A 72,089-nucleotide genomic window follows, 5' to 3' on the forward strand; every position below is an offset into this window, starting at 1 on the left:
TCATAGACCAGAAACTAGAAGTGCAAGATCAATGTGGTGGACAACTGGGTTCCTGGTGAGGACCCTTCTTGACTTGCATCAATTCTCTTCTTGCTATGTTCTCACATGTCATACAGAGGGGGAGGGAGGAAGAGGGAGAATAAGAGATAGGAAGAGGGAGAGGCTAATCCCATCATGAGGGACCACCATCAAGACCGATATCAACTTAATTACCTCCCAATTGCCCTACCCCCTAACCATCACATCAGAATTTAAGGATTCAACATCTAAATTGGGGGATGGACACAATTCAATCCATAGTGGCCATGCAGACCTGTTTCCAAATTAAGACAACCTCATTTATTTCTTTTTTGTTTTTTACTATTTATTAATCTTTCCTGAAATATTTTTAACAAAGAGATTACCATTTCACAAAATATACATAACCACAATGTATTTTGTTTCCAAAATATTAACATCTAGTATCCAGTCCACATTCAAATTTCCCTGATTCTCAAAAAACAGATGTCTTTTCAATTTGTTTAGAGAATGTGTTCATATGTTGCACTTGGTTGTTCTCTTTTAAAATTAAATTAACTATCCCAGGTGCACTGGGAAGAGCCAAAGGGATCGGGTCGAGAGGGAGGTGGGAGGGGGGATAGAGATGGGGAATACATGTAAATCCACAGTTAATTCATGTCAATGTATGACAAAAGCCACTACAATATTGTAAAGTAATTAGCCTCCAACTAATAAAAATAAATGAAAAAAATTAAAAAATTAAAAATTAAAAAAAAAAAAACTGAACTGTCTCTCTCCCAATTTTTATGCCATTTATTTGCTCAAAAAGTGGGAAGAGGTGGGCTGGTTTGTCTTATAGAATATCCAAAGTATTGGATTTAGAGCAGCGGTCCACAACACTGGTATCAGGACCAGTACAGTCCTTGGTCTATCAGGAACCAGGCCGCACAGCAGGAGATGAGCAGCAGGCCAGTGAGAGAGGCTTCATCTGTATTTACAGCTGCTCCCTACTGCCCTGTCATCACCCCTAGATGGAACAGTCTAGTTCCAGGAAAACAAGCTCAGGGCTTCCACCGATTCTGCATTATGGACAGTTGTATAATTATTTCATTGTATATCACAATGTAATAATAATAGAAATAAAGTGCACAATAAATGTAATGCCCTTGAATCATCCCAAAACCATCCCCTGACCCTGGTCTATGGAAAATTGTCTTCAAGGAAAGCAGCCCCTGGTGCTAAAAAGGCTAGAGACCGCTGGTTTTTTGTTTTTTTTTTTTTTCCATTTATTTTTATTAGTTGGAGGCTAATTACTTTACAGCATTGCAGTGGTTTTTGTCATACATTGAATTAGCCATGGATTTACATGTATTCCCCATCCCGGTCCCCCCTCCCACTTCCCTCTCCACCCCATCCCTCTGGGTCCTCCCAGTGCACCAGGCCTGAGCACTTGTCTCATGCATCCAACCTGGGCTGGTGATCTGTTTCACCCTAGATATACATGTTTCGATGCTGTTCTCTTGAAACATCCCACCCCCGGGTTCTCCCATAGAGTCCACAAGTCTGTTCTATACATCTGAGTCTCTTTTTCTTTTTTTGCATATAGGGTTATCGTTACCATCTTTCTAAATTCCATATATATGTGTTAGTATACTGTAAAGGTCTTTATCTTTCTGGCTTACTTCGCTCTGTATAATGGGCTCCAGTTTCACCCATCTCATTAGAACTGATTCAAATGAATTCTTTTTAACGGCTGAGTAATATTCCATGGTGTATATGTACCACAGCTTCCTCATCCATTTATCTGCTGATGGGCATCTAGGTTGCTTCCATGTCCTGGCAATTATAAATAGTGCTGCGATGAACATTGGGGTGCACGTGTCTCTTTCAGATCTGGTTTCCTTGGTGTATATGCCTAGAAGTGGTGTTGCTGGGTCATATGGCAGTTCTATTTCCAGTTTTTTTAGAGGATTGCTTCTCTGTTCCTTTCTATGTGTTATTTCCCTGAAAACTGGTAGTTAGATCCACACTTGAGTTCAAAATTTTTTATTGGAAAATTTCATATGCAGATATGTATTTCTAATGGCACCACTTCAAGAGGCTCATAATTTCTAGTTTCTTCACTCTGATAGATGCTCATATGCAGTGGGTCCTGATGTTGCCAACCTCATGCATGCATTATGTAGTCCCTCTCTACCTTTCATTCATTGTTTTAGCATCCATTGATACCCCTTGCCTAGACCAATTTTTTCATGAAGATGTTGCAAAACAGTGGTTTCCTATTTCTACCACTCTTTCTGAATTTAATTACTGAAATTCTTCAATTAAAAAGAATATTCCTTGGAGATATTGGCCAATACACTCCAGTATTCTTGCCTGGACATGGGGAGAGGGGAGGAGAGGGTAAGATGTATGGAAAGAGTAACATGGGAACTTACATTATCATATGTAAAATAGATAGCCAATGGGAATTTGATGTATGACTCAAGAAACTCAAAAAGGGGCTCTGTATTAACCTAGAGGAGTGGGATGGAGAGGGACATGGGAGGGAGCTTCAAAAGGGAGGGGATATATATATACCTATGGCTGATTCATGTTGAGGTTTGACAGAAAACAGCAAAATTTTGTAAAGCAATTATCCTTCAATAAAAAATAAATTAATTTTTAAAAAAAAAGATTCCTTTCATTGCAGTTACATGAAATATGCTTCATAGAAACAAAAGCAGCATAAATATTGATGATTATTTTCCTTTCTCAGCGCTCAGAATGGTGAGTTGATGCCCTAGCAATCTGTCACGGTAACAGATTAGATGTTGTCTCTTAGCTTTTAAAATATCTAACTTTTTAATCCATTTAATTTGTTCCAAAATATTGGATATTATGGCAAATTTTTCTCACTTTTGGCTTCTTAATATGAATTTCTAAACTTTCTGTCCAGTCCCCTCTGGTCTTTGAGGTCCCTCAACTTTCTGGTCCTTCCAGATTCCCAAGATTATTTGGTGCATTTCTATACCCAAGTCTGAAATCAGTCATCCCTTTAAGAATCCATGGATACTCTGGTGCAAAATACATTTAGAATTTACAAGTTAGACCTCAGGATAGCTACAGTTATCAAGTTGTCATTGCTTCTAGGCTTTTCAGTGGTGAGAGCCAGATTTTCTTTAAATAAATAAAAAGGAATGTGATTGGTTGGTACAAACTTATGCTTTCAACAGAAGTTTTAAGATAACAAGGTTTTACTTAAGCTTCTTTATGTTATGTGTGAACCTCTTTTCTCTAACCACTGAAAATCTTACTTCAGAACAACATTAGCTTTAATTACTGACTTGCTTTAACCTGTAAAATACATACAATACTGTCACAATAACAGAAGCAATATCAGCAACAATAATTTGTTGAATATAGTTTCAGATTTCTTTCCTTTTCTGCTTTCGGGTTTCTTTTGCTTTTGTTCTGGGTGGGCAGTATTTTTGTTTGTCTTTGTCCTTAGAAGATATTCCAATCTGAATGTTGAGTCATAATTCTGAATTTTAAAGCCAATTAAGTAATGTTTTGTTATGTGTAGCTAGTCACCAACTTGATGCAATTAGACTTTTGTTTTCAACTTTGACAGATGTGATTTATCTATTTTTTGGTTCTGTAACACATTTGCATGGTTGCAAATCGAAGTATAAAACAAGAAAAATCTCACTTCCCTGCCCCTCACCCATAAATTACATTTTAATAGTTTTTGGCTTATTCTTCTACTCTTTCTTAATGAAAATAGAGATATATCCATGCATAGAAACAACAAAATATAATAACTATTTTGGACCCTCCTTTATAAAAAAAACTAAATACACAGTGTACCCTGAAGATGTCACCCATTCTACTTCTCCCTCATCCAAATAATGCCCAGGTGTCAGGATGCCCTGTGCCTTATTCTACACTCTCCCATGGATGGCCACTTCAGGGAAGTTTCTGGTCTTTTACTTTAAAAACAATGTGAAGTAAATAGCTTGTACAGATGGCATTTTATATTCTCACCAGAGTATCAGTTGGGTAGATCCCTGGAAGCAGAATTGCTGAGTTAAAGGGCATATGTATGTGTCATTTATTAGATGCTGTCCTATTCCCACTGTTGGGATTGAACCACCAAAACTGAATTTAAACAATGTGCAAAAATGAGGCTTAAGGCATGGTGCACCATCTTATACACACCTGGTGACCAGGCCAGGCTCCTCTTGTTGTACCCAAGGGACAGGCCTAGATCGATCTAAAGCAGGAATAGGCCCTGGGAGGCCTGGAAGGAGCCGTAAAATACTATCATCTTTACTTTGACTGAAGTAAGAGTTTAACAGGTATCCCTGTTCATCTCAGGCTGGGCTGGAGCTTTGAGTGGTTTCTTTGTCTTCTTTGATTGACAAGATACTTCAAAATAATTCCTTTGTAGTTTTGTTTGGCAGACAAAATGTTTCAAGACAATGACACTACTGGGAAATTGTATCAGAAACATATCCATTTATCTTCAGCAAATGGACCTCATTAAATGCCCTCCAAGAGGGCAGCACCAACATTGACTGGACTCCAGGGACTGTCAGTCACTTGACAAGCTTAGCTGTAAGGATATATCAGTTAGTCTGGGCAGTATGGGCAATACAAGCCATAACGAATATCAAAATATAAGCCTTCAGATTTCCCTGGTGGTCCAGTGGTTAAGATTTTGTACTTTCACTGCAGGGGGCAGAGCTTTAAACCCTGGAGGGGGCACTAAGATCCCGCATGCCATGTGGTGGGAACAAAAACAAATATTTCTGCCCATCACAAGTTCGCAGAGGCTCTGATTAAAGAAATCAGCTCTTGGGGAGGCAGACTGATGGAGGCTTCACCGTCTGCCGTGCCTCTAGTTGTTGTGGCAGGGGAAGGGCATGTACTAATTCATGTACTGACTATTGTGAATGAAAAATGTTGCCTGACAAATCAGTAAACAAAGGATGTTACAGCCATCCAGCTATCACATTATATCTACCCCCAATGGTCCATCAAGAAGGAATTCAGAATGGCAAAGGATGCCTTCCATCAAGCCCTCAGCTACCGAAGTCACTTATTCCTCAAAATTGTGTACCTAGAAGGGACTCAGGATGAGAAGAAAGTGGATACTTGCCCTAGATAGCTATAGTTCATATCAAAATAATGATTTCAATAAGCCCAGACACTTGCATCTTCCCAAACATTTAAAAAATATCTAAAATTTACTTTAGATATTTAATCTGTCTCTAATGAAGTTATCTTTTGGTGCTCTGATATCTAGTTTTTGTTGCAAAAACTCCTATGTATCCTGCCTCCTCCTTTACCTCTTCAAGGCGGTCCCTTAGAGTTATGAGAGGCTGCCCCTGGGCTTGAAGTTCTCAGGAAGTTTGCCAGATAAAACAGAATTGTCAACTTAGGTCGTGCTTTTTTTTTTCCAGTCAACACTATCAAAGCATTTGCAGGGAGTGAGCCATGTCACTGCTCCCTGCATTATGTTGGTGTAAACAAGCTGTAGGACCACAGTGAAATATGAGGGAGTATGGAAGTATAATCCAGGGTGAGTTTAGGATGAAGACTTGAAAACTTGGACAACAGCACCAATGATACATAGGACAGTATAGAAAAGGGGAACCAAGACCAAGTCCCAGGGTTGTGGGTGGAAGACTTGCTGTTCAAGCCGACTTTCAAGATCATGGGATTTATCCTGTGGGCAGTGGAAATCTTTGAGTAGGTGTGTAAGATGTTAAGATTATGGAGAATGGAGGAGAAAAATGGAAAGAGGGTAAGACATGAGAAGGAGATTAAAAATGTTAAAAAGAAGGAAGTACATTAAGACAACCCAGAAGCTGTAGAAACAGAGTGGGGAAGGCTTTGGACACTTAGAGGAGGTCATGGCCATTAGCTTCCATTTCATTGGGAAGTGGGAGTGTGGATATTTTGTTTACATTGCAGAAACAAGACTTTGGTGGGAGCAGAATGACCAACTTCAAGTCTCTAAGAGTTTTTCACACATAACAAAATAAGCTTCATTTATACTCTATGTGAAACTTCAGAGCAGAACAATGAAAAGGTTAAATGGGATGTAGGCAGATTGCACTTAATTCGATAACAGCTTCTGTTATTAACTTACCCTTGTTCTTTGCTGTTTGCTAGCACCTTGCACAGACTGAGGTAGGTTGTGATATTTGGGAATGTTAATTTCTTTCAAGTTCTCAGAGCCTATGGAAGAAAGAATGAAAAGGTAATACTCAAGGCTAGGAGGGGGTATAGTCAAAAGCTTTGTGGCATTCTAGAACTACACTGAAGAAAGCTCCCATCTCCCTAATTATGTTTTGAAGGCAAAGTTAAGTGAAGCTAAAAGCAGAGGTGGGCAAAGGAGTAAAAGCCTGGATGGAAAGGAGGAGAAAGCTCTGAGTTAAAATGGGTGGTCCACACTGAGGCTGGTTCTCCTCCTGTCATGTCTGCAGGAAGGGGCAGAACTTCTTACCAAAGGCTGGTGGGTGCTATAATCTGACTGCTGAGCAAGTGGCCTTTGTAGGAGCTGGTGTGGCCCCCTAGAACTGTCCCTCATTCCACCTGAACCTTGGGAGGGAAACCTCTGTGGCTTGCCCAGAGACAGAGAACAATGGCATGTCACCATGTGACTGGGGAAGCTGGAATATGATGGTGACACCACAGTGTCTGCACAAACATTGCCTCCCTTCATTTTCCTTTTGACACCACAATAGTCTGGAAATCTCAAAGGATTCTACAGAGGAGGAAAAAGAGCAAGGTATATGTATTTTCTGGCCTGGAGGGGAGAGACTGAACTTGAGTTAAAGATAAATGTATATGGCACGACTTACAAAACGTGAGTGGGCAGAGAGCACAGCATATAAAAACACAGTGCTAGAGCCAGATAGCCTAGGTTCAAATCCAAGCTTGGCCATCCACTAGCTGTGTGACCTTAGACAAGTTACTTTCTCTGTCTGTGCCTCACATTCCCCACCTTTAAATAGGGGATAATAACAGAACCCAACAAGTTAATATGTGTAGGGTGTTTTGATTCATTGTAAGTGCTAAAATGAGTTTTATATATAAAGTTGTCAAATAAAAAGAAAAACACAAAGTGAGTGTTCTGAGTTAAGTTTTGTTTGGGACAAAGTGTGGTATATAGGAGACAGCCTCTCACATAGATCTGAGGAACATTGCCTCAGAGGTGTGTGGGGGGAGGTCGGTAAGCATGTGATTTGGGGGAAGGAGGTATGTGAGTCAAGCATACACTTAGCAGAGGCCTGCTGCTAGTCATGAGGAGTGAATATCTCTGTTCATGATGTCAGTTCTTGTCTAGATATGCAAAGGTACAAGATATCAGGCTCATAAAGTTTTCTTTTGAAAATATTTCTTTGAAAGAATGTTCTGCCAATTTTTCCAGAGCACAGCATGACTAATTCCTGACCTCTTCATTGACCTCCTTGCATCAGATGTTGAAAGTCAGTGACATCAGTGGGTAGTGACTCCATCCTGGTAGTGTCAGGTGGTGAGAGACAGTGGGTAGTTGGCAAAGATGTCAGATATTTTGGGTTCAAGTTCATTCCTGTTCCACCTGGTGTATGTGAGGAGCTTGTTCAGCACTTGGGAGCTGCCTCAGGTTTATGTCATGATTTGAGGGACCGTCTGGTTCCATCTCTGTAATCAAAGCCACAAGGACTAGGGACTAGGCTGAGGTTGCTGTAGACAAAGGGATGTTTCTGAATTCCAGAAACTGGAATTCAGGCAAGTCTGAGCCCTGAGTCAGCCTCTTGAAAGCTGTGGGATTGCTGTATGGGGCTGTCCAGCTGTGGAATGAAGGTGCTGCTTTGTGGGACACCAGGCCTACTCGGGATGAGTGGAGACTGTCTGACCTCCAGCTTCTCTGGGGGCTGCCTCAGGACTGCTGCCTGGACTTTCCCTCTGAAATCTAGCTCACCTTAGGGCTTGGGGAGCTGTGTTTGACCACCTGGAGCCTTATCACAGCAGATGCCAAGGTCAATGGAGATTAAGGTGTGGGGGCTGCAGTGTAACACCAAAGTGGTCCAATCTAGAGACGGAGCCTCGCCTGGTATAATGAGCCCTTTATCACTTACTGGCTTTCCTTGTGACTCAACTGGTAAAGAATCTGCCTGCAATGCACAAGACCTAGGTTCAACTCCTGGGTTGGGAAAATTCCCTGGAGAAAGGAAAGGCTACCCACTCCTGTGTTCTGGCCTGGAGAGTTCCAAGGACTGTATGTGGCACAAAGAGTCAGACACAATGGAGCTACTTTCATTTATCAATTACACCACTCCCTGCTCTTGCTCTTAAAAAGTGTGTGTGTGTGTGTGTGTGTGTGTGTGTGTTTTAGGGGAATGAGGACTTAAATGCAATCTTAAAATGTTCTCCACTGGGGTGAGAGTACTCCTTCCTCTGGCTCGTGGCTCATTCCACTTCATCAAAAATGATTTCTGAGAAACAAACAGGGTGGGTGAGAGTCCAACCTGGGCCTAGGTGCCAGGCCTAAGCTGACAGTACTAGGCAGGGAGTTCAGAAGACCGTCTCCTGGCATAGGGTGCTGCAAGGGCACTGCCGCATAGAAGCTGTAGCACCTCCAGATTTTCCACAGCTCTGTGAGGAGTTGTACTTTGGTAGCTGGGAGCTGGAATGGGACCTGATTTGAGATCAGTCCTTGCAGAACACAAAGAAGTGTGGTGGATTGAACCAGCTGCCCTTTGACCCTGTCAGCAACAACAAGCCCCTGCAGTTTGATAGTGCCAGTGGCCCTCTGGTCACAGAAGGCCTCACTAAGAATGGAGGAGAGTCAAGCAAGAAAAGAAACAGAGCAAATGCTCCTTCAGAGATCAAGCCCCGAGCCTTTGGAGTGGGAGCCCTGACTCCAAGACCAGAGACTGCCAGAGAAATAACCCTAGGGAGTATCAAGTAGTGAGAACTCACATGAAAGAAACCACTTGAATACAAGACCCGGCATCCCCCAACCACCAGTAGCACACTGTGCAGGATGCCTCATCTAAACAACAAACAAAGCAAAAATAAAAACCCAACCATCAGCGGACAGGAGTACCATCTCACTCAGTCTTGCCCATCAGAGGAAAAACAAACAAACAAACAAAAACTCAGCACAAGTCTCACCCTATATGAAAGTGGGCCAACCTTAGGAAGGCAGAAACAAAAAGGAAGAAAGAATTCAACCTTGAAGCCTGGGAAAAGGAGACCTTAAACACAATGAGTTAAAAATAAATAATGAAAAAACAGAGAAAGACTACACAAATGAAGGAACAAACTAAAAATACAGAAGTCCAAATAAATGAAGAGGAAATAGGCAAACTACCTGAGAAAGAATTCAGAATAATGATAGTAAAGATGATCAAAACCCTTGAAAACAAAATGGAGAAAATGCAAAAATCAATTAACAAAGACTTAGAAGAATTAAAGAACAAATATACAAACAACACAATTACTGAAATTAAAAATACTCTAGAAGGAATCAACAGCAGAATATCTGAAGCAGAAGAATGAATCAGTGAGCTGGAAGACAAAATGGTGGAAATAACTTCTGAAGAGCAGAATAAAGTAAAAAGAATGAAAAGAACTAAGGATAGTCTCAGAAACCTCTGGGACAATATCTAACACACCAACATTTGAATTGTAGGGGTCCCAGAAGAAGAAGAGAAAAAGAAAGGGTATGAGAAAATTTTTGAAGAGATTATAGTTGAAAATTTCCCCAATATGGAAAAGGAAATAGTCAATCAAGACCAAGAGGCACAGAGAGTCCCATACAAGATAAATCCAAGGAGAAACACATGAAGACACATACTAATCAAACTAACAAAGACTAAACACAAAGAAAGAATATTAAAAGCAGCAAGGGAGAAGCAACATGTAACATACAAGGGAAACCCCATACACCTAACAGCTGCTCTTTCAGCAGAAACTCTGCAGACCAGAAGGGAATGGCAGGATATATTTAAAGTACCGAAAGAGAAAAATCTACAATGAAGATTACTGTACCTGGCAAGGATCTCATTCAAAATTGATGGAGAAATAAAAAGCTTTTCAGACAAGCAAAAGTTAAGACAGTTCAGTACCACCAAACCAGCTTTACAAAAAGTATTAAAGGGACTTATACAGTCAAGTAATACAAGAGAGGAACAAAGATCTACAAAATCAACCCCAAACAATTAAGAAAATGACAATAGAAGCATATATATCAATAATTCTTTTAAATGTAAATGGATTAAATGCACCAACAAAAAGACACAGACTGGCTGAATAGATACAAAAACAATACCTATATATATGCTGTCTACAAGAAACCCACTTCAGACCTCAAGACACTTATAGACTGAAAGTGAGACAATGGAAAAATATATTCCATGCAAACGGGAAGCAAAAGAAAGCTGGAGTAACAATCCTTATATCAGACAAAATAGACCTTAAAATAAACAAGATTATAAGAGATAAGGAAGGACACTACATAATGACCAAGGGATCAATCCAAGAGGAAGACATAACAATTGTAAATATCTATGCACCCAACATAGGAGCACCTCAATACATAAGACAAACACTAACAGGCATAAAAGGAGAAACTGACAGTAACACAATAGTGGGAGACTTTAACACCCCAATCACACCAAAGGACAGATCATCAAAACAGAAAATTAATAAGGAAACACAAGTCATAAATGATACATTAGATGAGATGGAGCTCATTGATATCTTCAAGACATTACCTTTTTATTGAGTGCACATGGAAAATTCTTCAGAATAGACCATGTCTTAGGTCACAAATCAAACCTCAGTAAATTTAAGAAAATTGAAATCATACTAGCATCTTCTCTGACCACAATTTTGTGAGACTAGATATCAATTACAAGAGAAAAAGCTGTAAGAAACAAAAACACATGGAAAGTAAACAACACATTTCTAACTAACCAACAGGTTACTGAACAAATCAAAAAGGAAATCAAAAAATTTCTAGAAACAAATGACAATGAAAACACAACAACTCAAAACCTATGGGATGCAGCAAACGCAGTTCTAAGAGGGAAGTTTATAGCAATACAATTCTACCTCAAGAAACAAGAAAAACATTGAATAGACAATCTAATTTTGCACCTAAAGCAACTGGAAAAAGAACAACAAAAGTAGAAACCCAAGATTAGTAGAAGGAAAGAAATGATAAAGATCTGAGCAGAAATAAATGAAAAAGAAATGAAAGAAACAGTGGTAAAGATTAATAAAACTAAAAGCCGGTTCTTTGAGAAGATAAACAAAATTGACAAGCCTTTAGCCAGACTCATCAAGAAAAAAAGAGAGAAGAATCAAATTAACAAAATTAGAAATGAAAAAGGAGAGGTTAAAACAGACAATGCAGAAATACAAAGGACTATAAGAGACTATTATGAACAACTACACGGCAATAAAGTGGATAACCTGAAGAAATGGATAGATTCTTAGAAAAGTTCAATCTTCCAAGAGTGAACCAGGAAGAAATAGGAATCATGAAAAACCCAATTACAAGCACTGAAATTGAAGCTGTGATCAAAAATTTCCCAAAAAACAAAAGCCCAGGGCCAGATGGCTTCACAGGAGAATTCTATCAAACATTTAGAGAAGAGCTAATGCTTATCCTTCTAAAGCTATTCAAAAAACTGCAGAGGAAGGAACACTTCCAAACTCATTGTACAAGGCCACCATCACCCTGATACCAAAACCAAAGACAACACAAAAAAAGAAAACTACAGGCCAATATCACTGATGAATATAGATGCAAAAATCCTCAACAAAATTTTAGCAAACAGGATCCAGCAACATTTCAAAAAGCTCACACACCATGATCCATTTGGGTTTATTCCAGGGATGCAAGGATTCTTCATTATACTCAAATCAATCAATGTGATACACCATATTAACAAATTGAAAAATAAAAACCATATGATAATCTCAATAGATGCAGAAAAAGCCTTTGACAAATTTCAGCACCCATTTATGATTAAAATTCTTCAAAACATGGGCATATAAGGAATCTACCTCAACATAGTAAAGGCCATATACGATAAACCTACAGCAAACATTATTCTCAACGGTGAAAAACTGAAAGCATTCCCTAAGACCAAGAACAAGACAAACCTGTCTACTTTCACCACTACTATTAAACATTGTTTCGCAAGTTCTAGGTAAAGCAATCAGAGAAGGAAAAGAACTTAAAGGAATCCAGATCAGAAAAGAAGTAAAGCTCTCACTGATTGCAGATAACATGATACTGTACATAGAAAACCCTAAAGATAGTATCAGAAAATTACTAGAGCTAACCAGTGAATTTAGCAAAGCTACAGTATACAAAATCAGTACACAGAAATCACTTGCATTTCTATATACTAACAATGAAAAATCAGAAAGAGAAATTAAGGAATCAATTCCATTTGCCGTTGCAACAAAATGAATTAAGTATCCAGGAACAAACTTACCTAAGGAGACAAAGAGATTCAAGCTGCTTTTAGAAAAGGCAGAGGAACCAGAGATCAAATTGCCAACATCCCCTGGATCATCAAAAAAGCAAGATAGTTCCAAAAAAAAACATCTATTTCTGCTTTACTGACTATGCCAAAGCCTTTGACTGTGTGGATCACAATAAACTGTGGAAAATTCTGAAAGAGATGGGAATACCAGACCACCTGACCTGACTCTTGAGAAACCTGTATACAGGTCAGGAAGCAACAGCTGGACATGAAACAACAGACTGGTTCCAAATAGGAAAAGGAGGACGTCAAGGCTGTATATTTTCAACCTGCTTATTTAACTTATATGCAGAGTACATCATGAGAAACGCTGGGCTGGAAGAAGCACAAGCTGGCATCAAGATTGCTGGGAGAAACACCAATAACCTCAGATATGCAAATGACACCACCCTTAAGGCAGAAAGTGAAGAGGAACTAAAAAGCCTCTTGATGAAAGTGAAAGAGGACAGTGAAAAAGTTGGCTTAAAGCTCAACATTCAGAAAACTAAAATCATGGCATCTGGTCCCATCACTTCATGGGAAATAGATGGGGAAACAGTGGAAACAGTGTCAAACTTTATTTTGGGGGGCTCCAAAATCACTGCAGATGGTGATTGCAGTCATGAAATTAAAAGACATTTACTCCTTGGAAGGAAAGTTATGACCAACCTAGAAAGCATATTAAAAAGCAGAGACATTACTTTGCCAACAAAGGTCCATCTAGTTAAGGCTATGGCTTTTCCAGTGGTCATGTATGGATATGACAGTTGGACTGTGAAGAAAGCTGAGCACCAAAGAATTGATGCTTTTGAACTGTGGTGTTGGAGAAGACTCTAGACAGTCCCTTGGACTGCAAGGAGATCCAACCAGTCCATCCTAAAGGAGATCAGTCCAGGGGGTTCATTGGAAGGGCTGATGCTGAAGCTGGAACTCCAATACTTTGGCTACCTCATGCAAAGAGTTGACTCATTGTAAAAGATCCTGATGCTGGGAGGGATTGGGGGCAGGAGGAGAAGGGGACAACAGAGGGTGAGATGGCTGGATGGCATCAGCGACTCGATGGACATGAGTTTGAGTAAGCTCCAGGAGTTGGTGATGGACAGGGAGGCGTGGCTTGCTGCGATTCATGGGGTCACAAAGAGTCACACACGACTGAGTGACTGAACTGAACTGAACTGAACTGAGACAAAAGAACTGCACACAGAAAATTATAAGACACAGATGAAAGAAATCAAAGATGACATAAACAGATGGAGAGATATTCCTGAGTAGGAAGAATCAATATTGTGAAAATAACTGTACTACCAAATGCAACCTACAGATTCAATGCAATCCCTATCAAATTACCAATGGCATTTTTCACAGAACTAGAACAAAAAAAGAATTCACATTCATATGGAAATTCAAAAGACCTTGAATAGCCAAAGCTGTCTTGAGAATGAAGACTGGAGCTGGAGGAATCAACCTTCCTGACTTTAGGTTATACTACAAAGCTACAGTCATCAAGACAGTATGGTACTGGCACAAAACAGAAATATAGACCAGTGGAACAAGACAGAAAGCCCAGAAATAAACCCGTGCACCTGTGGGTACCTTATTGTTGACAAAGGAGGCAAGAATATACAATGGGGCAAACACTGCCTCTTCAATAAATGGTTCTGGGAAAACTGGACAGCTACATGGAAGGAATGCAATTAGAACACTTCCTAACACCATACACAAAGATAAACTCAAAATGGATTAAAGACCTAAATGTAAGACCAGAAACATAAAACTCTTAGAGGAAAGCATAGTCAGAACACTCTATGACATAAATTAAAGCAAGAGCCTCTATGACCCACCTCCTAGAGTAATGGGGAAAAAAAAAACAAAATAAACAAGTGGGACCTGAATAAACTTAAAGCCTTTGCACAGCAAAGGAAACTATAAGCAAGGTGAAAAGACAACCCTCAGAATAGGATAAAATAATAGCAAAGGAAACAACTGACAAAGGATTAACTTACAAAATACACAAGCAGCTCATACAACTCAATGCCAGAAAAACAAACAACACAATCAAAAGTGAGAAAAAGACTTAAACAGACATTTCTCCAAAGAAGACATACAGATGGCTAACAAACACATGAAAAGATGCTCAACATCAGTCATTATTAGAGAAATGCAAGTCAAAACTACAAAGAGATACCACCTCACACCAGTCAGAATGGCCATCATCAAAAAGTCTACAAACAGTAAATGCTGGAGAGGGTGTGGAGAAAAGGGAATGCTCTTGCACTGTTGTTGGGAATGTAAATTGATACAGCCACTATGGAAGATGGTATGGAGATGTCTTAAAAAACTAAGAATAAAATCACCATATGACCCAGAAATCCCACTCCTAGGCATATACCCTGAGGAAACCAAAATTGAAAAGGACTCATGTATCCTTTACATGAGTATCCATGTTCATTACAGCACTATTTACAATAGCTAAAACATGGAAGCAACTTAGATGTCCATCAACAGATGAATAGATAAAGAAGCTTTGACACATATACACAATGGAATATTTCTCAGCCATAAAAAGGAACGCATCTGAGTCAGTTCTGATGAGGTGGATGAACCTAGAATCTGTTATACAGAGTGAAGTGCGTCAGAAAGAGAAAGACAAATATTGTATTCTAACACATATATATGGAACCTAGAAAAATGATAATGAAGAATTTACTTACAGGGCAGCAATGGACAAACAGACATAGAGAATAGACATATGGACCTGGGAAAAGGGGAGAAGAGGGTGAGATGTATGGAAAGAGTAACACGGAAGCTTACATTACCATATGCAAAATAGACAGACAACAGGAAGTTACCTTCTCAGGAAACTCAAACAGGGGCTCTGTATCAATCTAGAGGGGTGAGATGGGGTGGGAGATAGGAGGGAGGTTCAAAAGGGAAGGGATATATGTATACCTATGACTAATTAATGTTGAGGTGTGACAGAAAACAACAAAATTCTGTAAAGCAATTATCCTTCAATAAAAAAAGTTTAAAAAAAGCATATTCACAGTATTCCATATGGTTACCAATGGAAAGGTAGGAGGAGAATGATAAACCGAGAGTTTGGGATTAACATATACACCCTGCTGCTGCTGCTGCTGCTCCTGCTAAGTCACTTCAGTCGTGTCCGACTCTGCGACCCCATAGACGGCAGCCCACCAGGCTCCCCCGTCCCTGGGATTCTCCAGGCAAGAATACTGGAGTGGGTTGCCATTTCCTTCTCCAATGCATGAAAGTGAAAAGTGAAAGTGAAGTCGCTAAATCATGTCCAACTCCTAGCGACCCCGTGGACTGCAGCCTACAAGGCTCCTCCGTCCATGGGACTTTCCAGGCAAGAGTACTGGAGTGGGTTGCCATTGCCTTCTCTGCATATACACACTACTAAATACAAAATAAATAATCAAGGAGGACCTACTATACAGCACAGGGAACTCTACTCAATGTTCTATAATAACCTGTATGGGAAAAGAATCTAAGAAAGAACGTATACCTATATATGTATAATGGAATCACATCCTTATACAGCTGAAACTAACACAATATTGTAAATAAACTATGCATGCATGCTCAGTCACTAAGTTCTTTCTAACTCTTTGTGACCCCACGGACTGTAGGCTGCCAGACTTCTACATCCATGAAATTTTCCAGGAGTGGGTTGCCAGTTCCTCCTCCAGGGGATCTTCTGGACTGAGGGATCAAACCCACATCTTTTACGTCTCCTGCACTGGCAAGCAGAAATCAACTATACTCCAATACAAATTAAACATTTTTAAAAAGGAAAGATTGCATCAAGCTACCAAAAAGGGCTCTTTCCCCTCCTGGGATTCCCGATGTGATGCTGGAGAGGGCAGAGCAGGTGTAGGACGCCTCGACATTATCTGAGATTGTGTTTCCCTGGCTTTGGTGTGCTTTGGCTTCTAATGGGCCCCTTTGACTTATTTTTAGAGGACCTAAAGCAGGGGCTCATAGAAACCAGGTGGTCATTAGTTAAAGGCTGAGATGTAGGTGCTGGTGGGAGTGTGAAAGCCCAACTCTCTAGCCTTGGGTTGGGATACTTTTGAGGCAAACTTATGTTCTAGAGTTTCCTGTGGGAACAGGATTCATCTTCCCTCCCCAAGACTTGCATAAAATCACACTCAAGCTAGTTTCATCCCTTTTCCTGTTATGATTCCCCTGCGCCCTCACTGGTTTCTCTGGAAGGCCTTTTTTTTTTTTTTGAAAGGCACTTAAAAAAAAAAAAAAAACTAACTGTTCTGACTCTTCCTTGCTGCACGGGCATTCTATAGTTTCAGAGAGTGGGAACTACTCTCTAGATATGGTAAGTGGGCTTCTCATTGCAATGGCTTCTCTTGTTGCAGATCATGGGATCTATGGCCTGAGGTCTCAGTTCTTGTGACCCATAGTCTTAGTAGCTCTCAAAATATGAAATCTTCCCAAACCAGGGGTCCAACATGTCTCCTGCATCAGAAGGCAGATCAGTAACCACTGGACCATCAGGGAAGTCCTTCTGGGAGGAACTTTGAAATAAATCACTTGTATATGAAACCTTGAGTCACGGGCTACTTCTGGGGAGGCTGACCTATGATGGTTCCCTAATCGGGCAATTCCTTGACACCAGGACTGATGTAGGTTCCCCTCAAAAATATTCCTACAGCATCTGTCCCTGCCATATGGCTTTGTTCTTGCTTGAGTTTCTGAAACCCACACTAGACCACAGCTTCCAGAGGGCAGAGCTCTAACTTGACTCTCTTGCAAGTCTGCATGAGTAGGTCTTGTCTCTATCCACCAAACTCTACTGTCAAAACAAGGCTAACACACAGACTTGTTATTGGTTTATGAGAGTTGGGTTGCAAGCTCAACTGGCTATAATCAAAGTCTAAATAATCTTGTCTTAAATGCAATACATTGTCATGCAATAATAGTTCCAGTCAGTCCACAGTGATAGGAACTCCAGTTTTTCTTGTGGATAATCATCTTCAAAACATGATATTCACCTCTGGTCTAACATGACTGCTCCAGCTCCTGTCATTATATCTGCGTTCCAGAGAAGGGGAAGCAGGATATGTCCCTTTCCTTAAAGAGCATAATCAAAATTTATAAAATTATTTTCACTCATTTCTCACTGGTTGCGATGAAGTCACAGAGGCATTTTTAGGTGAAAGAAAGGCTAGGAAATGAACTTTTTAGCTGAGTGACCCTAAACTGGGGTTTTAGTTACCAAATTAATGAGACAAATAGGAGTGCCTGTTATACCCTCCTGACTCAGTGAAGAGAAGGTGACTTACACTATGAAGACTTAAAACCCCCAAATCTGAAAGTCTCAGCATAACTAAACTTTATTTCTCACTCACATCTGACTTTGGTGGACAGAGGGCCCTCCTCATCACATCCTTTCAGGAAGCAAAGTGGATGGAGGCTCCTTCTGGATCAAAGAAAGGGAGTGTGAGGCAAATTAGGATCTGATTCCAAACGCTTTACTTGGAAGTGACATATCACCTCTACCAAATTCCACTGGCTGAAGTAACTTCCATGGTCATGGCAAACTTGGGGGTGGTGGGTACACAAAAGGGTAGGGGAAGTGATCCTACTACAGAATATTCATGATGAGTAACAAGGGCAACCACCCTTCATTCATGTCCCTGCACTTTGTTCTTTGGTTCTTCCCATGCTGCCCCTTCATTTCTTTTGGCCTGTAGATATAGATTCGGATAAAATCAAAAGAGAGGACATATGCTAGACTGTAAATATATGGGGAAAACAAGAAAGGAAAGAAGGAAAGGCAGACCGCTGGGAACCTATGCAGACCCACTTCAGGAGTCCACCAGCCTCTTTCCCTGCTGTCCGACCCTCTCAGCTCTGTGATGCCGGGGGACCTCAGCAAGTGGCCTGGGCCCTTGAGCCTGAAGGGAGTGGATTAGAGGCTATAGCACCTTCTGCAAGTCAAATATGGCTGGGCAGAGGTCAACGACCTGGCCAAAGTGCTAACACCCACCCAGGTTAAGAACCGGCCCACAGCAATGCATGGGACGGGCTTGATTCAGGTAAATTGTACACCTTGGTCTTAGCAGATCTGAATGCGCCCAGCAGGCAGCACCCCCAAATACAGGGAATGGCACCACTTTCTGGTGGTCAACATGAAGGGCAATGACATCAGCAGTGGCACGGTCCTCTCGGATTATGTGGGCTCTGGGCCTCCCAAGGGCACAGGCCTGCGCTGTTACATCTGGCTGGTTTATGAGCAGGAAAGACCACTGGAGTTTGACAAGCACATTCACAGCGACCAATCTAGGTACCACTGTGGCAAACTCAAGGTGGCCTCTATCTGCAAAATGTATGACCTCGGGGACCCCAGTGACCAGTACTTGTTACCAGGCCAAATGGGATGATTATGTGCCCAAGCTCTACGAACAGCTGTCTGAGAAGTAGAGGAGTGGGACACCACCCCAGAGTTCCCAAACAGTGTTTCCCTTTAGTGATGCATGTAGATTTCTGCCTACATCCGCCCCCCACCACCACCCCCAACCCATCCCCCTACCCCGCCACTTCTTGTCTGAGTCCTCAACGGTCAGATTTAGGTTTAGGGTGACTTTTCTTTCATTCTACCTGCCCTGTATAATTCTAGGGGGTTTATGTTTTGATCAAACTTGAACTCTGTTTTGTTGGTGGTTACTTTGCTACTGTGAAGGAGTTTATCAAAATGTTAATGTGAGAACAACAACCCAGACTTTAAAGAAGAAAAAAAAATTCTGGTAAAAGACCAGGCCTGCAATATGAGAACAGAGCATCAAAGAATCTTTAAGGGAGGTTGAAAACAAAGAAGAAGTTGACTGCCTCTGCCTTTTGTGAGCCTGAGCACAGAACTGTGTATGAAGGCACCTAATGGCATGTGTTCTCACAGCCCTCTCTCACCAAGACAACGAGAACCGGCATGTCCACTAACACCCAATGCCTCAGGCTGGTTACTGGGTATCTGTGTCCCACTCTGGCTCCTTTAAAGAGCAATACCAGAAAAAGCTACAGAGAGGAAGTCACTTTGCTATTAAAGCCTGGCCATCTAGATGAGCAGCAGTTCTGGGTAAGAGGTTATTCAGAAATCTGAAAGTCTGTGCTTGTTAACTTGATCACTCTTTGGTGTAAAAAAAAAAAAAGTCATTCTCGATGTTGTGTTAATTCTGTTGTTTGCTTATAGTTGAATAAAAATAAAAACACTGTGTAGATAAAAAAAAGGAAGAAGAAAAGAAGAAAATTAAGAATAAAAGTTCAAAATCTATCGAAAAGCGTGTTTGTAATCACAATTTTGTACTTGTACAGTTTAGGTGATTTAAATAAATTTAACTTATTTAGGAATAAATTTATGAAATAAAAAATAAGAGAAATTTAAAATATAAATGTATTCACTAAACCCAACAAAATACTAATAATGAGACTGTATCATACTAACCATGTAGGGCAGGCAGATTTTTTATGATCTGAACCACCAGGGAAGCCCAATAATTCCAATTTAAATCCCAGCTTGACCAGGGACTTCCCTCGTGACTCAGACGGTAAAGAATCTGCCTGCAGTTCAGGCTTGGTTCAATCCCTGGGTCAGAAAGATACTCTGGAGAAGAGAATGAGTACCCACTCCAGTATTGTTGCCTGGAGAATTCCTTGGACAGAGGAGCCTGGCAGGCTATAGTCCATGGGATTACAAAGAGTAGGACATGACTGAGCGACTAACACTTTAACTTTCTTTTTCATCAGATTCTCAAGCACTAAGCTCTTTCCCCTATCTTTCATGCTGGGTAAACTATTTAGCACTGGGAGATGTGGAGAGATCTCTAACTATGAACCCAACTCAAGAAATTTTTAAAGATAAAGAAAACTGGAAAAGTATCCTTTCTGGAGTATACTTAGCAACTTTGCAACTTGTGGGGCAGGTCACTTTGAAGGTGTTTTGGGGCAAATAAGAGATGCATTCTTGGTGATTTGCTCCTCAAGTCCTGAGGGAAGTTAGGTGACTGAATGTCTGGTTACTTGATTTCACAAGTGATATCATCCTGGGAAAAGAATGTTCATCAGATCAACACATATTTTCTCACTAAACAGCAGGCTTAGAAAGGTTTCTAAGGCCAACATCAGGTGCTTTTGACATGAAAGGCGGAATGGGGCTAGTCCCCTCTGATACAGAGAGAGTGAACTGTGCGGGTTGTCATGGTAACAGTTTGTTGTGCTCCCCTAGGAGATACGGCAAACTGACAAGAAACCAAAGGCCTTTACAACTCTCTTTGCAGTGTGATTTTAGGCTTGAAGTAGTTGGCAAGGAAAGGGTGGCTGGTAAGGGTGAGGAGGGGAGTAATCAGAGCCAGTGCTTTACCTCCTCCTAGAGCCAAGAAAACAGAAGTGCCGGCTCAGTTAGGGTTTCAGTTATCTTCCACTAGATCCTAGGTGAGAAAACAATGATACGTTGTCTCTGTGGAGGGAACATAGATCAACACCTGTTCCTTTCTCGTCTCAGGCCCAGTCTGATCCCCTTAGAGTAGGAAGTATCACCCCCACCAGAGAGCTGTTGTCTCTGTACCTGTGGCTGCCTCCCCACTTCCCAACCCTCCCCACCCTGTCTCAGCCCCACGGGTCTGCAGTGGCTCCCATGATGGCCTTGCTGTCACCTGAGCCTGACCCTCTGACTTCTGTCCTGGGATCTGAGTCAAGGCAGAAAATCCAGGATGCACATGCCTGGCAAGGATGCTTCACTGTTTTCCATGTGCTCTGCAAGCCTGGGATCATGCTGTTTTATATTCTGTTCTTTTCTCTCAATGTCCTGTTGGAAGGATTTCTCTTAACACTGAATACTATTTTCAGGCAGTTGGCTGCTTGATGGCCTGTCTGTTCTGTGGACACTTTATGTTGAATGGACTTTGGGATGTCTCAGATTTTCACTTTTGTTAGAGACTGAAGACTTCATCCTTGCCTCTTTATGTTTGTGGGTGCTTCTGATCATAGCTTTACATAAATCTTACAAGCAAAATTCCTGGGACAAAAACAGTACTTATATTTAGGACAAATCATCACCCAAGACTGTACTAATTTGCACTCTTACATGAAGGGTTCAAGATCTTCCTCTTTCCTGTTATTCCTACCTTTTCTATCACTGAAGGCTATAAACCTTTGGTCTACAATTTGGAATGGATAAAAGTGGAAGGAAGGTGGAGTACGACTGTTGCTTTAAAGATCAGATTTATCCTCATGTTGGTGGCACAGGCTACAAATATAGAGCCTCAAGAGTAAGGAGTACATTAACAGGCACCAGCTTTAGCCCCAGGCTTAGGCTGATCTAGGGTGATTTTTCCAGGTGATATGGCAGTAGCCATGCTGAGACCATGCATGTCTCCTGACATGGATGCAGCAGTGTGTTCAAGGGCAAGCGTCTACTAACTCATCCATTCATTTAATCAAAGTATATTTCTTGAGGGTGGCTACATATCTGTCACAAGTGTTGGAGCCAGAAGACAGGAGACATCTTTCTTCTGTACAATGGGGATCATGCCTTCCCGGGGCTCATGCAAAGACAGTGAGCTAGCATCTGTAATTAACCAGAGCTGTTATTCTTGCTCCTATTGGTGGTTTCTCACCAACAGCACCGTTGCTTGTGGTTCCATGGAGAAAACTTGAAGAATGAGTTTGACAAAATGTTCACTTGCCTCTCCATTAAGCCTGGTTCATGGTATTTACTGTTAAAGAAAAATAAGTGATTCTGCTCTCATCTTTTCCTTGTTTATCAGCTCTGCAACTGGACCTCTTTCACTCCCCACAAGTCGATCATAATCCAGGGCCATCCCAAAGTGGCTGGGCACATGTACCTGTGGACATACGGCCAAGCTGCACACAGACAGTAGCTTCAGGGTTTAGGGGTGTGTTTCAGGGTCGGGGTGACAAGCCTAAAGTCAACACCTCGCCCTATGCCAGCTTTCCTTGTCTCCCTCAAGAGGAAGCCCTTGAGGAATCCACACTATTTTCATTTTCTCCATCTGGCCCTCCCAGTTGGGAGTTGTCTCTTTATCTGTCTCCATGACTTGTAGGTGAGCTTCTAGCCCAGCTCTCTATCCCTGGGGTCCACCACAGCACCTAGCATGTAGTAGGTGCTTAGTAAATTTGTACTGAATGAAAAGATGACTGTTTTCCACCTTATTTAGTCTTTCCTGCTCTTTCTCTATTCTGGATCTGACTCTAACCCTGCTGTCCCCAGCCTGGGCCTCTGCCTAGGGTCTCCAAATGGGAAGAAGTGATACTTCTACTCGAAAACTGGCAAACCATGGCAGCTTGAACCAAATGGTTTGTGGCTCTCCCCATGAAGGAAGCTCAGAGAGGCTGAGGGCTCTGTGCACCCTGGATTCCCCTGTTTACATGAATGGCATCCTCCCCAGAATCCCTGGAGGTCGAAGGAAGGAGCTTGTTGGACCCTGGAGGAGGGGGATGGCTCAGGGATCCACACGGGGCTGTCACTTGCAAAGTGGCACTGGAAAGGAAAAGCAGGTGTGGGCAGAAGAGAGCTGGTGACTGGGGTGGAGAGACAGAAGGGAACCATCTCAGTATAAAGGGCCATATCCAGATCTCCCTGCTGCAGAAGGCCAATGCCAATGTTCCTCCAGAAGGGCAAGAATACAGTCTAATTTCATTACCCCTTACCATCTCTCTGAATGAGGAGGTGGTGGAGTTGGTGGGGCAGCCATAAACTCTTCCACGGTCTAGAACCTCCCCCTGACGCTTCCTCTGTGGCTGCCTCTCTATCTCTAGCCATGTGATTCTGGAATAAACTGTCAATCACAGTTGGTGCAGGCTCAGGGCCACATGACCATGTAGGGCAAATTATAGGACCCCATGCCCATACCATTGCGGTTGGTCCAGAACTGGACTCAAGATCTGAGTTGGGTCAATCAGATCCCTCCCTGGAGCCTTGATGCCTTCTGAGTTTCTTTCCTCACTGACTAGATGCTTTAGAGATATAAAGCCCTGGGGCAGGCAGCTGCAGTCCTTCAATAGGTGTAGAAGCCTGAGGGAAGAAAGTTGTCAGGCTAAGAGAATCAAAGAGAGAAGAGAAAGAGTGAGGGTGTCAAACTGTGAGCTCATGGCTTCTGATTTCTTGGGTCCAGTCCCTGAGATCTTTGGATCTGTTCTGATTCCTGTGTCCCAGATCCCGGATTCTCAGTATCCTTCCAATAAGCCTCCCCTTTCCTTGAAGTCAGTTGGAGTTGGGCTTCTCTCACTAGTAGTTCAGACTTGATTCTAGGTCCTGCCCAGGTATGATCCACCTCTGCTACCCAAGGAGAGGCACCCATTCATATCAGCATCATTGAGATGAACCCTTTATTCTTTACTGAGAATAGGGCTTGCAGAGCTTCAAACACAGTTCACCAGCATCCCTGGCAGGTGTGCACTGAGTTGAGAGAATGTGTGTTTAGAGTAGGCCTGATTGATTCCTGAAGCAGCCACAGCATTTACACTGCAGGAGCCAGGCCAACCTTGTTGTTTCCCCGATCAAAATCCAAGAAATACAGCCTCAGGAAGATGTCACCCAGGATCCAGGTCTCCGTGGAGTGCAAGTCCTCTGTGCCCCCTCGAGTGCTGCTAATACAGACGTTCTGAGAACTCTGTGGAGACAGAAACACACATCAGTCACCCTGGGCCACTACCTGCCACCCCTATCAATGTCCAGACCTGGCATATTTTTTGGTTTCATTTCCCTCCTTTGGTAAGAATCAAGTGGTTTTCTCAGCACCTGAGGAAGTGGGGTACAGCCAAGAACAAGAAGGGCCAAGACATGTGGTTGCCATGAGGTAAGGAGGATTGGGAGTTTGGGATTTTTAAATGAAAATTAATATAGAGGATGGATAAACAACAAAGTATTACTGTATAACAATGGGAACTATATGTAATACCCTGTGATAAACTGCAATGGAAAACAATATGAAAAATACATATATATAAATATTTGTATATGTATAACTGAGTCACTTTGCTTTGCAGCAGAACTTAATGCAGCACTAAAAAATCAGCAATACGTCAATCATTTTTTTTAAAGACCAAGAGTGTCCTGTAGGTCCCCTCACGCTCTGCTGTTTCTTCCCTTCTCACCTCCACTCACAGTTTTCTCTGCAGAGAATGCCTGCTTTCTCTCTCTTCACCACAAACTGTTCTCTTCTGAAACATTTTTTATTTTAATACTTTGTTGTTCATCCATCCTCTATATTAGGTTTCATTTAATAAGCCCAAACTCCCAATCCTCCTTTCCCATATCCCCCTGTCTCATGGCAACCACATGTCTTGGCCCTTCTTGTTCTTGGGTGTACCCCACGTCCTCAGGTGATGAGAAAATAAAATTTGATTTTATATTGTTATTTTATAGCCAAAGAACAATATCATGAGCTTCAGGCAGACAGTACAAGGAATCAGCCATACATATACATGTAGCCGTTCTCTCCAAGGTTCCCCATCCAGGCTGACACATAACATCGAGCAGAGTTCCAGGGCTACACAATAGGTCATTGCTGTTTATCCATCTTAAATATAGCAGTGCCCACAACTTGTTCTTTATACTGCATTCAGGCCCTTAGGATGCCTTCCTGGACATCCCCTTACCCTCCGTGGCCACTCCAGGTTGGGCTGGTTAACTTACCCTGATGCTCCCCTCATTTGTAGACCTCATCACCCCTAATGTGGCCCCAGTACCCCTTTGCACAACCCCAGGGGGTGCCATGTGCGTGGAATCCAGTATAGCGTTGCCTCAACCCAAGCAGGCCTCCTTATGCCTCCATGAGTCTGGGAGTTTAAAATTACTGAAATTCTCTCTTTTCCTCTAAGCCTTCTTTGAGTCTGCCAGCCTGCTCTGAACTCCCATAGGGAGCTGACATTAAATCTTAACCCTGTGCCAGGGCTGTGCAATCACTATGCTCCTTTATTCACCTTAGCATCCAACCTTCCCCACAGAGAGGTCAGGTAACCCCAACTCACAGAGGGGGGACAGGGGCTTAGCAAGGGCAAGTTGTATCTGAGGACTGGGGTAACCATGTAGGTTAACATCCAAACCAGGACAACTGTGAGAAGGAAAGGAGACTGTCAACCCCCATGGTGGGACAGCACACTGGGACTGTCCCCAGCCATCCTCCTTGTCACATGGCCTATTTCACAGATTGCTAGAGCTGACTTTCTAGGTTTATCCATTTGATGGCTCTGGTTGAACTGAAGCCTTTTGAGGGCAGAGGACCTTAGCATTCTCCTTATGCCAGGCATCATGCCAGCATGGGGTGGTGTCTCCACATTTCTTTCCAGAGGATAGATGTGCCAGACTTCACTCTCTTTACTCTGTGCCAGAGTCCTTTACTCTCAAATGGTTGGTTTTGTGGGAGGCACTGGCCTAGCCACAGGGGCTCAGCAGCATCTGCAATGGTGTGACTTGGCCTGTGACTTGACTTGGAGGAGGGCAGGGGATGCCCTCCTACCAGCAGCCCAAGGAGGGTTCCTACAAGTCCCAGATTTAAGAGCCAGCCCACAGGATTGGCCCCTCACCTGCCGAATATAGACTTGAGGGGGCACAGGGTAGTCAGTGCTGTTGATCATGAAGATGACAGGAGGCAGGACCCCAATGTTCTTACATGAAACCACATGCTGTAAGAGAAAGAGGGAGGGAGGTTGGCCCTGCTGATCCTTGGTATGCAAGGAGACCAGGAGTGACCCTGTGGCTTGACCCTTCACCTCGTGATCCTTGGAGGTGATAGCATCGATGAGTTTCTGGTTGTTGGGGACCACTTTACTTGGGCCAGTCAGCAAAGAGGTCCTGGTGTCCACAAGGGCTTGACATCCGCTGGAACAACCAATCACCATCCCGTTCACTGGGAGACAGTGGGACAAAGCGTGCACCAGGGTCACTCTGAGTCTCCCCAAGACTGTCCCCTCACTGAAAGTCTCCTGAACAGTCGGGGCTTCAGCTCTTGCCCTGACTCTGTTCTCCTTTGCTCTGGTCATGTCACCTTCTTTGACATCCTTGAATGCAGTACTTGAATCTGCCAGGCCCTTTCACTCCTCAGGGCCTTGACAGGTTCTCACCGCCCTTCCTAGAAGACCACCATCCCCTTTGTCTAGCTAATTTCTCCTCCTTTTTCAGGTTCCAGCTTAATTGCCACATTTTCAGCGAAGTCTTCCCCTGGACTGGATTAGTCTCCTGTCTCGGTCACTGTGTCTAGACCCTTCCTCATGTCTAGCATGTACCAAAGTGGTAACTCACTATGTGTGTGAGTCGTTTCATGTACATCTGCCTTACAAGATGCTAGGGCAAGTTTTATTCTCATTGCCTCACTAAAGTGCCTGGCACACAGTGGATGCACAATGTTTGTTGAAGGAATAAATGAATAATTGAAAAAATGAATGAGGAACACCCAGAGACCCGTATCTAGTTTCTGACCAATGATGGGTCAACCAACATAGTATAAATGGAGGTTCCCTGGGGCAACAGATTCTCAGAGTGGTAGGTGGGGAGACACGGGCTCCCTAGGAGAGATTGTCTCCCAGCACTGGCCCCTCACCAGGCTCAGACACTGAGGCCCTGGCCAGGGGATGCCCAAGCTAGCCCAGAGGACGTCCAAAGGACAGCTCAGTTTTTCTCTGAGGCTATCACATAGAATCTCGTCAATTATTGCCCCATGTTCTCCGCCACTTCTGGAACACATCTTCCTGACTCTCTGTCACAGCCCTTGTCCCACTGTGTGCCCAGTATGGGGGTGGGGAGCTGTGGTTATGTGGGATATCTCTCTTTATGAGTTGCTCTCAGGCCTCAAAACTGCAGTCAACCTGTCTCCACTAGTGGGTAACTTCTCCCAAAGGAGACCAGTTTTCCCCATTTTTTCAGGACTTTCTCTGTTTTTTAACTGTCTGTTCTATGTGCTGAGAATTCGCTTGGTCCCGGTAACCCTGGACAGTTGGTCATCTTATCACAACCCTATGATGAAACTCTTGTGATCCTCCATTCACTGCACCTTAGGGTCCTCAAGCCGGCTCCCTGCCTCACAGCACAGTAGGTGAAGCCCTCCTCGGGCTGCCCAGTTCTCTCTGGATCATCTCAGGACCTGGACAGAAGTCTCTGCAGGAGGCTGCGGTGATTATAAACCCATGGGTGTGTATCTGTGTTTGTGTATCTGTGTTTGTGTGTGTGTTTGTATATGTCTCTGTGTGTGTATCTGTGTGTATCTGTCTGCTTGTGTTTATATTTGTGCCTATGTGTGTGTTTATGTGTCTCTCTGTGTGTTTATGTGGATCTGTGGGGGTGGAGTGTATATTTGTGTATTTGACAGAGTATCTGAGAGTACATTTGTGTCTGCATGTATCCATGAGCATGTGTGTGAGCATCACTTGGGGTGAGCCTCAGAGGGAGAGGCTTACCTATCCATGGCGATCTGCCAGTACCAAGTTTTGGTCACCGGTACCCAGCTGAGCTCTCCATTGTCGTAGGCATGGTCCACTCCACCAAACATCACCACACTGCCACTCTCCTCCTGGCTGTCACAAGAAGGAAGAGAGGGGGCTCTTTGGAAGAGGTAAATGCCAGGCACTGTGTGAGGGCTGGGCTTGTCCACCCATCAGAGGCACTACTAGAGTCACCATTTTATAGATGCAGAAATTGAGGTTCGGAAGGATTGAGAACCCAGCCAAAATTGGTCACCAGCCAATGAGTGGCACAGAAGAGGTTCGAAGCTGGGAAAACTGACCAGGCTTCTGAAGAGAGCCCGGTCCCCTCCAGTGACCTGAGTGCTCACCATGCTGGAGGGGTCTGGCATTTCCCTTATCTAAACTGTCATTTTTCAGAAAAGTCGAGGCCTGAAGGCACAAAGAGCATAGGTTCAGGGGCACCCAGTGTGACCTGTACTGTCCATGACGTACCATCCATGAGGCCCTATATTCAGCAGGCCCCTCACCTCTGTCACCCTGTCTTGAAATTCTTAATACTTGTCGAACAAGGGGTCCAACAGTTTCATTTTGCCCTGGCTCCTGCAAACTCTGTAGCTCATCCTGTGCTCCCAGTGAAATGTTAGCGAGGAAGGAAATGTTCCCGCCATCCTTCTCTTTTCTTCCGTATCAAGTCCCTCAGAAAATCCTATTCTCTTTTCCTCCAACCTGTTTCCTGACATCTTCCATTGCTCTCTCTTCCCTCCATCCCCATGAACCAAGCAGCTGCCCTTGAGCCCAAAAGCACAGTTGTGTTTCAGTAAAGTTTTATTTACAAAAACCAGTGGTGGGGCCAGATGTGACCCTGGGGGGTTTCCATGGGCTAGACTATCTGTTGGGAAAAAGGTGGCCTATAATTTTTCATGCAACTGCAAGCATCTTACAGCTAATTTGGAGAGAGAGCTTGTCCAGCTCAGACTTACGTGCTCAAGTAGAAGGCGAAGACAGGCTCAGAAATGACACCTTGTTCCTCCAGGTTATCAAAGATGGGGGTTATCCCTGGGGTGGAGAAACTGGGGTAGCTCAAGCCCAGGGTGCCATCAAAGGGTACATGACTGAACCTGAACTCCTCCAAGCTCAGGCCAAATGGCTGGGCAGTGCTAACAAGGTTGTCGATCTGTGGAAGAGACGAGTGTTCCAACATCATGGTTTGGGAAGTGAGGCTGAGACAGGTTGGTATGCAGATGGCATTAGAACCACTGAGAATAACTGAGAGCTGGCCTTGGACTCGCTTATCCTCAGATGGTGAGACCAAGTTGGGACAAGAATTCAGGTTCCATTTGTGTGGGGCTGTATTTAACAACAGCTGCTCCTCTGGCAAACATCATCTGAATGAGTCGAGTTGACCTCATGCCTTCTGTCCATGTGGGTCAATCTGGACTCAGGACCAAGCAGTTCCCCCTTGTGGGCAAAATGAATAGAGTGCAGGGTAGCCTTCTCTTTGGCATCACTATGATCTGATGATAGAAATGGACAGAATTGATTCAGGTGCATTGTGGATTCTGCATCTGCCCAGAAGACAGAAGTCCATTATACAATGTCACTGGACAGGTTCTTATGAAAACTCTGCCTGGGAAACATGCACTTGGGGATGGATATTTGGGGGGGGGTGCGGAATACTCAGGTACTTTGGAGGAGTCAGGCCATAGCTTTTATTAGATTCTCAAAAGCCCAATAGAGTGGAAAACCATTTATCGGGCCCCTCCCACATCTGTGACCCCTGCTTTCCCAGGCTGGATACCTGAAGCCCCAGACTTCCCCCAGGGGCCCCAGATCACTTTTATCCTGTCCCAAACACCCCACACCAGCTTGAGTCATGACTGGCCAGGCCAGCTCTACTACTTACCAGAGGTGTGACCTTGGCCAGGCTCTAGTTCTCTGCACTTCAGTTCCCTCATCTGTATCATGGAGCTAATCGTAGTACCTGCTGCGTGAGGTTGTTGCAGGATTAAACCAGTTATTTGCAAGAAAGTGCCCGGCACAGTCTGAAAATATAAAACTGGGTGCTTTTTCTTCATCTCTCCCTGCTCCCAACAAAATGAACCTTGAGCTACTCATGGGCAAAGGAGCTACAAGCCCACTCTCCAAGCGCCTGTCTGGGTTAGCCACTCTGGGAGTCTGTGTGTCAGCAAGGGTGCTGTCTCCCCAGGAACAGAGTCCTGAGGGGTAAGCAGCGGTCATTCCCAAGGCCAGTCATGACTCCGCTTCTGTTGCCACGTTACCCGAATGGTGTCATAGCCGAGATCTGCACTCATCCTCCCAGATCAGTAGATGATGTTGAAGGACTTGTTTGTATACTGGAAGGTGGAGGACTCTTGAAGGTTGAAGGTAATGTGTGTATCTGCAGACACAAGAGATGAGTGTCTGTCAGCTGCCAAGGGTAGAGAAGGGAGTGGGAAAGTGAGTACAAGATGGGGCGAAGGGCGGGTACTCACAAAAGGAAGGACAGAAACAGCTGATGGAAGGCACCCACAGTTTAGATGAGCCGGTGTCAAAGAGGAAGGACCCAAAATTCCTTAGGGGGTGTTCCAATGGTGATGTTGCCAAAATAAGCTAGCTATGGGAGCCAAAGAGGGTGGCCCGGTGCAGATCTGGCACCCCTCGATTCCCGCACTGCTGTCTCCCTCTGGGTGTCACATTGCAGCTCACAGGCTTTGCTCACAAGGGTGTCTGCATTTGATCTTTTTTTTTTTTTCCCTGTGCCCTGCAGCATGTGGGATATTAGCTTCTCAACCAGGCATTGAAGCGGCACCTCCTGCATTGGAAGCCCAGAGTCATAACTCCTGAACCCCCAGGGAAGTCCAGTGACTTCATTTGAGAAACTCTGCAACCTCCTCTTCAAGCCCCAGTCTGAGTGCCTCCTTCTCCATGCGGTCCTCCCAGGTCACCCCAGGCCACTCCCTCTAAACTCAGACCACATCCCATATACACCACACAGGTGGCCCTTCCATTTGACATGTATTTACTCTTTGCCCTTATCTAAGGGTGGCCTATGCATTCGTGAAGAAGAGGTAAGACTTTTTCTAAAGTCAGTAGCTATGAATATAGTGTCAGATTATTGTGACCTCAAGTGCCTTATGGGCTCAGTACATTTTTAATGTAATCATTCTTGGATCTGCAGAGGATAAATTTTCCCTGCCTGGGGTTTCACACTTGATGTGCAGTTGGCTCTATCTTTTGATCGGTTATGGTTCACACTTTATCTGTAACTCAATGGCTCACTTCTTTCAGAAAGAACAATCTCCCTCCAAGTAATATCTTTGGCACAGAAATGGGTGTTCACCAGCCAGATGATAAAACTGGGCCCAGTCAACACAGCCCAAGAGTTGAGGATGAGAGTGCCTTCTCCTCTGGGAATGGGGTCCCTGATCCCCACTGTTTCTGCCTCCTACAGGAGCCCCAGCCCCAGCATCCCACCTGGCACCTCCAGGTGAGCCCCAGTGCTAGGCCAGAGCACCAGGGGGCGCTGTGGAGCACCATCCTCCCAATGTACTCACATCCATGAAATTCTTCAGGGGGTGAGATGAGAATTTCTGGTCATGAGAGGAATTCTGGGACAGGTGGTAAGCTTGTTCCTCTAGGAAATTGTTCAGCAAGTTTTTTTTCATGAGAGTGTCTCGCATGGTCTTCATCTTCATTAGAGGGATTCTTCCACCAAGCATGCAGAAAAGGAAATGAAGAAGCAGCAGTCAGCTGTCTGTGTTACAGTATGACTGCCATACCTGATATTATAAGGGCACTGTATATTTTCCAGGCATTTTTATGAGCACCATTTTTTTATTAGAATGTCATGCAAAGATCATGTCAGAGACCTCCATCTGAATACAGGTTCTGTTGTGTAATCATCAATTCAGTCACTCAGTTGTGTCCAACTCTTTGTGACCCCATGGACAGCAGCACACCAGGCTTCCCTGTCCATCACCAACTCCCAGAGCTGGCTCAAACTCATGTCCATTGAGTCAGTGATGCCATCCAACCATCTCATCCTCTGTCATCCCCTTCTCCTCCTGCCTTCAATCTTTCCCATCATCAGGGTCTTTTCCAATGAGTCAGTTCTTCCTATCAGATGGCCAAAGAATTGGAGCTTCAGCTTCAGCAGCAGTCCTTCCAGTGAATATTCAGGACTGATTTCCCTTAGGATTGACTGGTCAGATCTGCTTGCAGTCCAAGGGACTCTCAAGAGTCTTCTCCAACACCACAGTTCAAAAGTATCATGTATAATCATGAGTAAGCCATACGACCATCTGAAGTCTCGGTTTCCCTTTGATAAAAAGGTGGAATATAATAATCCCCACTCCCAATGTAGAATGTTTTGCATGTTAAGTAACATGATGGATGTAATGTACCTGTTATATAGGAAGTCTCAACAATGAAAGCCTTTGCTGTGGCCATCGCACTGTATCTTTCTTAAGCTTTGAGAGGGAGTTAAAAGGGGCATCAATATTCTCTTTCTTACAGGAGAGGAATTTGAAATTCAGGGAGTCTGTGACTTGGCTATGGTCACACTGCTTGTCAGAAGGAAAGCAGACAAGAATTACCCCGCCACTCTTTCTCCGGAGTTGAATACAAGAGAGGGGTGATAGAGGAAGCTAGAAGATGGGGAACAAATTAGGGAAATTAAGAGGTTAAAGAAGCAAGGAAGCATCAAAATTGAAAAACTGAAAGAAAACAACACAGATGATTCTGAACACAGAGAGACATCAATAGAGATGGAGAGATAAATGAGAGATATTGAGATAAAGACAGACACATACACACAAAATTAGAGAGGGAGGAGAGAGGAGACCTAGAAGCAAATGAAAGAGAAATGCTATTCCACAGAACCACACTTACAGTTGCATAGGTTGTGCACTGAAGAATTCCAGAGTGCCATCTAAACATAGATCATTTTGTGACTGGCACCCCCAGAATTGTGCAACCCTGCAGGCCTACCCCAAGACCTCGGAGCCCCATGATGCTTACGGCAAGGACTTATCAATAAGAGAGGGTTGAACTTTAAAACTGTCAAAGAATGATTGCATATTACCTCCTAACCCAGAGAGAGAGATGATGCCACTTACCCTATACTTACATGACCACACACTCTGAGAGGGTCACCAGCCCAAGGAACCCAAGCCACTTCATGCTTCTTTCCTGGGTCCAAGTACTCAGGAAAGAGCAGGTTCTTAGCATGTAGTGGTGACAGGGAGATCCTAGTTAATATATGCTCAGACCTGCCCTAATTGTTCCCTTTAGGCCACAAATGGATTTGATAAAAATAGAAACCTCTCGATAAAATCTTTACCTCCATCAGAGTCCTTGGGGAGTGGACCTAGAGAATTCTCAGAATACAGAGAATTATACTGTAATCGCTTCCTTAAGGCTTGGCTGGAAAATCAACCTGACTGCATGGACTATCTCAGAGTGGGGAGATTCTTGCCACCTTGGAGAAAAGACTTCTATTAACATGATGAAAGTAAATGCTGAGGGCCCTGCTAGACATTCCTGATCCAATATGGTCTTCCTAGCAACTTCATGAGATGTGCATTGCTGTCCTCAGTTGGAAAGGAGATTGCTAAGAGGAAAAGAGGTCAAATAGCAAAGTGAAGACATTAGGGGCAGCCCAGGGACATATAAGTGGCTTTAGGTAGAGGGCAAGGTGGCTTGGATGGTAGGTGATGCCAGTCTACGTCAAAGAGCTAGGCTAGAGCAGTATTAAAATTGCACATTTTCAATAGTGGAAGAAATGTGATGCATGCGTCCACAAGATACAAACAGAAGGCCAAACCCACCTGGGTCTTCCAGTTAAGCTTGTTGGAGATCACATTCTTCCTTCTGGAATTCCTGCTCGGGAAACAGTGGGAATAGAGCCGTACTCACTGCTAATGGTTCTCAAGGAGAGAGACATCCTCCCCCAGGGGCCCTTTGATTCCACTCTAACTGTTGGCATCACCCCAAGCTGGAAAACAAAATGGTAGGTCATCCAAAGCACTTAAAATACTTCCTAATGTATCTAAGTGTCCTGGCATGTCTTATACCCAGAGTTCCTTTATGAGAGGCGATTCATCAGCCCAATTCGTGTTTCCTCTGAGGAATCTACAACCTTCCCTGTTGGTAACTTCTGCCGTATAACACCTGATCTCATCCCTAAGGACCAAAATGGTGAAAATGTTCAAAGGCCAAGGCTCCTAAGGTCCACTGTCTCACACAAGCTGAGTGCCAACTGGTCTACCACTCCCTGCAGTGTCTTACTCTTTCTTCAGGGAACCCCTGGCTGAGCGACATTGGGTGGGCTGAGACTAGCCTGTTTTCAAGAAACTTGTTCCCTCTTTGATGCTCAAAGAATACCTTGGATCTTTAAAGGCCTTGGTTGGGGGGGGTGGGGATGCAACCAATCATGTTCTTTGAGGACTTTGTTTAAAGGATCTGGTTAGAGAAAAAGGACAGACTCACAGGGCAAGGCTGGGCATTCCTGGGTCCAATTGATCATGAGTTGAATTCCAGTAGACTTAAGGGTCAGGTGCTGATGCTAGTCACAGGCCACCTTTGGAGAAGGAATGGAGGAAAGAGATTTTGCCCAGAAAGCAGTGGTGTCAGGGTCCCCCATGATCACATGGGGAAAATGAGACAAGAGCCTTTACTTGTCTCTTGGCTCTATCAGTTCCCTGGGGGCTTAGGGGAAAGGATAAGAACATGGAGAAGGGAAGAGTCACTCATGGCGCCCCTGGCACGTGATACCCCTGGTGATAACCATCTTGTCTACACAGCTCTGGGCTTAGAGATGACTCAGCTCTGTGACAGCCCCAGAGTCTCCCTTCTAGCGAGAACAGAGATGGCCCATTGCTGGTATTTCACAAGTGAAGTATGTGATGAGTTTACGGTGAGTGATCTCTTGCCAGTGTCCAAGTGTGGAAGGAAGAATGGAGGTGGAAAGTAGCCATTTATTAAGCTTGATTACCTTGGGGATTTGTAATGGCTATTTCTGGGTCTGGAAAGATCTCCCAGTTCTTTGCATGACTGGCTCCTTCTAAACACTCAGCATCATCTCAAATGTCTCCTCCTCAGGGAGGCCTTTCCTGGCCACTCCAGTCTCCCAGCACAGATTCTGATCCACCGACAAGACCATAGTCACTGAATGCATTTGCCCACATGCTTTTCTTAGGCATCTTGAGAGTGTCCCCAACTTACAGATGAGGAAACTGAGGGTTAAGTGTCTCCCTGCAAGCCACAGGGCCTGTGAGTAGCTGAGCCAAGATTTGAATCCAGGTCTGCCTGACTGCTAATTCCAGCTACTCCTTAGTCCTAGGCTTGGGGGACCAGTAAGTGACACAGAGAAGAGGGTGGGGGATGGAGAAATTGGGAAAGGATCTCATCTATAAGGAAATATTCCTTCTTCTAGTGAATACTTTTTCAAGGTGCTGTAAGCCTAGTGTGGAAAATGCTTGCTGTGTAGACAGAGCCTGGAATAAAGAAACACAGTGTGGACTATGCCAGGATCACAGATGCTGGGCCTGGGGGAAGGCAGCCCGAAGCCTAATTCATGATCCTTTGCAGGATCCAGACCCTTTGGGAGCTTGCCCACCCAGAAGGCCAGTTTTTTGTTTGTTTGTTTGTTTGTTTGTTTGTTTGTTTGTTTGCATAGGCTAGCATGGGCCTTGTAGTCCAGGAATCAAAACATCAGAAAAGAAATGTGACCAGACTGTAAGAGACATGCTCCTGGAGCCCTGGGAAGCTGATGCTTAATGTTGCCTTGGGTAGAAAGTTAGGAAGGCTTCCTGGTGGAGGTGCAACTGAGTTGCATCTCAGTAGATCAAAGGACTTTTCTGTGTGGGTGGTGGGGAAGAGGGAATGCCCATCAAAGAAGGCAGCACTGGTGTGGTACTGGACTCCAGGAATTGTCAGTCACCTTGCAAGCTTAGCCCTAAGGGACATATATCAGTCAGTCTAAGCAGTATGGGCAGTACTAGCAATGCACAATTTACAAATAAGAACCTTGGATTTCTCTGATCTGCCTAAGTCTCTGCACTGCCACTGCAATGGATGGGACTGTGATCCCTGGTCAGGGACCTGGGATTCTGCATGCTTCATGCTGGGGACAAAGAAAGAAATCTCTCTGTTCATCACAAGTTGTTGAGGGCTCTAATTGGAGATTTCTTCTCCTAGAGATGTAGAATAATAGAGCCTTCACCATCAGCAGTGTCACACTTGTTGCTGAGGCATGGGACAAGGCACATGCTAATTCATACAGTGACTATTGTAAATGAAGTGTTGTCTGCCATATCAGTAAACAAAGGATGCTACAGTTATCCATCCGTTACATTACAGCCACTCCCAATGGTCATTCCAGAGGCATTCAGGGTGGCAAAATGATGCCCTCCATCAAGTCCTCAACTACTAAAACCACTCCACTTCCCCACCAACTGTGTATCTAGAGGGGACTCAGGATGAGAAGAAAGTGGATACTTGTCCTAGATAGCTAAATGAAGTGAAGTGAAAGTCACTCAGTTGTGTCTGACTCTTTGTGACCCCATGGACTATACAGTTCATGGAATTCTCCACTCCAGAATACTGGAGTGGGTAGCCTTTCCCTTCTCCAGGAGATCTTCCCGACCCAGGAATCAAACCGAGGTCTCCTGCATTGCAGGCAGATTCTTTACCAACTGAACTATGAGGGAAGCCCTAAGGTACATGTCAAAGAAATTATTTCAGTGAGGTCAGGCTCTTGCATCTTCCCATACATTGAAATGCTCTCAAATTCCTTAACTTGAGATATTTGGCCTCCTTTAATTAAAAGTAATCTTTCGATGTTCCAACTGTCTGGTTTTTATTGGAAAACTCCTGTATATTCTGGCTCCTCATTTATGTCTTCAGAGGAATCCCTTAGAGCTATCTGAGAGGCTGCTTCTGGGCTTGAAGTCCTCAGAAATTTTGTAGAATAAAACAGAATTCTCAACTTTTTTGTTGTGCTTTTTTTTCAGTCAATATTATCAAAGCATTTTCCAGCAGTGAGATGTGTCACTGCTACCTGCATTATGCTGATGTAAATAAGCGCAGGGCCACAGTGAATTCTCAGGGAGTATGGAAGTGTAAGCCAGCATAAGTTTAGGACAAAGACTTGATAATCTGGACAAGAGCACAAATGATACACAGGACAGTGTAGAAGAGGGGAACCAAGACCAGGTCCCAGGGTGGATTGGGGTGGGTTGAAGATCAAACCCACATTCAAGAGTATGGGTTTTATGCTCCGGGTGATGGGGATCTTTGAGTGGGTGAGTGAGATGTTAGACTGTGAGAATAAAGGAGAACAAAAGAAACTGAGGCTAAAGCATAAGAAAGATACAACAGATTAAAGATGTAAAGAGGAAGGAAGTACATTTAAAGAACCCAGAAGCTGTAGAAAGAGGCTAGCAAAGATCCTTTGGACACTGAGTGAAGGTCCTGACCCCTAGCTTCCAATCCTTCCTTTAGAAGGGAAGTGGGGGTGTGGACTAATGCAGCTAAACTGAACTAACTGAACGGGGAGTGTGGACAGATATGTCGGAGAGTTTTTTACACTGGAAAATCAAGATTTTGGTGGTGGCATGAGAACCATCCTTTTGTTGTTGTTATCGTTTTTCAGTTAGTCAGGTCCGACTCTGCGACTCCATGGAATGCAACATGCCAGGCTTTCCTGTCCTTCACCATCTTCTGGAGCTTGCTCAAACTCATGTCCATTGAGTCAGTAATGCCATCCAGCCATCTCATCCTCGTCATCCCTTTCTCCTCCTGCCTTCAATCTTTCCCAACATCAGGGTTTTCTAATGAGTCGGTTCTTTGCATCAAAAGTTTTTCATGATAAAAAAAAAAGCACCCTATGGCAAATTTTCAGAGTAGAACAGGTTAAATGGGATATAGGGAGATTTCACTCCAATTTGATAACTTCTGTCATTAACTACAATTGTTATTAAAATTGTTGCCAACACCTTGCACAGACTGGGCTTTGTGTGTGATTTTCAAAAATGCTGATTTCTTTCCTGTTCTCAGAACCAAGGGAAGAAGGAATGAAAAGGTAATACTGCAGGCTAAGACAGGGTGGTAGTCTAAAGCTGTGTGGCTTTCTCAAACAACCTTGAAGAAAGCACCCACTCCTTCTGGTGTTTCAAATTCAGTTCTGTCGCTCAGTCGTGTCTGACTCTTTGTGACCCCAGCATGCCAGGACTGCAGCACGCCAGGCTTCCCTGTCCATCACCAACTCCCGGAGCTCACTCAAATTTGTGCCCATTGAGTTGGTGATGCTATCCAACCATTTCATCCTTCTCCTCCTGCCTTCTGTCTTTCCCAAATCATGGTCTTTTCCAAAGAGTTGGTTCTTCGCATTAGGTGGCCAAAGTATTGGAGCTCCAGATTCAGCATCAGTCCCTCCAATGAATATTCAGGACTGATTTCCCTTAGGATTTACTGGTTTTATCTCCTTTCAGTCCAAGGGACTCTCAAGAGTCTTCTCCAACTACACAATTCAAAAGCATCAATTCTTTGGCGCGCAGCCTTCTTTATGGTCCAACTCTCTCATCCATACATGACTACTGGAAAAAACATAGATTTGACAAGATGGACTTTTGTCTGTAAAGGAATGTCTCTGCTTTTTAATATGCTGTCTAGGTTAGTCATAGCTTTTCTTCTAAGGAGCAATCATCTTTTAATTTCAAGGCTATGGTCACCATCTGCAGTGATTTAGGAGCCCAAGAAAAGAAAGTCTGTCACTGTTTCCATTGTTTCCCCATCTATTTGCCATGCAGTGATGGGACTGGATGCCATGATCTTAGTTGTTCAAATGCTGAGTTTTAAGCCAGCTTTCACACTCTCCTCTTTCACTTTCATCAAGAGGCTCTTCAGTTCCTCTTTGCTTTCTGCCATAAGGGTGGTGTCATCTGCATATCTGAGGTTATTGATATTCTCCCAGCATTCCTGATAGCTTGTTCTTCATCCAGCCTGGCATTTCACATGATGTACTCTGCATATAAGTTAAATAAGCAGGGTGACAATACACAGCCTTGATGTACTCCTTTCCCAATTTGGAACCAGTTCCATGTCTTGTTCTAACTGTTGCTTCTTGACCTGCATACAGATTTCTCAGGAGGCTGATAAAGTGGTCTGGTATTCCCATCTGTGTTTCCAAGGCAAAGTTAAATGAAGTTAAAAGGGGAGATGGGCAAAGGAGTAAGTGCCTGGATGGGAAGAAGGAGGAACCTCTCTCTGGGAAAAGAGGGGTAGTCCAGGCTGAGGCTGGTTCTCTTTTTATCACATCTGCAGGAAGGAGCAGAATTTCTGACTGTAGGTCAGTTGTACTGCAATGTGATCATTGAGCATGTGGCCTTCAGAGGATCTAGGGTGGTTCCCTAGGATTGATCTTACTCCACTTGGAACCTCCCAAGAGGGCACTGGCATGTCACCAATGGGCAGGGGAAGCTAGGATATGAGGGTGACTCCACAGTGTCTGCACAAGCAACACCCCCTTTCATTTTTCTTTTGACACCACAATAGTCAAAATCTCAAAGGATACTATAGAGGAGGAAAAAGAGTGGGATGTAAGGTTTTCCTGGCTTTGAAGGGAGACAATATTGAAATTAAAGACAAAGGTAGATGATACTGATAGGGGAGATAGATGGCCTCCAGGTTAGACATTTACAATCAGCCTCCTGTTTGCCCTCTGAAATGGGAGTAATAACAGAAACAGGGTAAAGAGCCAGTGTTTGTCTCTTGTAAACACTGTAAGATAAGAGTCATGGAGAAGGCAAAAGGGGCAAAACCCTGTTTGAGTAAGGGATTAAGGGATCTCCCTCCCCACTCTTTTGGGACAAGTGAGACAGTACACATGGGCATAAAAATCTCCTTATGGGTCAAAAGTCAAGGGATAATGCTGTTACTGAGTCCAAGCTTGCTCTGCTCACCACATATCAGGCCAATGAATCCGAAAGAAAAGGTATTGAGACAAGGAAAGCGACTTTATTCAGAAAGCCAGCTGACCAAGAACATGGCAGACTAGCCTCTTAAAATAACCATGGTATCGGGGTGTGGATGTCAGGTTCTTTTAAAGATTAGAGAGAAAGAAGCAGTGGGGAACTAAAGTCAAAAGGCAGAATATAGAAGGAGAGGCAGTGGGGAAGTAAAGTGAAAGGGTCTTCAATCTTGCAAAGCATCTCCAAGGGAATGGCCAGTCTTTGGAAGACCCCTTCCAAAGGAGTCTTAATCTTAATCTTAATCCAAAGGGGTGTGTTAATCTTTTCTATTCATAGGTATGCATGCATGCATGCTAAGTCACTTCAGTCGTGTCCAACTCTATGGACTGTAGCCTGCCAGGCTCCTCTGTCCTTGGGGATTCTCCAGGCAAGAATACTGGAGTGGGTTGCCATTTCCTTCTCCAAGGCATCTTCCCAACCCAGGTATCGAACCTTCATCTCTTACGTCTCCTGCATGGGTAGATGGGCTCTTTACCACTAGCGCCACCTGGGAGGTCATTCACAGGTGGGCAGGAAAAAAAATATCTCTCTATGAGCTGAACAAAGCACTTTAGTTTACAGTCAAGCAGAGGGCCGGGATGCTCTGGCTCAAGCTATTAAGTATGATTATAATAACAAAAGCAACGAAAAGCAAGTCAAAGAAACAGTTTTCAACATGGAGTCAGAATTGGCTTCCTTCCGGTAATAATGCCTCACATGCTAGCAAAGTAAAGCTCAAAATTCTCCAAGCCAGGCTTCAACAGTATGTGAACCAAGAATTTGCAGATGTTCAAGCTGGACTTAGAAAAGACAGAGGAACCAGAGATCAAACTGCCAACATATGTTGGATCATAAAAAAAGCAAGAGAGTTCCAGAAAAACATCTACTTCTGCTTTATTGACTACGCCAAAGCCTTTGACTGTGTGTACTAAAACAATCTGTGGAAAATTCTTCAAGAGATGGGAATACCAGACCACCTTATCTGCCTCCTGAGAAATCTGTAGGCAGGTCAAGAAGCAACAGTTAGAACCGGACATAGAAAAATGGACTGGGTCCAAATTGGGAAAGGAGTACGTAAAGGCTGTGTATTGTCACCCTGCTTATTTAACTTATATGCAGAGTACATCACGTGAAATGCCAGGCTGGATGAAGCACAAACTGGAATCAAGATTGCCAGGAGAATATCAATAACCTCAGATATGCAGATGACACTCCCCTTATGGCAGAAAGTGAAGAGGAACAGAAGAGCCGCTTGATGAAAGGAGAGTGAAAAATCTTGATGAGAGGAGAGTGAAAAAACTGGCTTAAAGCTCAACATTCAGAAAACTAAGATCATGGCATCTGGTCCCATCAATTCATGGCAAATAAATGGGGAAATAATGGACATATCGGGGGAGTGTGTGACTTCCTTGGTTCTGTCTTGCCACAGCAAAGATTTGAAATGGCAGAACAGTGTTATAGCTCAGTTACAGTTCAGTTTTATTTGACAAATTTAGGACAGTACACCCTTAAGCTATGAGGGCAGGCTAACCCCAAAGAGAGGCCTCAATCCGTCTTGGTTGTCTCCTTTTATACATTTGTCTCCTCCCGACCTCGAGCCTGCCCAATGCAAATTGGGCTACCAAGAAAGGGGAGTATTTATTTCACCTGAAATTCTCACTCCAGTCCACAGATTTTTTGTTGTTGTTTTTCCATTTTTATGGGCTTTTCCTTTTCTTTGTCTTTTACCCATCATCATTTTGGACCCCTTTTTCCTATTCTAACTACCTAACACTCCTCCCTCAAGAGATGGGAGGCCCAATTCTTTGGGGATAGGGGCATCGAAGTCTCTCTAGCTACTTCCTGCCGAGCTGGGATGGCGAGGGGCATTGGGCCTTCCCCTCTTGCTAGTCTCAAGCCTCAGAGTCCTTATAGCAGTGTCCATCTAAGGGTGAGTGATATTTTCCCAGATTAGGTGTAGTTTTATATATCCTTGTTGAACTGGCACTGTGTGTTGTAGCTTGTTGACCTGGGCAGAGACAAAATGGATTAAACAATCAATAATACATGGAACAATCATAAGCAGCATCAATATGGTAATAACAGGAGTTAGTAGGGGCATTAAACAACTCCAAATCCCCCCTTGCCAGGAGAAGGATTGCAGCCACCCCAAGAACTCTCCAGCTCACTTTCTGAGATCCTGTAGGATATAAATGTTTTCTTGAGGACTGTGAGACTTTCTCTAACTTTGCTGGAGGTATTTACCCAGAAACAACACAACTCATTCAAGAGGAGGGGCTCAAGTCCCTGTTTTTTCAAGGATCAGGAGATCTATATCCTGTCTATTTTGGAGTACAATCCCTGCCAAGCTGTGTTGACTCTTTAGAGCTATCCTGAGAAATCTTATCCCTGGAAACTTAATTTTGGGGGTGTTCATTAAAATGGCACTCACTTGTAGTCCTCAATAGGTATCTGAGGTCTCCCAGGGCTCACAGGTGTATTTAGTGTACTCTTCTGTTTTCTTCCACGCTTGACGCATGCATAGTGAATCCAGGAGTCATGCCCTTGTATCTTGACTGCTGTGGGGATAGAAAGTATTACAGGCTCTTCCCTGTGGGCTAGACTTGAGCCTATGGGGACCCATATTTCCAGACTTTAGTTAGGACTTGAGTCCCTGGAGCATACAGTGGTGGCTCTTTAGAATCTTTTGGGTCCAGGTTGACACCCCACAAGCATATATCTTGTTGGAATTGCCCAATGGCCATGGTATAAGATTAGAGGGTCTGAGGGGCGGTCCTAAGATGGCAGAGGAATAGGATGGGGAGACCACTACAAATGCTTCAAAAGAACATTTGAACGCTGGGCAAATTCCACAAAACAACTTCTGAATGCTGGCAGAGAACATTAGGCACCCAGAAAGGCAGCCTGTTGTTTTCAAAAGGAGGTAGGACAAAATATAAAAGATAAAAGGAGAGACAAAAGAGGTAGGGATGGAGATCCATCCAGGGAAGGGAGTCTTAAAAAAGAGAGAAGTTTCCAAACACCAGGAAACACTCTCACCAGTGGGTCTGTGGCAAGCCTTGGAGCCTCAGAGGGCAACATAACTGGGAGGAAAAATAAGTAAATGAATAAATAATTGAAAACAATAGATTATGTGCCTAATGGCAACTCCCAGTGGAGAAGCAGCTCAGACGCTCGCATCTGCCACTAGCAAGCGGGGACTGGACAGGAAGGCGCCAGCTGCATTGCTTAGGGTAAGGATCGGGCCTGAATGCCCCAAGGGCAATCTGAGGGAACTAACTTGAGATAGCAACCAGACTGTGGGATAGCTATCCTGTGAAAAGCCCTAACCTAAGACACTGCCAGGCCGGCTCACAGAACAAAGGGCTGAGCGGGCCGGCTGCGGATTGGCCCATCCCCCACTGAAGACCAGCAGGCGAGGGCAGCCAGAGCCAGAAGGGGGCAATCGCGGCCCCAGAGAGGCATCCTATACCAAACTGCAAGCAGGCTTCGTTGTTAACCAAGACCTCTTGGGATTCTGGACGGTCAACATCTGCCGGGAGGGTCACAGCCAGAAATCAGCTCCCCAAAAGAGACACAGGGCACACCCGATAAGGTGCGCCCATTGTACACCCAGAAAACCGAGCAGATGGGATGGGGGAGGTGACAAGATGCAGCCTCCAACTGGGGGCTACTGCGCTCACCGAGCGCCTGGTCACCTGAGCTCCTTGGACCTGGGACAGGCACAAAACGCAGGCCCAACCAAGTCTGCGCCTTTGTGGAGTACCTGAGAACCTGAAGCTGAACGGCTTAGACCTGGGAAGTGCATGCAACCCAGGGCCCACCTCAGACAGCCCCCGGCAGAGCAACCTGGAGCCTGAGCAGTGTAGATGGGAAAGCACACACACCGTGAGTGGGGGCAAACCCACTGTGGCCGAGACACTGCAAGCACACGCCAGTGATATTTGTTGCAGTATTCCTCCCTCCCCACAGCACGACTGAACAAGTGAACCTTAAAAAAGTGACCACCACTGCCCCCTTGTGTCAGGGAAGAAATTAGACACTGAAGAGACCAGCAAACAGAAGAAGCTAAAATAAACAGAGGGAGCTGCTTTGGAAGTGACAGGTGCATAGATTAAAACCCTGTAGTTAGCACCGACTACATAGGAAGGGACCTATAGACCTTGAGAAGTACAAGCCGGGCCAAGGAACTATCTGAAAATTAACTGACCCCACACTGTCTGCAACAGCTCCAGAGAAAATCCTAGATATATTTTTACTATTATCACTTTTTAAATTTAAAAAAAAAATTTTTTTACTTTTAAGTCCTTTATTACTCCTTTAATTTTTATTTTTATAACCTATTACCTTGCCAAAAAAAAGATGCTATTTTTAAAACAAACTTCATATATATATATATTTTATAATTTTTGTAACTTTGTTTTTTCAATACTGTATTTTTGAGAATCTAATCTCTGCATTAGATTTTTAATCTTTGCTTTTTTGGTATTTGTTATCAATTTTTTACCTTTAAGAACCCAATCTTCAGTACCCATTTTTATTTGGGAGTGTGATTACTGGTTTGATTGCTCTCTCCCCCTTTTGATTCTCCTTTTTCTCCACCAGGGCACCTCTATCTCCTCCCTCCTGCTTCTCTTCTCTACCCAGCTCTGTGAATCTCTTTGTGTGTTCCGGGCTGTGAAGAACACTTAGGAAACTGATTACTGGCTGAATCTGTCTCTCTCCTTTTGATTCCTGCTTTTATCCTCCTGGCCACCTCTGTCTCCTTCCTCCCTCTTCTCTTCTCTGTGTAACTCCTTGAACATCTCTGAGGGACCCAGACTGTGGAGAGAACATAAGGAAGAGATTACTGGCTAGCTTGCTCTTGCCTCTTTTGATTCCCCCTCTTCTCCTGGCAGAAAGTGAAGAGGAACTAAAAAGCCTCTTGATGAAAGTGAAAGAGGAGAGTGAAAAAGTTGGCTTAAAGCTCAACATTCAGAAAATTAACATCATGGAATCCGGTCCCATCACCTCATGGGAAATAGATGGGGAAACAGTGGAAGCAGTGTCAGACTTTAATTTGGGGGGCTCCAAAATCACTGCAGATTTTGATTGCAGCCACGAAATTAAAAGACGCTTACTCCTTGGAAGGAAAGTTATGACCAACCTAGATAGCATATTAAAAAGCAGAGACATTACTTTGCCAACAAAGGTCCATCTAGTCAAGCCTATGGTTTTTCCAGTGGTCATGTATGGATGTGAGAGTTGGACTGTGAAGAAAGCTGAGCACCAAAAAATTGATGCTTTTGCACTGTGGTTTGGAGAACTCTTGAGAGTCCCTTGGACTGCAAGAAGATCCAACCAGTCCATCCTAAAGGAGATCAGTCCTGGGTGTTCACTGGAAGGGCTGATGCTGAAGCTGAAACTCCAATACTTTGGCCACCTCATGAGAAGAGTTGACTCATTGGAAAAGACCCTGATACTGGGAGGATTTGGAGGCAGGAGGAGGAGGGGACGACAGAGGGTGAGATGGCTAGATGGCATCACCGACTCAATGGACATGAGTTTGAGTAAGCTCTTGGAGTTTGTGATGGACAGGGAGGCCTGGCCTGTTGTGATTTATGGGGTCACAAAGAGTCAGACATGACTGAACGACTGAACTGAACTGAACTGAACTGAACTTCTCCTCCTGGTCACCTCTATCTCCCTCTTCCCTCTTCTCTTCTCCATGTAACTCTGTGTACCTCTCCAGGTATCCATCACTGTGGGGAAACTTTTCATCATTAACCTAGATGTTTTATCATCAGTGCTGTATAGATGGAGAAGCTCTTGAGGCTACTGTAAGAATAAGACTGAAAACCAGAGGCAGGAGGCTTAAGTCCAAATCCTGAGAACACCAGAGAACTCCTGACTCCAGGGAACATTAATGGATAGGAGCTCACCAAATGCCTCCATACCTACACTGAAACCAAGCACCACCCAAGGGCCAACAAGCTCCAGAGTAAGACATACCATGCAAACTCTCCAGCAACACAGGGAAATAGCCCTGAGGTTCAATATACAGGCTTCCCAAAGTCACACCAAACCCAATGACATCCCAAAACTCACTACTGGACACTTCATTGCACTCCAGAGAGAAGAAATCCAGCTCCACCCACCAGAACACTGACACAAGCTTCCCTAACCAGGAAACCTTGACAAGCCACCCGTCCAACCCCACCCACAGTGAGGAACCTCCACAATAAAGAGGAACTACCAACTGCCAGAATGCAGAAAGGCCACCCCAAACACAGCAATATAAACAAGATGAAAAGGCAAAGAAATACCCAGCAGGTAAAAGAACAAGATAAAGCCCTCCAAACAAAACAAAAGAGGAAGAGATAGGGAATCAACCTGATAAAGAATTTCAAATAATGATACTGAAAATGATCCAAAATCTTGAAAACAAAATGGAGTTACAGATAAATAGCCTGGAGACAAGGACTGAGAAGATGTAAGAAATGTTTAACAAGGACCTAGAAGAAATAAAAAAGAGTCAATATATAATGAATAATGCAATAAGTGAGATCAAAAACATTCTGGAGGGAACCAACAGTAGAATAACAGAGGCAGAAGATAGGATAAGTGAGGTAGGAGATAGAATGGTAGAAATAAATGAAGCAGAGAGGAAAAAAGAAAAAAGAATTAAAAGAAATGAGGACAACCTCAGAGACGTCTAAGACAATCTTAAACACCCCAACATTTCAATCGTAGGAGTTCCAGAAGAAGAAGACAAAAAGAAAGGCCATGAGAAAATACTCGAGGAGATAATAGTTGAAAACCTCCCTAAAATGGAAAAGAAAATAGACACACAAGTCCAAAAAACCCAGAAAGTCCCAAACGGGATAAACCCTAAAACACATATTAATCAAATTAACAAAGATCAAACACAAAGAACAAATATTAAAAGCAGCAAGGGGGAAACAACAAATAACACACAAGGGGATTCCCATAAGGATAACAGCTGATCTTTCAACAGAAACTCTTCAGGCCAGAAAGGAATGGCTGCTGCTGCTGCTAAGTCACTTCAGTCATGTCCGACTCTGTGCGACCCCATAGACGGCAGCCCACCAGGCTCCCGCGTCACTGGGATTCTCCAGGCAAGAATACTGGAGTGGGTTACCATTTCATGCCAGTGCATGAAAGTGAAAAGTGAAAGTGAAGTTGTTTAGTCGTGTCCGGCTCTTAGTGACCTCATGGACTGCAGCCTACCAGGCTCCTCCATCCATGGGATTTTCCAGGCAAGAGTACTGGAGTGGGGTGCCATTGCCTTCTCTGGAAGGGAATAGCAGGACATACTTAAAGTGATGAAAGAAAAAACCTACAGCCCAGATTACTGTACCCGGCAAGGATCTCACTCAAATATGAAGGAGAAATCAAAAGCTTTACAGACAAGCAAAAGCTGAGAGAATTCAGCACCACCAAACCAGCTCTCCAACAAATGCTAAAGGATCTTCTCTAGACAGGAAACACAGAAAGGGTGTATAAACTCGAACCCAAAACAACAAAGTAAATGGCAACGGAATCATACTCATCAATAATTACCTTAAATTTAAATGGGTTGAATGCTCCCAACCAAAATACAAAGACTGGCTGAATGGATACAAAAACAATACCCCTATATATGTTGTCTACAAAAGACCCACCTCAAAACAAGGGACACATACAGACTGAAAGTGAAGGGCTGGAAAAAGATATTCCATGCAAATAGAGACCAAAAGAAAGCAGGAGTAGCAATACTCATATCAGATAAAATAGACTTTAAAATAAAGGCTGTGAAAAGAGACAAAGAAGGGCACTACATAATAATCAAAGTATCAATCCAAGAAGAAGATATAACAATTATAAATATATATGCACCCAACATAGGAGCACAGCAGTATGTAAGACAAATGGTAATAAGTATGAAAGGGGAAATTAACAATAACACAATAATAGTAGGAGACTTCAATACCCCACTCACACCTGTGGATAGATCAACTAAACAGAAAATTAACAAGGAAACACCAACTTTAAATGATACAATAGGCCAGTTAGGCCTAATTGATATCTATAGCACATTTCACCCCAAAACAATGAATTTCACCTTTTCCTCAAGTGCACATGGAACCTTCCCCAAGATAGATCACATCCTGGGCCATAAATTAGCCTTGGTAAATTCAAAAATATTGAAATCATTCTGAGCATCTTTTCTGATTTTGTCAATTACAGGAGAAAAACTATTTAAAATTCCAATATATGGAAGCTTGAACAACACGCTGCTGAATAATCAACAAATCACAGAGGAAATCAAAATATGCATATAAACGAAGGAAAATGAAAACACAACAACCCCAAACCTATGGGACACTGTAAAAGCAATGCTAAGGGGAAGGTTCATAGCAATATAGGCTTAACTCAAGAAACAAGAAAAACGTCAAATAAATAACCTAACTCTACACCTAAAGCAACTTGAAAAGGAAGAAATAAAGAACTCCAAGGTTAGTAGAAGTAAAGAAACCTTAAAAATTTGGGCATAAATACATAAGCAGACAAATGGATAAGAAAGCTGTGGCACATATACACAATAGAATATTACTCAGCCATTAAAAAGCATTCATTTGAATCAGTTCTAATGAGGTAGATGAAACTGGAGCCCATTATATAGAGTGAAGTAAACCAGAAAGATAAACACCAATACAGTATACTAATGCATATATATGGAATTTAGAAAAATGGTAACAATAACCCTATATGCAAGACAGAAAAAGAGACACAGATGTATAGAACAGACTTTTGGACTCTATGGGAGAAGGCGAGGGTGGGATGATCTAAGAGAACAGCATTGAAACATGTATATTATCAAGTGTGAAACAGATCACCAGTCCAGGTTGGATGCATGAGACAAGTGCTCGGGGTTGGTGCACTGGGATGACCCAGAGGGGTGGGATGAGGAGGGAGGTGGGAGGGGGGTTCAGGATGGGGAATACATGTAAATCCATGGCTGATTCATGTCAATGTATGACAAAAACCACTACAATATTGTAAAGTAATTAGCCTCCAACTAATAAAAATAAATAGAAAAAACAAAAAAAAAGTAAAAAAATAAAAAAGAAAGAAAAGAAACAAAGGAGACCATAGCAAAAATCAACAAAGCCAAAAGGTGGTTCTTTGGGAAGATAAATAAAATTGACAAACCATTAGCCAGACTCATCAAGAAACAAAGGGAGAAGAATCAAATCAACAGTTAGAAATGAAAATGGAGAGATCACAACAGACAACACAGAAATACAAAGGATCATAAGAGACTCCTATCAGCAAATATACGCCAATAAAATGGACAACTTGAAAGAAATGGACAACTTGGAAGAAATGGAAAAATTCTTAGAAAAATAAACTTTCCAAAACTGAACCAGGAAGAAATAGAAAATCTTAACAGACCCATCACAAGCACGGAAATTGAAACTGTAATCAGAAATCTTCCAACAAACAAAAGCCCAAGACCAGATGGCTTCACAGCTGAATTCTACCAAAAATTTAGAAAAGAACTAACACCTATCCTAGTCAAACTCTTCCATAAAATTGCAGAGGAAGGCAAACTGCCAAACTCATTCTATGAGGCCACCATAACCCTAATACCAAAACCAGACAAAGATGCCACACACAAAAAAAGAAAGAAAACTACAGGCCAATATCACTGATGAACATAGATGCAAAAATCCTTAAAAAAATTCTAGCAAACAGGATCCAAAAACATATTAAAAAGATCATACATCATGACCAAGTGGACTTTACCCCAGGGATGCAAGGATTCTTCAATATCCACAAATCAATCAATGTAATACACCACATTAACAAATTGAAAGATAAAAACCATATGATTATCTCAATAGATGCAGAGAAAGCCTTTGACAAAATTCAACATTGATTTATGATAAAAACTCTCCAGAAAAAAAAAAAAAACTCTCCAGAAAGCAGGAATAGAAGGAACATACCTCAACATAATAAAAGCTATATATGACGAACCCACAGCAAACGTTATCCTCAATGGTGAAAAATTGAAAACATTTACCCTAAAGTCAGGAACAAGACAAGGTTGCCCACGCTCACCACTACTATTCAACATAGTTTTGGAAGTTTTTGTCACAGCAATCAGAGTAGAAAAAGAAATAAAAGGAATCCAGATTGGAAATGAAGAAGTAAAACTCTCACTATTTGCAGATGACATGATCTTCTACATAGAAAACCCTAAAGACTCCACCAGAAAATTACTAGAGCTAATCAATGAATATAGTAAAGTTGCAGGATATAAAATTAACACAGAGAAATCCCTTGCATTCCTATACACTAACAATGAGAAAATAGAAAGAAAAATTAAGGAAGCAATTCCATTCATCATTGCAATGAAAAGATACAAAAGACTTATATATAGAAAACTATAAAACACTGATGAAAGAAATCAAAGATGACACAAATAGATGGAGAAATACACCATGTTCATGGATCAGAAGAATCAATATAGTGAAAATGAGTATACTACCCAAAGCAATCTATAGATTCAATGCAATCCCTATCAAGCTACCAACGGTATTTTTCACAGAACTAGAACAAATAATTTCACAATTTGCATGGAAATACAAAAAAACCTTGAAGAGCCAAAGCAATCTTGAGAAAGAAGAATGGAACTGGTGGAATCAATCTGCTTGACTTCAGATTATACTACAAAGCCACAGTCATCAAGACAGTATGGTACTGGTACAAAGACAAAAGTATAGATCGATGGAAAAAAAATAGAGAACCCAGAGATAAATCCATGCACCTATGGACACCTTATTGATGACAAAGGAGGCAAGAATATACAATGGAAAAAAGGCAATCGCTTTAACAAGTGGTGCTGGGAAAACTGGTCAACCACTTATAAAAGAATGAAACTAGAACACTTTTTAACACCATTCACAAAAATATATTCAAAATGGATTAAAGATCTAAATGTAAGGCCAGAAACTATAAAACTCCTAGAGGAAAACATAGGCAAAACACTCTCCGACATAAATCACAGCAGGATCCTCTATGACCCACCTCCCAGAGTCATGAAAATAAAAGCAAAAATAAACAAATGGGACCTAATTAAACTTAAAAGCTTTTGCACAACGAAGTAAACTATTAGCAAAGTGAAAAGATAGCCTTAAGAATGGGAGAAAATAATATCAAATGCAGCAACTGACAAAAAATTAATCTGAAAAATATACAAGCCGCTCCTTCAGCTCAATTCCAGAAAAATAAACGACCCAACCAAAAAATGAGTCAAAGAACTAAACAAACATTTCTCCAGAGAAGACATACAGATGACTAACAAACACATGAAAAGATGCTCAACATCACTCATTATCAGAGAAATGCAAATCAAAACCACAATGAGGTACCATCTCACGCCAGTCAGAATGGATGCTATCATAAAGTCTACAAACAATAAATGCTGGAGAGGGTGTGGAGAAAAGGGAACCCTCTTACCGTGTTGGTGGGAATGCAAACTAGTACAGCCGCTATGGAAAACAGTGTGGAGATTTCTTAAAAAACTGGAAATAGAACTGCCATACGACCCAGCAATCCCACTGCTTGGCATACACACCAAGGAAATCAAAATTGAAAGAGACACATGTACTCCAATGTTCATCGCAGCACTGTTTATAATAGCCAAGACATGGAAGCAAGCTAGATGTCCATCAGCAGACGAATGGATAAGAAAACTGTGGTACGTATACACAATGGAATATTACTCAGCTATTAAAAAGAATGCACTTGAATCGGTTCTAATTCAGTGGATGAAACTGGAGCCTATTATACAGAGTGAAGTAAGTAAGAAAATAAAACACCAATATAGTATATTAATGCATATATATATGGAATTTAGAAAGATGGCAACAATGATCCTATATTTGAGACAGCAAAAGAGACACAGATGTAAAGAACATACTTTTGGACTTTGTGGGAGAAGGCGAGTGTGGGATGATTTGACAGAATAACACTGAAACATGTATATTACCATATGTGAAACAAATCACCAGTCCAGGTTTGGTGCATGAGACAGGGTGCTCAGGGCTGGTGCACTGGGATGACCCTGAGGGATGGTGTGGGAAGGGAGGTGAGAGGGGTTTTCAGGATGGGGAACATATATACATCCATGACTGATTCATGTCAATGTATGGCAAAAACCACTACAATATGGTAAACTAATTAGTCTCCAATTAAAATAAATAAATTTAAAATTTTAAAAATCTGCTGTTGTTCTTATTTTAGTTCTTCTGTCCTTGTCTTTTTTTCCTCCTTCTCACTACATTTCTTTTATTATTTGTTTTAAATGACTGAATTTATGATGTGTCCTGGTGTCGTTTTCATATTTCTTGTGCTTTAGTTAGTTGAGTTTTTCTATATGTGGATTTAAAGCTTTCATCAAATTTGGAAACTTTTCAGCCAGTAGTTCTTCAGCTATTTTCTATGTTCTCTTGTCTATCACTTCTTTGGGGACTCCAGTTACATACATTTTAGTATTCTTAAAGTTGCTTCAAAACTCTCTTATGCTCAGTTTATATTTTTTCCCACAGTTTATTTTCTTTTTTTAAAATGTATGGGCATTTTGCATAGCTTCAGTTACTATTTCTTCAAGTTCACTGATTTTTTCCTTTTGTTGTATCTAATTTGCTATTACTTCCATCCAGTATACTTTTTTTCCATTTCTAGGAGGTTGATGTGAATCCTTTTATATTTTCCATGACTTTACTTAACACGCTCAATATTCTTTAGCTTCTTGAGTATATCAGCCATGGTTGTAGTAACCATTTCAATGTCTTTGCCTGCTAATTCTGTTATCTATATTTTTGTGTGTGTTTCTACTGATTGATTTTTTCCCCCTCGCTATGGAACATATTTTCTTGCTTCTGTGTACATCTGGAAATTTTTAATCAGATGTAGATTCTTAACTGTTTGAGCCACCAGGGAAGCCAAGTTGGATGTCTGATGTTGTAAATTTAACCCTGTTGAGTGCTGAATATTTTTATATTTTTATAAATATTCTTGCATTGTTTTGGGACATTGTTAAGTTACTTGAAAACAGTTTGATCCTTTGAAGGCTTGCTGTTCAGCTTTGTTAGCTGAGATCATACCAGCCTTTAGGCCATAGTTAATTTTCCCCACTACCACAGCAATACCCTCTTCAATGCCCTATTCATGTCACCTGCATTAGGAGGTAACTCTACTCTGGTGGGTGAGGACACAAATTAGTCTTGGCTCAGTTTGAGGGTCAAGGATTGTTCTCTCTAAACCTTATCAGTATTGTCAACACTCAGCAGAAACTTGGAGGGGGATGTCATGAAGATTTCCAGAGTTCTCTCTGTGTAACTCTCACCTGTGACCTCTGGCTACTCAGGCCCAACTCTCTCTTCCCAACTTAGGAAGACTGGCTCTGGTTGGATACCCTGTCCCTATGCCATGTCCTGGAAATTCTGTCTAGAGTTGAGACAATCATAGAGTTCACCTAAATTGAATCCCCACACACACCAGAAATCCATCCTCTACTGCCTGATGTCCAATGTCTGAACACTGTTTCATTTATTTTTTCTGGTTTGGAGTTGTTTGAGGTAGGAGAGTAAATCTGGCTCCTGCTCCTCTAAGTATGCTGAAACATGGAGGTCCCCCTGATGTCAGCACTCAATGAGCACCTCATGCATACTAGGCATTGACCTCAGTGCAAGGATGCTGACATACATGAGACATGCTCTGGGTCCCTGGGGATCTGTCAGTCTTGCTGGAGAAACACAATGATTCCTACATAGTAATTTTCATGTGGGGCTTGCAGAGCATCTTTGAGGAGTAGGATGAAGTCTTTAGAGAAGGAGCAAGCAACACTTTCCGGATATCTGACAATGAAGGGTCAGTAGGCATTTTTCAAGTTGGAGAAGGTGTGGGGAAGAAATTGTAGCCCAGGTAGAGGGAATGGTAAGAGCAAAAACAGCAGCAGAGTGGTGAGCTCCCAGAGGACAGGATTCCCTTTATACTGATCTTCATAGATGTGAAATATTTGTCGGGTGATTGGAAGTATGTTCTGGGAATCAGCAGAACAGAGTGCTGGTGGAGTCCACAGCTCATAGGAGAGTGGAGGGAGATTTCACTGAAAGAGTCTGGGTACACTGGTACAGAGTTTTGAATGCCAAACCAAAGAGAACAAGATTGAATGTGACACTAAACACTAGGATTTTAAAAAACATTTTTCAGCAGTGTATGAGAGCTCTGCCTGACTGTGTTCCCTGGAGATTTCTGTGGGGTGTGGAAGAGGGCTGGAGAAGGCTGAGTCTGATAAAAGCAGGTGGGCAACTGCTGGAGAGCCTGGCTTCTGGTGGATATTCTAAACTGGGAGGGAAGGAGTCCAGAGCTCACTGCAGCTTTTTTTTTTTTAATTAGTTGGAGGCTAATTACTTTACAATATTGTAGTGGGTTTTGTCATACATTGACATGAATTAGCCATGGATGTACAATTAGCCATGTATTTCCCATCCTGATCCCCCCTCCCACCTCCCTCTCTACCCAATCCCTCTGGGTCTTCCCAGTACACCAGGTCCGAGCACTTGTCTCATACATCCAACCTGGGCTGGTGATCTGTTTCACCCTAGATAACATACATGTTTCGATGCTGTTCTCTTGAAACATCCCACCCTCGCCTTCTCCTACAGAGTCCAAAAGTCTGTTCTGGACATCTGTGTCTCTTTTTCTGTTTTGCATATAGGGTTATCATTACCATCTTTCTAAATTCCATATATATGTGTTAGTATACTGTAATGGTCTTTATCTTTCTGGCTTACTTCGCTCTGTATAATGGGCTCCAGTTTCATCCATCTCATTAGAACTGATTCAAATGAATTCTTTTTAATGGCTGAGTAATATTCCATGCTGTATATGTACCACAGCTTCCTCATCCATTCGTCTGCTGATGGGCATCTAGGTTGCTTCCATGTCCTGGCTATTATAAACAGGGCTGCGATGAACACTGGGGTGCATGTGTCTCTTTCAGATCTGGTTTCCTCGGTGTGTATGCCCAGAAGTGGGATTGCTGGGTCATATGGCAGTTCTATTTCCAGTTTTTTAAGAAATCTCCACACTGTTTTCCATAGCGGCTGTACTAGTTTGCATTCCCACCAACACTGTAAAAGGGTTCCCTTTTCTCCACACCCTCTCCAGCATTTATTGCTTGTAGACTTTTGGATAGCAGCCATCCTTACTGGTGTGTAATGGTACCTCATTCTGGTTTTGATTTGCATTTCTCTGATGATGAGTGATGTTGAGCATCTTTTCATGTGTTTGTTAGCCATCTGTATGTCTTCTTTGGAGAAATGTGTGTTTAGTTCTTTGGCCCATTTTTTGATTGGGTCATTCATTTTTCTGGAGTTGAGCTACAGGAGTTGCTTGTATATTTTTTAGATTAATCCTTTGTCTGTTGCTTCATTTGCTATTATTTTCTCCCAATCTGAGGGCTGTCTTTTCACCTTGCTTATAGTTTCCTTTGTTGTGCAAAAGCTTTTAAGTTTCATTAGGTCCCATTTGTTTATTTTTGCTTTTGTTTCTAAAATTCTGGGATGTGGGTCATAGAGGATCCTGCTCTCACTGCAGCTTTAATACAGAACTGCCCCCTCACCTGTGTGGTGATGGCCTTTGTAGATTCCTGCCTAAGTCATGAGATTTGAGGAGGTTCTGGTCTGGTTTTCTCTTTTTCTGTAGCTACACTGTTGCTGCAACACATCTGCCTCTCCTGTACCTAGAAGTTTATAGGGTCAGACATTACTAGCAGGTGTAGGATCTGGAGCTGTCCCCACTCTATACCAGCCTAGGATGATACCAGGTCAGCAAGAAGAGCAGTCTCATGATCTTGAACTTTGAACAGATACACTTGAGTGACCCTATACATATTCCTGTTATTTGTCCTGAGTGTGTCTTTGACTTGACCTTTGTATTGATCCTTCCTTAAGGAAGGTTGAATCTGTTTCCTCAACTTGGTCTGCAGATGAGAAAGTGTGGTGTGGGGTGGAGACTGCCAGCTGCAGAATGAGATCCTTTCTGAGTCATCTCAACAGTTGGGCTGGAATAAAAAGAAATGAAAGTTCCACATGTAGTAGCTTAAGATGGTTTTCAAGTCAGAGCCAGAAGCCAGACAATGAAGAGATTTCTAAGTGGTGGAATTGTGTTTTACTGTCAGGAAGTTTCAGGGAGGGCTACATGTTAGATGACCTATTTCTTGGCCTCTGTAGTGGTTAAAGCTGAATGCTATGGATATGAGTTCCATCCAGCCATCTGAGTTCTGTCATTCTCTTGACTGATGTGGTCTCTGGAAGAATCTGAAGCTTTCTCTCCTTAGTATCCATGTGAGAAGGGCTTGAGTTGCAGAGGTAGGAATGGACTGAGTGTAGAAGCTCAGTCATAATGATGAAAATCATGACCCTTTAATGAATCCGGCCTGAGAGCAGGGCATTAGTCTTCCCCGGAACTAACACATTTCCTCCTTATAAACCCCTTACCAAAGCGAGTGAGGGGGAAAAAGAGAGAGAGTGAGGTATGCAGAGATGAAGTAAGCTACCTCTGTACTTCCTTGCTCCCTCTCCCAAAGACTCCTCCTTCCCTCCCAGGTTCTCTGTAAGGACCACATAGCATTTACCACGCAGAGCCCTCCCTCCATCCCTCTGGGCCCTGCAGGTGAGGCATCACAGCTGCAAGTGAGGAATCCTAGCTGGAGGAGGGGGGCTCGAGCAAGAGGAAGGTGGAGGGTTGGAGTCAGCAGACCTGAAGAATTACTGCATTGGGTTTCCAACTGCTCTCAGGGAAGGTCCCTTGGGGGCCCTCTTGTGATCAGAGGAAAGACTGAGCTGGGAGAGGCAGGCTCTCCCTCTCCGCCCCCCCTCCCCCCGCTCTCCCTGCCCCTCCCCCTGAGAGCATGGCCTCTGCGATGTGTCCTGAGTGCTGGGGGGTTGAAAAGTTTGGAAAACAACAAGAGTGGGCACAGCAGGCACGTGGGAAAAGAGGGTGGAGGGGCAGATCCTGACAGCACATCAGGCTGTTCTTAGACCGCTCCCAGGTGGAGGGGGAAGGGAGTTTTAAGCAGAAGAAGGAAGGAGGAGATGATGAGCTTCAGGGAAGGTTGGAGATGTGCTCTGCTTAGTTGCTCAGTCGTGTCCAACTCTTTGCGATCCCTTGGACTGTAGCCTGCCAGGCTCCTCTGTCCATGGAATTCTCTAGGCAAGAATACTGGAGTGGGTTGCCATTCCCTTCTCCAGGGGCTCTTCCTCACCAGGAATGGAACCTGGATCTCCTGCATTGCAAGTGGATTCTTTACCAGCTGAGCTACCAGGGAGATAGCTGGAAGTAATACTTTTTTTTTAATTAATCTTAAGGAACCTGGATATTGCAAGTATGAAGACCCATTTGGTGTTTGTGGAAGGGCAGCGATGGATGCATAATAGTTACCAAACCACAAGTCCATGTGCCCAATGTTCAGTGAGGCCAAACAATACCAAAACATCAGAGTTTGGAGCAGAGAAAGATTTATTTCATGGCCCTGCAAGAAAATGGATGGCTCATGCCTTTAAAACCCCAAACTCTTGGAAAGCTTTCAGGAAAGCCCTTTCATAGGAAAAGGGAGGGAGGGCCTTGGTTAATTGTTGCCAACTTCTTGGTGTCAGATCATTTGTTCTTGAGGTCAGGGCGTAGCAAAGTAATGATGTTCCTGTAAATCTCTACCAAAGTAATGTCATTATCTGTTTTGGCGAGAAAGGGCAAGATCCCAAGGTACCATTTTCTCCCTCTAAGGTCCCTGTCCTGGCTGAAGAGACAGATCTCAGTTGGCAGCTTCTTTAGGGCCAGGTTCTCACACCCAGCCCAGCTGTTATTGCTGACAGAGGTAGGTGCCTGGGCCCTAACTGGCCCTCAGGCTCCTCAGCCCACCAAAATGGAGATGATGGGGGAGCAATGTGTGACGGGGGTCCTGCAGATTGTGACCCAGGCTGGCTACTGCTGCCACTAGGCTGAAGAGACAGGAATGGGGGAGAGCTTCCCCATCACCTTAAGGTCTGGCCCAAGGCTGCAGGGAGACCTTGGCAAGGACTCTGGAGCCCTGAGGGATAGAGCATTTCACCTGTTCCCTGGGCCACCAGCTCACCTGCTGGCCTGAAGCCGGGGGGCCAGAGGACCCCATGTAGAACTTCAAGATCTGCCTCATACCTCACTTCAGTCTGAGGACCACACTTGGCCAACTGTTGGCTGAATGGTCAGTCACTGACAGTTGGTTGCTTAAGGGAGGGGCCCACTGTGGCAGCAACCAGTGGCTGAACAGAACCCCTAACGGTCCACGGGTAACTGGTGCCTGATAACTACCTGAGGGACAATTACTCACAGGAATGTCACCTGCTAAGGACTGTACTTCACAGCATTCTGTTACAAAATTAGTCCCATTTTACCATCAAGAAGCAAAATTAAGAGGCTGAATAATTTGCCCAAGGTCACAGAGCCAGTAAAAGGTCAAGCTAGGATTTAAATCCCGAATCAGATTTAAATTAAATTTAAATCCCAGTTTAACTGTTACTTAAATTGGACTCTGAAGCCCTGAACTCTTGCTACTGTCTTTCAGACTATCTTAACTATCTAGCACTGGGAGGGTGTGGAGAAATCTCCAATTTTAATCACAACCCCAGAAATTTGTAGAAAGAAAACTAAAAAATTCTCCCTTCTGGAGTATACTGGGCACTGTTTCAGATTGTCGAGGCAGGTCAATTGTATGGTGTTTGGGGGCAAGGGAAAAGCACATGAGGGGTGGTTTGTTTTTGTCAAGTCCTGTGGAAAGTTAGGTGACCGAATGTCTAGTTACATTTTTAAAAATTTGTTACTTGTGTATTTATTTTGGCTGTACTGTGTCTTTGTTGCTGCCTGGGCTTTTCTCTAGTTGTAGAGATGAGGCCTACTCTCTACTTGTGGAGCACGGGTTCTAGGGCACGTGAGCCTCAATGATTGCGGCTCCCGGGCTCCAGAGCACAGGTTCAGTAGTTGTGATGCCTGGGCTTATTTGCTACACAGCATGCCGGACCTTCCCAGATCAGAGATGGAGCCCACGTCTTGTGTACCTGCAGGTGGATTCTTCGCCACTGAGCCACCAGGGAACCCCCATCTCTGGTTACTTGACTGCATGTTTGGAATCATCCTGAGCAGGGGGGGAAAGCTAGATCAGGTCAACACATAACGTCCTTAAGCAGCAGGCTTAGGAAGGTTTCTAAGACAGCAGTGAATGCTTTCAACATAAAGGGCAGAATGAGGTCAGTTCCACATAACACTTGGAGGTTGAACTGTGCGGGTTCCCATGGTAACCGCTTCTTGTGCTACCCTAAGGAGATGTGGGAAACTGACAGGAAACTGAAAGCCTTTACAAATCTCCTTACTGTGTGATTTCTGGCTTGAAGTACTTGGCAAGGAAAGGTTGGCTTTCAGGGGTGAGGAGGGGAGTAATAGGAGCCAGTGTTTTAGCTCCTGGTGGAGTCAGGAAAACAGAAGCATCAGCTCAGTCAGAGGTCTGGTTATAGTTCAAAAATAGCAGTCACTATGGTTGACTCAGTATTGAGGACTGGGGGTGTCAGGGAGTTACCTGTAATCACCACATTGACTCCCAGGAGGCAGAATAATTAATATTTGTTCTGGACTCAGGAGCTCAAAAAGCCCTCTCAGGGTCTCTTGCTCCTCCCAGGCACAAGGTGGGATTATCGTCATGGTGCCCATTTTCCAGATGAGGAAACTGAGGTTGAGGGACTTGATCATGATGACACAGCTAAAGAGCTGAGGAGCGATAGTGCAAACCCAAGACACCAATCCCCATGTTGTGTGTTTCTGCTCTGCACTCAGTATGGGGGGAGAGCTGGCATTAACTGGTTATGCAGAAGTGAGGGAGGGAGGAGGGACATCACCAGCCATCTCTAGGGCTGCACACCTTACTCTGATCTGAGCGCCTGCATGCTGAGAAAATCCTATGTTTTGCTTTCAGTCTTTCCTTTTTTTCCTCTGAGTTTATGGTTACAGGATCTGACATCAGTTGAAATTATTTGTTGTTGAGCTGAACAGTCCCAGGATAGATCCTTGTTGAGCAGGAGCCATCAATACCTTGATTTTCACCCCAGTGATGTCAGATCTGGAGAGTTATACTGAGCTGAGCCCTCACCAGCAGCCCCTTCCCCTCCAGGATATTCTGCAGCCTCTCCTTTGAGGGTGGTGACCAAGGGTACCACACTGACCTCCATTCACCAGGGATAGTATAGTCTCCTCTGAGCCTCACCATCTTCCACTAGATTGAGCTTCCTGTGTTCAAGGTATGTGAGCTGGATTTCATGAAGATAGAAAGTAGTGGAAAAAAGTTGAGGGCAAGAGACAAAAGCGGCAGGGGCCAGTAGCTGTACACTCTTCATCCCCTCCCCATGAAGTGGGACTCAGCAAGGGCCAGGGGCCACCTCTTGGTTCCAGCTGGCTCTGCTCCAGTTTTGTCAGCCCCCACACAGGGCTCTATGACAGAAGGTGGGCTCCAGGACACCTGAGGAATGTCAGTCTCCTTCCCCTCCCCCCTCACCCCTTCCTCCCATAGACTCTGTCCTCCACGCATGTGTCTCGCATGGAGGGATGTCAGGTGTTGATGTCAGGTGACAAACCACAGATCACCCTGTGGTTGGGACAACTTTGAACTGGTTACTGAAATTTAAAAATGGGGAGGCATCACAGCGATGTGGGTTTCTAGCCTCCCTTGGAGACCAGGCAGGTCTGGCCATGCTGGGTCCACCTCCTACCTACAGGAGGTGCCCGAGTTGGGATGGAGCTTTCAGAGGACATGGTTTCTGACCCTGTGTCCCTGTCTGGCCTGTGTAGGTATCTGGGTTTGAGAGCTCTGTGGGGGTGAAAGCTCAGAGGAGACATCAAAACAGTAGAAAGAAGGAAAGAATGAGGGAAGGAGGAAAGAAAGAAGGAAAGAAAAGAAGAAAGTTTCTTTCCCAGGGTTTGCTAGTGAGGAAACAGTGATACATTGTCTCTTCTCAGTGGAGGGAACAGAGATCAGCACTCCTCCCTTCCCCACCTCGGTCCCAGTCTGATCTCCTTAGAGTGGGAGGCATCACCCCCCAAAGAGCTGCTGTCCCTCTACCTGTGGATGTTGTGTGAGTGCCTCCCCACTTCCCAGCCATCCCCACCCTGTCTTGGGTCTCACGGGCCTGCAGTGGCTCCTATGGTGGCCTTGCTGTCACCTGCCTCTGACCCTCTGACTCCTGTCCTGGGATTTGAACCCAGAGAGAAAAGCTTCAGGATATACATGCCTGGCCAGCATGCTTCACTGCCTTCCACGTGCTCTGCAAACCTGGGATCATGCTATTTTGTATTCTGTTCTTTGCTCTCAATGTCCTATTGTAACAATTTCTTGTAACACTAAATACAATTTTCAGGTGGTTGGTTGCATGATGGCCTGTCTATGCTGTGGACACTTTATGTTGAATGGGCCTTGGGATGTCCCTAGATTTTCACTCTTGTAGTAGACTCTGAGGACTACATCCTTGCTTATTCTTGTTTGTGAGTGCTTCTGATCATAGCATTAGCATAAAACTTAGAGGCAAAATTGCTGGAACCAAGGCTATACATATATTTAGGACAAATCATCTCCAGAACATTGTATTAATTTGCACCCTTACAAGAAGCATTCAAGATCTCTTCCTGTTTTATTCCACCTTTCTCTCTCACTAAAGGCTATAAAACTCTGGTTTACAGTTTGCAAAGCATAAAAGTAGAAGGTAGGGGAAGATTGTTGCTTTAAAGATTAGAGTTTATCCTCATGTTGTTGGCACAGGCTACAAATATGGAGCCTCAAGTCCGAGGAAAGGGGGTCCTGTTAACAGACTCCAGCTCCAGCCCCAGCCTTAGGCTGATCTAGGGGAGCAAAGCCTGAAATTTTCCAGTTCATACAATGGCAGTAGCTGCGCTGAGACCATGCATGTCTCCCAACATGGATGCAGATACCTCTAGGGGAGGTGTCTACTAATTCACACATTAATTTACTCAACATGTATTTATTGAAGGCCTACTATGTGTCTGTCACCAGTGCTGGAGCCAGAAGATCAGGGGAGACCTTTCACCCATACAGTGGGGGGTCATGCCTTGCCAGGGTTCATGGGGAGACAGACACATAGCATATGTAGTCAAGCAGAGAAATTGCTCTTACTCTTATTGGTGTTTACTCACCAATAGAAACATTATGGTTCCATGAAGACCATTGGGAAAATAAGTTTGAGATAATGTGCATTTGAGTCTCCACTTAGCCCACTTCATGATATTTTTTAAATATTTTGCATTTCATAAACATTCTATGCATCACTGATGCATTAATATATTATTGATTTGTTCCACAATAACAGTTTATCAAGTCTCTCATAACTCTTCTTTTTCACTGCAGCTCCAATGAATAAATCTACTCCGACATAAATCACAGCAGGATCCTCTAGGACCCATCTCCCAGAATATTAGAAATCAAAGCAAAAATAAACAAATAGGACCTAATGAAACTTAAAAGCTTTTGCACAACAAAGGAAACTATAAGCAAGGTGAAAAGACAGCCCTCAGATTGGGAGAAAATAATAGCAAATTAGGCAAAAGACAAAGTATTAATCTCAAAAATATACAAGCACCTCCTTCAGCTCAACTCCAGAAAAATGTATGACCCAATCAAAAAATGGGCCAAAGAACTAAACACACATTTCTTCAAAGAAGACATACAGATGGCTAACAGACACATGAAAAGATGCTCAACATCACTCATTATCAGAGAAATACAAATCAAAACCACAATGAGCTACCATTAAACACCAGTCAGGATGGCTGCTATCCAAAAGTCTACAAGCAATAAATGCTGGAGAGGGTGTGGAGAAAAGGGAACCCTCTTACACTGTTGGTGGGAATGCAAACTAGTACAGCCGCTATGGAAAACAGTGTGGAGATTTCTTAAAAAACTGGAAATAGAACTGCCATATGACCCAGCAATCCCACTTCTGGGCATACACACTGAGGAAACCAGATCTGAAAGAGACACATGCACCCCAATGTTCATCACAGCCCTGTTTATAATAGCCAGGACATGGAAGGAACCTAGATGCCCATCAGCAGACGAATGGATAAGGAAGCTGTGGTACATATACACCATGGAATATTACTCAGCCATTAAAAAGAATTCATTTGAATCAGTTCTAATAAGATGGATGAAACTGGAGCCCATCATACAGAGTGAAGTAAGCCAGAAAGATAAAGACCAATACAGTATACTAATGAATATATATGGAATTTAGAAAGATGGTAATGATAACCCTATATGCAAAACAGAAAAAGAGACACAAATGTCAGAACAGAATTTTGGACTCTGTGGGAGAAGGCGAGGGTGGGATGTTTCAAGAGAACAGCATCGAAACATGTATATTATCTAGGGTGAAACAGATCACCAGCCCAGGCTGGATGCATGAGACAAGTGCTCAGGCCTGGTGCACTGGGAAGACCCAGAGGAATCGGGTGGGGAGGGAGGTGGGAGGGGGCATCGGGATGGGGAATACATGTAAATCCATGGCTGATTCATGTCAATGTATGACAAAAACAACTACAATATTGTAAAGTAACTGGCCTCCAACTAATAAAAATAAATGGAAAAAAAATGCAAAAAAAAAAAAGAAAGAAAGAAATCTAGACACACGTCGCTGCCGATATTTGCTGTTGAAAAGAAGAAACGTACTTCTGCTCTCACCTTGCCCGCTGTATCAACTCTGCAGTGGGCCCTCTTCCAGTCCCCTGAAACCGCTCGTAATCCAGTGCCGTCCCAAAGGGGCCAGGCACACGTAACCACACCCATGTTGCTGATTTGCACACAGATGGTAACTGCACGGTGTAGAGAAGTATTTCAGGGTGGGGTGGCAAAACTGAAGTCAGTTCCCCTCCAACAGGCCTATGCCAGCCTTTCCTCATCTTCCTGAAGAGGAAACCCCTCACTCCTCTGGCCCCCCCACCCACATCTCTGTTGTTTTCTCCATCTGGGCCTGTCCTTTGGGGGTGGTCTTTTTATCGATCTCCATGACTTGGTGGTGGGTTCCTAAACCAGCCCTCTATCCTGTGGGTCTACAACAGCACCTGGCATATAGCAAGTGCTCAGTAAATTTGTACTGAATGAATAGAAGAGGAAGGAAAGAAGGAGACATTTCTTTTGCTCACGTATGTCTTGCCTGAGTAAAGGCCCGTAGTATGTGTTGTGTTGGGCTGTGTTTTCCACCTTATTCATTCATTTCTTCTCCTTTTCTCATCTGGGCCTGCCTTCACCTCTGATTCCTGCTATACCCAACCTGGGCCTCTGTCTAGGGTCTCCAGGTGAGAACCTGTGATGCTTCCACTCCCAAAGTACCAAACCATGGCAGCTCAAGCCAAATGGTTTATAGCTCCACCCCTGGAGGAAGCTCAGAAAGGCTGAAGGCTCTGTGCACCCTGGATCACCCTATATATGAGTGACATCCTCCCCAGCAGCATTGGAGGCCAAGAGAAGGGGCGTGCTGGGCCCTGGAGAAGGGGGATGGTTCAGGAATCCACACGTGCCTGCCACATGAGAAATGGAACTGGAAAGGACACAGTAGATGTGGGTGGAAGACAGCTGACAACTGGGATAGGGGACAAAAGGGGACCATCTCAGTGTGAAACTCTTCAACCAGAGCCTCCCCAGAGCAGATGTTCACTGCCAATGTGCCTCTGAGTTGGAAGGAAGAGAATCTATTTTTATTACCCTTTAACATCCCTCTGAATGAGAAGGTGGTGGAGTTGGTGGGGGTAGTCATAAACTATCCCATGGTCTAGAACATTCCCCCAACCACTACCTTTGTGGACATTTCTCTCCAATTTCAACCTTATGATTCTGGAGTAAACTGTAAATCACATTGCCTGTGGGGGCAGGGCCATATGACAGTATAAAGCCAATCACAGGACCTTATGTCCTCACCAGAATGGTTGGTCCAGCACTGGACACAAGATCTGAGGTAGATCAATCAGAGACCTCCATGGTAAACTAATGTTTTCTGAACTTCTTTCCATCCTGGTTAGATGCCTTAGAGATATAAAACCCTGGGACAAGCAGCTGCGGAGTTCTTCACTGGGTGTAAAAACTGAACAAAGAAAGCTGTCAGGCTAAAAGAATCCCAAAATGATAGAAGGGGAAGAGTGAGGGAGAGAAAGAGTGAGCTGATGGCTTCTGTTTTCTTGGGTCCAGTCACTGAAAACCTTGGATCCACTCTGGTTCTGAAGGAGGAAACAGACAGAGCTGGACTCCATCTTAGGCCAGGCTGTGAACATTAGGCTACACGCGTGGTCACCCTCCCAATGGACTCTGAACTTTGTGCCCAGTGTCTATAGAAGTGGCAGACCAATGGAAAACCAGACCCCCCAGATTAAAGAGCCTCAGGACTTGTACTTGGATTCTCCATTGCCTAAAAGGAGGGAAGAGGAAGCTCTCTCAGTTGTGGGGCTTGCTGACTTGGAAATTAAATAGGGCTGCCGGGGCTCAGAGATACCAGGTACCCAAGAGCCCACGGTAACCTTAAAATTGGGGGGCCAAAACATTGACTTCATGGTGGATACAGGAGCAGAACTGTCGGTAGTAACAAAACCTGTGGCACCACTGTCCAAAAAGACTACCGCTGTAACTGGGGTATCAGGAGAAGAGATGATTATATCGTTTTGCCAGCCCAGAAAATGTCAGATGGGGGGGGGCACCAGTGATTAATGAATTCCTGTACGTTCCTGAGTGCCCAGTACCCCTGTTGGGAAGACACTTGTTCTCCAAACTAGGAGCACCAGTGACTTTCTCCCCTGAGGAGAGGCCCACCTTCTGGATGGGCACTATGACTTATTTGCTCTCTCTCTCAATACCCCCCCCCAACATGAGTGGAGGTTGCATGAGGCTCCGAAGGAAGATCCAGGTGGGCCAGAAGAGCATGAGAGAGAGCTAACTCAATTACTCCCTGAGGTCTGGGCGGAAGACCACCCCCCCACCCCAGGCTGGCTAAACATCACGCCCCAGTGATAATAGAACTCAAACCAGGCACCATCCCGGTTAGAAAGCGCCAGTACCCACTACCGATAGAGGCCTGAGCCAGCATACTGCCCCATATCAATAGATTGAAGGAAGCAGACATTCTGGTAGAGTGCCAGTAGGCTTGGAATATGCTGATCCTGCCAGTCATAAAGGAAGGAGGACAGGACTATAGGCCTGTACAAGATCTCAGCCTAGTCAACTAGGCTACTGTGACTTTACACCCCACTGTTCCAAACCCCTATACCTTATTTAGCCTCCTCCCGCCGAGGACTAAAGTTTATACTAGCCTAGATCTCAAGGATGCCTTCTGCGTATGCCTCACCCCAGCGTCACAGCCCATCTTTGCCTTTGAAAGGGAAGATCCAGTCAGGGCACCAAACAACAGCTCATCTCATCTGGACTCCCTCACAAGGGTTTAAGAACTCCCCAACCATCTTTGGGGAAGCCTTGGATTCCGACCTGGACTCACTCCATCCGGAAGAGTATGGATGTCGGCTCCTACAATATGTGGATCACCTGCTGCTGGCTGCCGAGACCAAGGAAAAGTGTTGGGAAGGGACAAAACCACTGCTCCAGCTGTTGATGGAAGCAGGTTACCGGGTGTCGAAGAAGAAGGCACAGATCTGCAAGGACGAGGTAAGGTAACTGGGTTTTTGTTTGTTTTTTTTTTGTGTGTGTGTGTGTGTGTGTGTGTGTATTTATTCAAGCATAGTTGATATACAATGTTGTGTTAATTTCTGCTGTCCAGCAAAGTGACTCATTTATACATATATAGACATCGTTTTTTATATTCATTTCCACTGTGGTTTATTATTTTTTTATTTTTTTCCATTTATTTTTATTAGTTGGAGGCTAATTACTTTACATCATTGCAGTCGTTTTTGTCATACATTGAAATGAATTAGCCATGGATTTACATGTATTCCCCATCCCGGTCCCTCCTCCCACCTCCCTCTCCACCCTATCCCTCTGGGTCTTCCCAGTGCACCAGGCCCGAGCACTTGTCTCATGCACCCAACCTGGGCTGGTGATCTGTTTCACCTAGATAACATACATGTTATGATGCTGTTCTCTTGAAACATCCCACCCTCGCCTTCTCCCAGAGTCCACAAGTCTGTTCTATACATCTGAGTCTCTTTTTCTGTTTTGCATATAGGGTTATCATTACCATCTTTCTAAATTCCATATATATGTGTTAGTATACTGTAATGGTCTTTATCTTTCTGGCTTACTTTGCTCTGTATAATGGGCTCCAGTTTCATCCATCTCATTAGGGCACAAGGTTCCAGACCCTAATTGGGTCCTATATACTGATGGCACTAGCCTGATAAAACAAGGACAATGGCTGTCAGGTTAGCCAAAGTGGAAGGGGCCATCAAGACTGAAAAGAGATGGTGGGAATTGCCAAGTGGCAAGTTATTGGTACTGGAGGAGCTGGCACACACTCTGGTAAGCCAGACACACCAAGCAACCCACCTAGGCCATGCTGTCTGCTCACAGGTTAATGCTGCCTCTCGGGTATTCAGACAAAAACCTCCGGGTATTCAGCTGAAAGGCACACTGCCCCTTGAACACCTAGGAGTGGACTTCACTGAAATGAAACCTCACCGACACTACTGTTACCTGCTGATCATGGTATGTACATTCTCAGGATGGGTAGAAGCTTTTCCTATCTGGACTGAAAGAGCATCAGAAGTAGCCCAGGGCCTGCTTAGGGAAATAGCTCCCAGATTTGGATTTCCTACCAGCAATGGATCAGACAATGGCCCAGATTTTGTAGCTGATTTAGTACAATAAGTAAGCAAAACTTAAAACATCAAATGGAAACTGCACACTGCATATAGGCCCAGAGTTCTGAGATGGTGGGATTAACCAACTGGACACTTAAAGAGACTCTCCAAGTGGATCATAGAGATTGACTGTTCCTGGGTGGACTTGCTTCTAATGGCTCTGCTCAGACTCAGGATGACCCCACAGTTCCAAGGCTATTCTCTATATGTAACTGTGTATGGGAGACCCCCTCCTATAATAAAACAGGTGTCAACAAATTTGCCTCAGGTAAGAGGGGATAGGATTTCACAGCAGGTGGAACTGGGTAAGGTAATAAATCAGGTAACTAAGTTTGTACAAGAAAGGGTGCCGTTCCCCCTTGGGGAACAGATTCATGAGTTTACACTTGGTGACCAAGTATGGGTCAAAGATTGGAATCTTGATTTACTAGCCCCTTGGTGGAACGGCCTTTATACTGTTATTCTAACTACCCCTACTGCAGTTAAACTTGCAAGTCCCCTTGGATCCCCTTGGATCCATCATACAAGGGTGAAGAGAGCATACCATGCAGACCGAGAAAACGCTGAGTGGCCTGCACAGAGCGACCCTGCTGGCCTTCGAGAGACTAAGGCGATCCTTAAGAAGGAAAAGAAGATCCCAGACGAGTCCCTTGAGGATGAAGCCTTATAATCAACTCCTGTTGCTTGGTCTCATCAATGGCACATTCCTACACCAACTTCCACAATACCTCCTACTCTTAGCTATATGGGGCTATGCCTCTGTCTGTGATGGATGGACTTCCCTGTCACCACCCCGCCAAGGAGATTTTAAACCACTCCACTCTTTTCTGAGACACAATCATAATCTCTCCCTGCTCTCTGGGTGTAAGCAAGACCTACGGTCAATAGACTCAGGTCATAGAGTTACATTTGGTATAAATGTCAGTGTAACAAAAGCCTAACCTACAACAAGCTCCGGTAAATCTACCTTATTTACATTCTAGGTGGACAAGATCTGTTTCAATGGTATGAGTATATTGTTGCCTTATTCATACCCTCTATAGGGACAACAGATATTATGATTAAAGTAGAGGCCTCAACTAATTTCACAAAACAGGCCCTCCTAGATAGAACAAAAGCCATCCAAGCCTTAAATGAATCCATGACTGATTCATGTCAATGTATGGCAAAAACCACTACAATATTGTAAAGTAATTAGCCTCCAACTAATAAAAGTAAATGGGGAAAAAAAATAAAAATAAAAATGAAGAGAAAATCCAAAATAGAATGGCTTTGGACATACTCAGCTGCTCAAGGAGGGACCTGTGCTATAATTAAGGTTGAATGTTGTGTATGCGTTCCTGACTTATCTGGCAATGTATCAACTGCTTTAGATGACATGAAAAACCAGGTAAAAGCAATGTCAAAAACATTCCTTTCTGGACTTAGGTCCTATCTTGGGTGAAGGGTGATTGGTGGTAAACTATATTTACCATTGTTACAGTTGCCTTGATAGTTCTGCTTTGTGGACCCTGAATTTTACAAGGTATTATGACCTTTGTAACCCGAAGGTTGATGGCATTCTCCCAAACTGGCGGTCGGAGAGCCAGGGTGCAATATATCCCTATGAGTGATGCTCATGAGTTAAGAGCAACAAGAGGGGTCAATGAAGGAGGAAACAGACAGAGCTGGACTCCATCTTAGGCCAGGCTGCGAACACTAGGCTGCATGCGTGGTCACCCTCCCAATGAACTCTGAACTTTGTGCCCGGTGTCTATAGAAATGGCAGACCAATGGAAAACCAGACCCCCGGATATAAGAGGCCCAGGACTTATACTTGGACTCTCCGTTGCCTAAAAGAATATGCTAACTATCTCTGTGACAGAACAAAGTGGTAAATTCCATTACGTTTATCAGGATATGGCCACAGGCCTATTGATAAATATCCACTGTTAATCTAGTCTTGTGATACATGAATCATGGGTTATCTTTGATCGTATCTCTCTTTTACCTTGTCCAGACTAGTTTCAAGGAATTAGGGGAGATGGGTTTGAGCGAGCACACTTAGGGTATATAAGGTTTTCACAAAATCTGGTCAGGGTCCTTGGCTAAGAGGAGATCCTGCCTTGGGCCCTCCAGTATAATAAACTGCACTCCACTATCTGCATTGTCCTTCTGAGTGAGTTTGTTTCCTGGAACACGTGGCTACAACAGTTCCTGCTTTCCCAGATCCCCAGTGTCCATCCAGCAAGTCTCCCCTTTCCTTGAAGCCAGTTAGAGTTGGGCTCCTCTCATTTATGGTTCAGACTTGATTCTAGATCCTGCCTGGTTATGATGCACCTCCCGGACCCCAAAGAGAGGCACTCATTCATATTTGCACCACTGAGATAAAATCCTTTGTTCTTTACTGAGAATAGGGTTTTACAGAGCAACAAACACAGTTCCTCAGCATTCCTGGGTGGGAGTGCCCTACGTGTGAGTGAGTGTGTTTGGAGTGGGCCTGATTGATTTCTGTAGCAGCCCAGCATTTACACTGCAGGAGCCAGGCCAATTCTGCAGTTTCCTCGATCGAAAACTGAAACATACAGCCTCAGGAAGACATCACCCAGTATCCAGGTCTCTGATTCGGTCATTTCCTCTGTGCCTCCTACAAAAGTACGGACGCAGAGGCCGCAAGAAGTCTGGGGGAGACAGAAATGCACACCAGTCAGCTTGAGCCCTTACCTGCTGCTCCCTTCAATATGCAGAGCTGGTAGGTTCTCCGTTTTGTTTCCCTCCTTTGTTAAGAATCAAGTGGCTCTCTCCACAACTGCAGAAGAGGGCAAACATCCAAGGCTAAGAAGGGTCAATACCTGTGATTATCCTGAGGGAAGGGAGTGGAAGAGGGGAGGATTGGGAGTTTGGGATTATCATATGCAAACTGATAAAGTGAGGATTGATAAACAGTAAAGTCCTACTGTATAGCACAGGGAACTGTATTCAGTATCTCATAATAAACTGTCATGGGAAAGAATAGGAAAAGTATATATATACACACACACACACACACACACATACACACACACACACACACACACGTGTGTGTGTGTGTGTAACTGAGCCATTTTTCTGTATAGTAAAAACTAACATATCATTGTAAATCAAATATACTTCATTAAATTTTTTTTAAAAAGAAAAAGAATGGTCTGTAGTTCCCCTTACACTGCTGTTTTCCTTCTGTCTTCTTTCCTTCTGACACCGGCTAGATGTTTTCTCTGCACAGAATGCCTTTTCTTCTCCCGCTTCCTCACAACCCTCTTCTTCCAAGACTGTGCTCAGGCCCTCTTGGAAGCCTTCCTGAGATCACAATCACTATCCTTGGCCACTCCAGGTTGGGTTGGGTGACTTATCCTGGTGCTCCCTTAGTCTGTAGTCTTCATCACCCCTAATCTGTCCTAGTCCCTCCTTTGCACAGCCCCCTGGGGTGCCATGTGCATCGAATCCAGTGTAGAGTTATCTCAACACAAGCAGGCTTCCTCATTCCTCCCTGAGGCTGATGGTTTAGAATTACTGCAATTCCCTCTCTTCCTCAAAGCCTTCTTTGAGCCCATCAGCCTGCTCTGAACTCCCACAGGGAGCCGATATGAAGCCTCCATCCTGTGCCGGGGCTGTGCAGTCACTCTGCACCCTTTATTCACCTTAGCAGCCATCCTCCCCACAGAGGTGTCAGTACCCCAACTCACAGAGGAGGCCCTGGGGCTTAGCAAGGGGAAGTTGCAGCCAAGGATTAAGGCAATCATGTAATTTATTATCCCAATCTGGACACTTTCAAGATAGGAAGGGAGACTGCTAAACACTATGGTGGGACAGCACACTGGGACTGTCCTCAGCCAATCCCCCTTGTCACAGTCTATTTCAGGGATTGCTTAGAGCTGACTTTCCATGTTTCTGCATCTGAGGTCTCTGGTTGAACTGAAGGTCTGTGAGGGCAGAGACCCTTAATGTTCCCCTTTTCTTTAACTCCCACCATGCCAGCACGGGTGGTGTCTCTACACTTATTTCAGAAGGAGGGATGTCCCAGACTGCCCTTTACTCTCACATGGTTGGTTTTGCGGGAGGCACTGGCCCAACCACAGGGCTCAGCAGCATCTGTAATGGTGCAACTGGGCCTGCAGAGGGCGCTGTCTTCTCGGCAGCAGCCCAAGGG

General features: G+C 43.8%; 1 protein-coding gene and 2 pseudogenes across 1 annotated transcript in view; 1 reads left to right on the forward strand and 2 right to left on the reverse strand.

Annotated features, from left to right (window-relative positions):
• Positions 1–18,421: 18,421 nt before the first annotated feature.
• Positions 18,422–18,986, forward strand: LOC110148775 (phosphatidylethanolamine-binding protein 1 pseudogene; annotated as a pseudogene).
• A 5,048-nt stretch (positions 18,987–24,034) lies between these two features.
• Positions 24,035–33,203, reverse strand: LOC110148779 (pregnancy-associated glycoprotein 2-like; annotated as a pseudogene).
• A 37,193-nt stretch (positions 33,204–70,396) lies between these two features.
• LOC110148778 (pregnancy-associated glycoprotein 2-like) overlaps positions 70,397–72,089 on the reverse strand; it is a 7,578-nt gene continuing 5,885 nt past the window's right edge. Inside the window, exon 8 of the mRNA XM_020910938.2 lies at positions 70,397–70,584. Within this exon, the coding sequence (XP_020766597.2) occupies positions 70,432–70,584 (153 nt within the window). The 3' untranslated portion in view covers positions 70,397–70,431. The remainder of the gene's footprint in view (positions 70,585–72,089) is intronic.

This window comes from Odocoileus virginianus, chromosome 28 (genome assembly GCF_023699985.2).
Source record: "Odocoileus virginianus isolate 20LAN1187 ecotype Illinois chromosome 28, Ovbor_1.2, whole genome shotgun sequence".
Lineage (NCBI taxonomy): Eukaryota > Metazoa > Chordata > Mammalia > Artiodactyla > Cervidae > Odocoileus > Odocoileus virginianus.